This window comes from Callorhinus ursinus, unplaced genomic scaffold (assembly GCF_003265705.2).
Source record: "Callorhinus ursinus isolate GAN/ISIS: 27379988/994484 unplaced genomic scaffold, GSC_fseal_2.0 scaffold8, whole genome shotgun sequence".
Classification (NCBI taxonomy): domain Eukaryota; kingdom Metazoa; phylum Chordata; class Mammalia; order Carnivora; family Otariidae; genus Callorhinus; species Callorhinus ursinus.
The window spans coordinates 58,943,083-59,015,171 of record NW_027397070.1 but is presented as its reverse complement, the minus strand read 5'-3'; the positions used below and the strand labels follow the sequence as shown (position 1 = coordinate 59,015,171).

At 39.3% G+C, this 72,089-nt stretch overlaps 1 protein-coding gene across 6 annotated transcripts; it reads right to left on the bottom strand.

Moving 5' to 3' along the window:
* Positions 1-16,088: 16,088 nt before the first annotated feature.
* Positions 16,089-68,307, bottom strand: TTC8 (tetratricopeptide repeat domain 8). Of its 6 annotated transcripts, XM_073895729.1 has the most exons (16): positions 68,122-68,307; positions 56,669-56,698; positions 51,241-51,361; positions 50,105-50,168; positions 49,618-49,777; positions 49,312-49,401; positions 46,254-46,298; positions 44,026-44,097; positions 38,594-38,685; positions 34,285-34,372; positions 32,018-32,128; positions 24,288-24,427; positions 22,758-22,932; positions 22,329-22,451; positions 19,094-19,177; positions 16,089-16,709 (listed from the first exon to the last, which is right to left on the bottom strand). In XM_073895729.1, the coding sequence occupies exons 1-16, from the start codon at positions 68,233-68,235 to the stop codon at positions 16,593-16,595; spliced, it is 1,626 nt and encodes a 541-aa protein (XP_073751830.1). In that variant the 5' UTR covers positions 68,236-68,307; the 3' UTR covers positions 16,089-16,592. The 6 variants fall into 6 exon arrangements, with proteins under 6 accessions (XP_073751830.1, XP_025725278.1, XP_073751831.1 ...); XM_025869493.2 differs by lacking the exon at positions 44,026-44,097 and having other exon boundaries at positions 38,594-38,679; XM_073895730.1 differs by lacking the exon at positions 56,669-56,698.
* Between the last annotated feature and the right edge of the window lie 3,782 nt (positions 68,308-72,089).

The window sequence follows — 72,089 nt, the reverse complement described above, 5'->3', positions numbered from 1 at the left end:
GTGTTTTCTCTGCTGACCTTGGGTGCACTTCTGCAGGGAAATTAGAGAAGCATTAGGTGGCTGCACACAGCTGAGTAATTGCCATGGCAACCGAAGGCCCATCACCTGAGCTTTGTTCAAACTGCTTTATCAGGAGTGAATTGTTGCACCCAAGCTCAGAAAATGGAAGGTGGAAAATTCATCCTCTCGCTCTCTTTCTCGTCCTTTCTTGTGTTTTGGTACTGGAGTTCTAAAAGTGGCCCGTCCCGTCTCTTCCTAAAATTATTCTGAATGCCTTTTTATTTCCATCTCTGATTTGTGGTCTGATTCATGGATCCTTGCACTTGATGAGGTGAGGGATTGGGATAGAATGAGCACACAGCAGTTCCCTCGGGGGTCACCCTGCCATGTCGCACGTTGGAAGGCTGGCAGAATGACGATGTGTCCCCGAAGAGGGCACAATAGAGCAAGCACATCTCTGGTCTATTGAAGGGGATCCATGACCCTGTCATTCTGTTGTCTGGTTAGAGAAATTGTCATGTCAGGCTGTTTCTGGACATGGACTTGTGTTAATGAATAAATGATGACTTGCCCAGATCCTTGTGGGTTTTCTTTCTCTCTGATCTGTCATTTAAAGTAGAAGACTGTAAACATGAAATCGTGTGGAATACAGTTCAAGTGATGGGTTCCTAGGTTGCTATGGTGATCACCCTGCTACGAATCAATGTCCCTTCTAAAAACAGTTCTAACACCTTAATAAGCCTCAGCATCAACCACAGAGCATGCCTATAAGGTTTATGCCTGGGACCTTCCCCAGGACCTGATTCAGTAGAGATGGATATAGGGCCTAGGAATTGCGGGTTTTTAAAAATTTTTTAATTTAAATTCAATTAGCCAACGTTTAGGACATCTTTAGTTTTTGATAAAATGTTCAATGATTCATTAGTTGCGTATAACACCCAGTGCTCATCACATCACGTGCCCTCCTTAGTGCCCATCACCCATTTATCCCATCCCCCCCCACCTCCCTTTCTGCCACCTGCAGTTTGTTTCCCAGAGTCAGGAGTCTCATATGGTTTTTAAAAAGCACACCCTCCCCAGGGAGATTCTCATTCAGATGGGCTTCACACCACACTATAAGAAACACAGTGCACCCAGAAGCTTTCCCCACGAGTAAGGTTAAGCTCTTATAAGCAGTGTCTGGGTACAGGTTTGGTGACATGCCAGTGAGTCTCAGCTGACTTGGGGTAGGAAAATGTGGCTGCAGTAGGGTCTGCTACTTAATTGGGTGCTCTTGAGCTAGTTACATATCTGGAATGCTTATGAGTGAGTACCTGATACGAAACTACTACACCCTGAATATCAAACATAGGCACAGGCAAAGTTAATTCCAGACTGGCTCATATTAAAATAGACGTTACTTTTGCAAAAACCTTGTAATAATGATTTGGGAGAGAAGATTCCCATTCTTGTGTGAAAAGAAAGCCCAATCTCCTGGAGATGCTGAGATTGCATAAAAAATGGATTTTCTCTCTTCACATCTCCAGAGCTGCTGTAATAAGTCATATAGGTTTTATGGAAACTTTTGTTACTATGCCGTAAGGGTACATACATACATGTGTATTTTGGGTGAAAGACATAAAATCATTACGTATATGGTTATATTGGGCTGCAGAGTAGTGGATGAAATTGAATTAATTGTTGGAATTTAATTAAACCCGTTGCTAATTATTCCTTGAAAAAGAGCAACCTGTGGGTCAATTATATCATATAGACAAAATTAGTGGTTTTAAAAAGAAAAGAAAAAATTGGATCATAGAATTTTAGGTTGGAAAAGCCCTAAGAGATGCTCCATTCCTATGATTTACACTCACAGATTTTGATTGTCACACCTGGGCAAAATTCTCAGCACCACCTGGATTCTTGCACTGTTCTGGGTTTTACCGTGCTGATAATAATTTGAAATGGATCCACTATCTTTGTCATTTAGACTGTTTGCTGCTTCTTCATTTTTCAGTATTTGGATTTGACTTCTACAAGTACATTTCAAACTCTGTTTTGCTTTCTTGTTTGTTTTGCTTTAGAGAATGGGGTCAGATGGAGGGAGTTGTTTGAAGTAACAGAAAAACAAGCTGATACCAGGACTTTAGAAAAAAAAAAATGTAGGGGATAATAAGGCAAGATTAGCTCTGCTGCTATAACAAAATACATACACTAGGTGGCTTAAAGAACAGGTATTTATTTCCTACAGTTCTTGAGGTTGGGAAGTCCAAAATTAAGGTGCCGGCAGATTCCATTAATGGCGAGGGCCCTCCTCCTGGCACATAAGCATGCCTTCTCACTGTGTGCTCACATGGCTGAGAGAGAGAGAGTGTGTGTGTTTTAGTGTCTCTTGCTCTTCCTATAAGGGCACTAATCCCATTATGGGGGTTCCATCCTCATGACCTCATTTAACCTAGTCACCTCCCAAATGCCCCACCTCCAAATACTATCATATTGGGTGGTTAAGACTTCCACATATGAATTTGGGGGGGAGCACAAACATTCAGTCTGTAACAATGGCCTTGCACAAAAAGCGTTCAACATGGGGGCGCCCGGGGTGGCTCAGTCGGTTAAGCATCTGCCTTCGGCTCAGGTCATGATCTCAGGGTCCTGGGACCGAGCCCCACATTGGGCTCCCTGCTCAGCAGGGAGTCTGCTTCTCCCTCTCCCTCTGCCCCTCCACCTCATGCTTGCATTCTCTCTCTCTCTCAAATAAATAAAATCTTAAAAAAAAAAAAAAAGAAAGCATTCAACATGGCTCAGCAGACCTGTTTCCCTGGGCGATGGTTGTTTTGAGGCAGGCCTTTCAACATTGTGAGCAATGTCCTCCTCTGAGACATAAAGGGGAGGGACTAAACACTTTGTGCAAGGTCTTCTGGCTGCAAAATGCTATGACTCCATGAGCAGCTAGTACCTGGCCCCTGGTAGTCACTCCAAAAACATGCGTGAATGAATGATTACATGGATTAGGTGCCCATAAAGAGAAAGAAATACCTGGGCCTCCATGAGCATCCAGAGCCTGTATCAAAATTCACACTTTTGAGATAAGAGAAATAATCCAGGGGCGCCTGGGAGGCTCAGTTGGTTGGGCGTCTGACTGTTGGTTTTGGCTCAGATCGTGATCTCAGGGCCCTGAGATGGAGCCCCGCATCAGGCTCCACACTCAGTGTGGGGTCTGCTTGTTCCTCTCCCTCCCCTCCTCCTCTTCCCCACATGTGCTCTCTCTCTCTCCCTCTGTCAAATAAATAAATAAATAAAATCTTTTTAAAAATATTTGAAGCAATTATAAATGGAAGCATTAAAAAAAAAAGAAGAAGAAATTATCCAGCTGAGAAGCACATTGTTAAGGTATATGAGCAAAGCTGTTTTAGTGGAAGATGTTAAAACTTTTTTCCTTTTAGCAATTCTGTTTACATAAACTTAAAAAGCAACACATTTTCCTGAATATATGATAAAGTTCACTATTTCTTTTTTCTAGGCTTTTCCACAGCACCTAATGCAACCCTGGCTAAGGGATCATCTTAGGTTAGTAGATTTCAGTGTCATCCGCTCTGTACTTCATGTTGATTTCATCCGACTCTTTGAGCCTCATACAAACTCTGACATTTCCCATTTAACTCTGAGCCCAATGCCTAGTTATTTTATATCAACATCCTGTGCTTTAGTTAACACCGCTTGAAGCAAAGCTATGTCATCTTCACATGAGCTTTTCCACACTTTTTGAGGATTTAACCATAGGAAATATGCCTTTACATAGTCTTTGAGTTATACTGAAAAAGAGACAAAATATAATACAGTGCCTGGTACATAATGGGACCTCAGTAAGGGTTTGTTGAATAAATAAATAGCTGCCATCTATATATTCTTCCCAAGAGAGGGGCTCCTGGGCAGCTCAGTCGGTTAAACGTCCGACTCCTGATTTCAGCTCAGGTCATGATCTCTGGGTTGTGAGATCCAGCCCGGCATGGGGCTCCGCGGTCAGCAGGAGTCTGCTTAAGATTCTCTCTCTCCCTTTCCTTCTGCCCCTCCCCCCCCACACACGTGCACGTGCACACTCTCTCTAAATAAATAAATAAACATTCTTCCCAAGACAGACCTTTCCTCACTGCCTGCTAATGTCCCTTCATGTGCCAGCCATGGCCCAGAACTCTGAGCCCACGTGTTCGGCACAGACAAAGGCGTGGGCCACTGTTCACACTGATTCTGCCACACACATAACAGCCCTAATTCCTCCCAGCAGGCTTCTGTTACTCCCGTGTGGACTTCAGTGTAAACATGGCCCCTGGCTGTCTGTGTATTTTTCCTCTGAGTCAGAGCCCTTTATCAAGGACACAAAAAAGAGGGGGAGAATGTGGTTCATTTTTCCAGGCCCTGCGGGGCCTGCAGCCTGTGCTGTTCCAATTTGCAGAAGGGAACTTCAGTCTCTCTTTTATAAGAGCACTTCCCCATCCTGACTCACTGTGCCCCAGAGCAGCGTTCTACCTACACAATCCAGCAACTTTTGTTCCCAAGATGACCCGAACATCCTCTTTCAGAGAGGGCTGGCCCCAGTAAAGGTGATGGGAGAGGACAGATTTCATTCAGAGAATGAGACCATTCAACCCTGTACACATGATCCCCTGCAGTGGGTTGACTAGCGTCTTCAAAATATTCATGTCCACCCAGAACCTCAGAATATGGCTTATGTGGAAATAGGGCCTTTGCAGATATAATTAGTTAAGATGAGGTCATATTAAAGTGGACTCTAAATCCAATAACTAATGTCCTTATAAGAGGAGAGAGGACACATACAGACACACAGGGAAGGAGGCCACGTGATAGTAAAGGTGAAATCTGGAGTGACGCCACGACAAGCCAAGGAATGCCAAGGATTGCTGGCCACCGAGGAAGAAGCTTTCAGAGGCAGCAGAACCTTGCTGATGGCTTGATTTGGGACTTCTTCCTGCAATGTGGGATTCCCCCAGATAAAAGTATATTAAGATAAAATAACATGGTTCCGGATTTTGTGCCATGACATTGTAGGTCAACAAAGGCTTGGACCATTGTGGGAAGGAGAGTGAGGGAGAAGGAAGGAGAAGATGAAGTAGAGCACTGAGCTAGATGTTACCATGTCAGATTGGAGGGGTTGGAAATACATAGGAAAAGACTGGAAATATTAAATAGAGGCTTAAGTTGAGGGTGCCTTTTAATATTAAGAATAACTACGGAGGCGCCTGGGTGGCACAGTCGGTTGAGTGTCCAACTCTTTGTTTTGGCTCAGGTCATGATCTCGGGGTCTTGGGATCAATCCCTGTGGGGGGTGGGGTGAGTCTGCTTGTCTCCCTCTCTCTCTGCCCTTCCCCATGCTCACGTGCATATACACTCTCTAAAATAAAATGAATAAATATTAAAAAAAGAAGAAGAAGAACTACTAAAAAGACACAGAAAGAGCTTGTAAAACTTCCAAATCAGTAGAGAGACACTAAAAGGAATATTCTCTGGGTGCCTGGGTGGCTCAGTCAGTTAAGCGTCTGCCTTGGGCTCAGGTCATGATCCCAGGGGCCTGGGATCAAGCCCCATGTCATGTTCCCTGCTTGGCAGGGAGCCTGCTTCTCCCTCTCCCTCTGCGCCTGCGTGTTCTCTCTCTCTCTCTCTCTCACAAATGAATGGATAAAATCTTTAAAAAGAAAGAAAGAAAAGGAATATTTTCTGGCTCTCCTCCAGGGCCACCTCAACTCCTCGCTGCCTTTCAGATCTAGCGCCAACAGCATGTGAGAGAACCAGACTAGTGCTCCTGGTCAAGGAATTTGCTACTCACTGCCACTGGCTATGGTAGAGGGGTGGGAACAGGGACGTGTTGTTTAAAGCATGTCTGCAGATAAGGAGCAGATATTTCCAAGAGACATCGTGGGCTCTGCTGGCACCATAAAAATATGTTTATTCCATGTGGTAGATTGATGCAGCTAATATGATGCTATAAAGATTGTTTCTGTATTTAAAGCTAATAGAATGGGGCACCTGGGTGGCTCAGTCAGTTAAGCATCTCACTTCTGCTCAGGTCATGACCTCAGGGTCCTGGGATCCTCACTCAGGGAGTGGGGAGTCTGCTTGTCCCTCTGCCCCTCCCCCAACTCATGCACACACATGCATCCTCCCTCTCTCTCAAATAAATAAATAAATAAAATATTTTTGTAAAAAAAAAAAATATAAGACTTTGATTTCCCAAATGGTATCTACATAGTAACTTCTAGGATCTTCAGATTAACTTGCAGTTAAAAAAAAAAAAAGAATATGATCCCCTCCACCATATATACACCTCCACACACACAGATATACCAAGAAAATACCCTGCAGAACCCCAAAGGTGTAATCTGTGTGGCACCGTGTGGGCAGAAATGTATGTGTGAGCAAAGCCAGCCCAGACAGTGTCTCCAAACACTTATTCATCCTCCCACCCCCTTCCAAACACATTGCATTGAGTTTACAGCTTTGAAAATGTAATTAACACTTTTAGTCATGGGAGAGTAGGCCCTGAGATTTTTTTTAACAGGGTGTACTAGAAACAGATTCAAATCTCAATGAGCAATGGTTCACCTGAAGGATAAACCAAGTAGAGCCACCATTTTCTGGTCTCCTAGGAACATGGGCTTAGGTCAACCTTTCTTTGAATCCTGCTGTCGTCATTGCTGTATCCCTGCCTGTATCCCATTTGAAAATTAAACTGCACTGAGTACAGCTCCAAGCAATACCATGGTGAAAGCCCAGAAAAGCTATTTGAATAGACAGAACCTAAAGTTTTCTGGCTCTTTGCTGTGATAATGTCACCAGCCGCCCTTCCAGTCTGGGGATCTGCAAGAGCAGTGCCTCTGCAAGGTGGCTGCTTTCATGGTGTGAGCTTAGGGATTCCGTGGGGCTCCTCCAGCCCCCAAATGTCTCTCATATCATTCTGCCATGATGCCTGAAGTCCCATGTAAAAATTACAAGTATTTTACTTAGGAGAGAAACGCATCAAGCGACCAACATTTAAGAGCAATTTTGGCATCATCTTGAGGGAAGAAGACAGAACTGGCAAATATTGGGGAAGGGGTACAAAGGTCTAGAACAGGAGATGCCGCTGGGCAGGGTAGGGCAGAACCCCGAGACCTGAGCAGGAGGAAAGGAGGCTGGGTGAGCCAGAGGGGGAGGGGGAGGGGAGGAAGGCACTAAACAGGGCAATCTCCACCCACTTAATTCTTCTACCTCAAGCTGAGAAAATAGAAGGATAGTGTAGGTACTGCTGGGGAAGCCACAGGCTAAATTATAGACCTTCGCCCTGGAACAGCTGCTGCTTTGTGTGAAAATGTGAGGGATATGTTATTTTTATATTAAAACAAATACAGATATGCTTGGGGGTTATTTGCAAGATCCACGTGGCTATTTTAAAGAGAACAAACCAGAAGGCTCCAGCCTCAAATGTCATGCTCACTGGGGACCTCTTGGGGTGACTTTCTCAGCTCTGCCATCTCTCCGGCCCCTGTTAGTGACTGTCATCATGCACCTGGAAAAGCTACTGGCTAAAGAGCTTCAAGGACATGAAACTAAGGAGCCTTGTCCTGGGAAATCAAGAACACAGTGCAGTCATGAGAACTCGTGTTCTTTTCAATGGAAGTTCCTGAGAAATTTTTTTCTGATTGACATCCTATCAGAGGCTATAAAACCAAAATAAGCCCCCTGTAAGCCTGGCAGGTCAGCATGGAGGGAGTGTAATGCATCCTGTTTCTGTCAGAGTCATTTGGGATTTTCTCCCACTTCCTTTCAAATGAATGAACATTGTCCTTGCTTATTCACTGTAATGGAACTAAGATGTGCTCAGTGGTGTTTGAGGTGACCGTTTCCAATCACAGGACTCCCTAGCCTGGGAAGTTGAATACATTCTGCTTTGCCTTCCAGTTAGTGTCTACATTTTTAGCAGGTTGCATGGTTGGGAAAGTGGAAATATACTGGTGTAGTGGGGAATAGACATATTTAAGTCCTCCTTCAGTCTCTTACCAGCTGTGTGGCTGTGGGGGGACCATTTCATGTCTCTGAATTTTCTGTGTCTCATCTGTAAGATGGGGATCTGAATTGCTGGACGGCCAGCCCCACAGGGCTGCTGAGAGTGTCAGAGAAGATCATAAAGGCACTTTGTGACCTATAGAACTCATGGAAATATTAGGACATTGTCTGATGGGAGACCTCTCATCATGTGTGAACCATTTGTACCCTTATGGCTTGAGAGAGCAGGGGGAGGGGCAGAGGGAAAGGGAGAGAGAGAACCTCAAGCAGACTCCCCACTGAGCATGGAGCCTGACTTGGGCCTCAATCCCAGGACCTTGAGATCATGACCTGAGCCAAAATCAAAAGTCAGCCACTCAACTGACTGAGCCCTCCAGGCGCCCCTCTCCCCAGCTCTGCATTTTACTATCTAGGTGGCCTTGGGCATAATATGTAACCCCTCTGAGGTTATCACTGGGAAAATGGGAATCATGACAGTTAATTTGTAGAGTTGTAAAGATTACAAACAGTGGGCACCTAATCCGTAGTAATTACCTCTCGTTATGATGTTCCTTCTCCCCACCTCTGATCACAAGTATTTCATGAGGGTCTCGAAGGGTAGTCTGGATCCTTCAGCTTGCAGTCCTCTCTCTACAGGAAGCTGGGACACCTCCCACTGGAGCTCTACTGGACACCTCTCATCTGAGTTGTAGTAATAGGTAGATTCTTTAATAGATATAGGGCTATTTAGATTATCTATTTCTTCTTGAGGGAACTTGAATAGTTTGTGTCTTTTGAGGAATTTAAAAGTAAAGTTGCTCTTAGAAACCACCTAGCAGGGCCCCTTGGTGGCTTAGTCAATTAAGCGTCTAACTCTTGACTTCGGTTGAGTTCATGATCTCAGGGTCGTGAGATCGAGCCTGGCGTCCAATCCCATGTTGGGGGTCTGCACTCAGTGGGGAGTCTGCTTGAGATTCTCCCTCTCCCTCTAGCCCTCTCTCCCCATACTCTCTCCCCCGCAAAATAAATAAAATAATTTAAAAAAAAAACCACCTAGCAAATTGGTTCTCAAACTTTAGAATACATCAGAGTAACTACAGCCTCCCCCTAGACACTAATTCTAATGTAACAAATATCATAATGGAAAAAAACTGTAGCCTGGGGGAAGTATTACTGTTTTTATTTCCCCCAAATTCCTGTTTCATGAAATACAAAGATATCACATAACTAGTAGCCCTGAATTTATAAAAAGACAGCAATCTTGCTAAGAAAACTATTGTTGCAAACCATGATTAATGAAGCACCATCTGTGATATTCAGTGTTCTTTCCATGAGTTGGGGCTATCTAGGCCATTTTTATGCTTTTGAGTGCAAACGGGAGGACAAAAGGGTGAAACCACACAGAAGTGTGGCATAAAATATCTGATTGGTTGCATGTACTATGCAGCTGAGAAATTTTTATTTATTATCTAGTATAAGTGTATCCATTTTCACACTCTTCCCAGAAAACTTAATTTAAAATTTATATCCAACTTTATATTCTCCAGCTGATCCTAAACATTGCCTCCAGATCAGTTCTTACAAAACACCTGCCTCCTCTTCAACCTGAACTCAGGTAAAGCTTGAGCTCCTTAACTATGGATTCAAAACCTTCTGCGTTCCAGTTCTCCCTGTGCCTCCAAATTTTGCTCTCATGCCTAGCCTGCTCCTGTGGCTACTGCCCAACTCTCATCCAGACAAATTCATATTTTAGAGGTCCCCAAATATGTTCTCTCATTAGCATTGCCTGGAAGGGCCCTCCCTAGCCGCTCTCTCCTCGGGCTGCTCAGAAACCTTCTTCACCTGACTATTAATTAATATAGGACCCTGGGATCATGACCTGAGCCAAAGGCAGAAGCTTAACGACTGAGCCCCCCAGGCATCCCTGGTGTATCCTTTCTTATACTTGTAACCTATTCATGTCTTTACATTTAATGTGTGTTTGTTGTAGGTAGTGTGTATCTGGGTCTTTCTTTTTTGTCCAATCTGAAAATCTCTGCCTTTTAACTGAGGATAACTGCATTTAATTTAGACCAGTCTATGGACTGAATTGTGCCCGCCCAAATTCATCCATGAAGCCCTAACCCCTGATAGGACTACATTCAGAGATCGGGCTTTAAAAAGGTAATTAAGGTTAAATGAGCTCATAAGGTTGAGACCTTCATTCAATACAGCAGTTGCCCTTATAAAAAGAGAAAGACACAGCTGAACTCGCTTTCTCTCTGTCACGCCAGGACACAGCAAGAAGGCAGCCATCTACAAGCCAGGAAGTGAGCTCTCACCAGGAACGGAATTGGCTTACACCTTGATTATGGACTTCCCAGGCTCCAGAACTGTAAGAAAATAAATTTCTGTTGTTTAAGCCACCCCATCTGTGGTGGGCTTATTATGGCCACCCACGCTAAGACAGGCCATTTACATTTAATACAATTTTTTTTTTAGATTTTATTTATTTATTTGAGAGAGAGACAGGTAGTGACAGAGATAGCAAGAGAGAGCACAAGCGAGGAGGAGAGGGAGAGGCAGGCTCCCACTGAGCAGGGAGCCTGACATGGGGCTCAATCCCAGGACCCTGGGACCACGACCCGAGCCGAAGGCAGACGCTCAACAAACTAAGCCACCCAGGCCCCCCAATTATTGATGTGGTTAAGTTTAAATCTACCATACTGTTTGTTTTCAGTTTGCACTGTCTCTTCTTTGTTCCCCTTTCCCTCTTTATCGTCTTCCTTTGTTACCTGCATGGTACAGGCACATTGCTGTGGGGATTCAGAGGTAAGGGATGTTTATTCCACTTGATCAGGGTGCACTTCTGAGGGAGCCGGATCTGAAGGCATCCTAAGCTTTGGACATGCAGAGGTTGAGGTTAGGAGCATTCAAGGCTGAGAGAAAACCATACCCCCAAACCTCAAATGCACTGAATATGCTGAAAACTATTAATTGTGTTTGGTTGGAGCACAGGTGGCATATAGGGAAGGTGTGAAAATTGCGGAACTCAAGTAGGTTTGAACCTGATGCCGGGAGGATGCAAAGAGCTGAGAGAGTTCAATTTATAACAAAATCCATTTGCCTTTAAGTGCTATATATAGTTCTTGAAATTTTTGGAAATTAATAACTCAGCCAACACATAACTTTGAAAGTCTTTTCTTGGGGAAGAAAAAGTGCTTCTCTAACTTTTCCTGTACTTACTCTGCCAGTGCCATCTAAAATTCTTACTTGCGCCTGGGTTTTACCTACACCTGTTTTCCACAGAAAAGAAAAAGTCAAAATACTATACAATAGGTAGCTCTAAGATATAAAACTAGTGAGAATAACTAAGCACTTCCTATAGGAAAAATTTCCACGTGTCTGATCTGGTAGGATAGCCTTTTAAAAGGCAAAAAGTCATCATTTCATAATACAAAACCTTAAAACTTCCATTAAATTTTTTTAAAAATTTAATTGAGATGTAACTGACATAGAACATTAGTTTCAAACATAAAACGTGATGATTTGATGTATGTATATGTTACAAAATGATCACCACAATAAGGAGTTAACATTTATCACCTCACATAGTAACATTTTTTTTCAGTGACTTTTAAGATCTATTCTTTTAGTAACTTTCAAATATACAACACAGCATTATTAACTATAGTAACCATGTTGTACATTGCATCCCTAGGACTTATTTTATAATTGGAAGTTTGTACCTTTTGATCACCTTCCCCCATTTTGCCCACCTTCCATCTCCATCTCTGGTAACCCCCAACCTGTTCTTTGTAGCTATGAGTTCAGGGGTTTTTTGGGGAGGGCAGGGGTTAGATTCTCCATGTAAATGATATATAGTATTTGTCTTTCTCTGACTTAGTTCACCTAGCATAATTCACTCAAGGTTCACCCATGTTGTTGCAAATGGAAGGATTTCCTTCTTTTTTTTTTTTAATAGCTGAATAATGTTCCATTGTATATAGACACCACATTTTCTTTATCCATTCATCCATCAGTGGACACTTAGTTTCCTTCCATGTCTTGGCGATTATAAAATGCTGCAGTGAACATGGGGGTACAGATAACTTTTCAAGTTAGTATTTTTGCTTCCCTCAGATAAATACCCAGAAGTGGAATGACTGGATCATAGGGTAGTTCTATTTTTAATTTTTTGAGGAACCTCCATACTATTTTCCATACTGGTTGTACCAATTTACATTCCCACCAACAGTGCATGAGTGTTCCCTTTTCTCCACAACCTCATCAACGCTTATTATTTCTCGTCATATAATAATATCCATTCTAACGTGTATGGGATGATATCTCACTGTGGTTTTGATTTGCATTGCCCTGATGACTAGTGACGTTGAGTACAATCGTGTTACCTATTGGCCACCTGTATGTCTTCCATGCAAAAATGTCTCTTCAGATTCTCTGCCCATTTTTTAATCAGATTTTTTTGCTATTGTGATGTATGAGTTCTTTATATATTTTGAAAATTAACCCCTTATTATATATATGACTTGCAAATGTTTTCTCCTGTTCAGTAGGTTGCTTTTTCATTTTGTTGATGGTTTTCTTTGCTGTGCGCTGTGCGGAAGCTTTTTAGTTTCACATAGTCCCACTGGTTTATTTTTTGCTTTTGTTGCCTGTGCTTTTGGTGTCCGATCCAAAAAATGGCTAAAACCAATGTCAAGTTGCCTACTGCCTCTGTTTTTCTTCTAGAAGTTTTATGGTTTCAGGTATTATGGTCAAGTATTCTGTTTTGACTTGATTTTTGTGCATGGGGTATGAAGGTGTTCCAGTTCCATTCACATACGCGGCTGTCTAGTTTTCCCAGCACCATTTGTTAAAGACATTGTCCTTTTCTCATCGCATATTGTTGACTGCTTCATCCTAAATTGATTATTTCTGGGCTCCTTATTCCTTTCCATTCATCTGTGTACCAGTTTTTATGCCAAAACATTGTTTTCATTACAGTTTTGTGATATAGTTTGAAGTCAAGGATGCATTATACCTACAGTTTTGTTGTTCTTTCTCAAGATTGATTTAACTTTTTGGGCTCTTTTTGGTTCCAAATATTAGGGTTGTTTTTTTCTATTTCTGTGAAAAAAAGTGTCATTGGAAATTTGATAGGGATTGCATTGAATTTGTAGGTTGCTTTGGATAGTCTGGGTATTTTAACAGTATTCCAATTCATGAGCACAAAATATCTTTCCACTTATTTACATCTTCGATGTCTTTCATGAATGTCTTGTGGTTTTCTTATAGTTTCAGCATACCGGTCTTTTAAAATTGATTATGATGATGGTTGCCCAACTGTAAGTGTATTAAAAACCATCAAATGGTACTTTAAAAGAGAATTGTATGGTATATAAATAATATCAAAAAAAGCTGTTATGTCAAAACAAAACAAAAAAATCCTCTGGATTTGCTAATTGGGAGTTATTAATGACCTCAGTGGGAGGAATTCCAGTAGTGATTGCAGTTGAAGCCAGACTGAAGAGGGTCAAGGAATAAATGAAGTAAGCAACAAACATTACCTGCCTTTTCAAAATGTTGTGACAAAGGAGATAGGGTAGTGCTTGAAAGGGAGAAGGTTTAAAGGGACTGATTTAAAAAAAAGAGAGAGAAACAATCCTGTAAAGAAAGAGATTGAAGCTATTAGATCAGAGCAGCATGTGAGGTGTGAGGCAGGGGCAGTTGTAAAGTGTTGGAGCCCACAGAAACTTGAGTTTCAAACACCAGAAAAGGGTCCACTTTATTTAAATACGAAAAAAATCTTTCTTCCTCAAATCTATCTAGGTTTGACCCTTTCTTCCCTAAGATAACGTGGTTGCTTTCTCCAAGACTTTCCGTCCTTTACACTTCACTAACAAATGACTCCTTATAGGTCAGGATTCAGGGAAGGAGAAGGATCACGGTGCAGGAAATAGTATAGTCCCCAAGGATTATAATTTAACCTTTATTAATCCTTATTCTTTCATCGCAAGAATTTGGCTTTAATATCAAGGACATAAAATCACAGCATCTCAAAAATGTTAAGTGTTTAGTCAGCCAAAAATAGGACTAATGCCATCTATGTGGAAGGATGTAAAACTGCAGTTGTTTTCAAATCGCTAAATCAAGTTTATTCCCCCAATATCTGAGCCTAGATAACCATTTTGGGAGTCTGGAGCATATCCACGGACCATTCCCATTTATTCCCTAGAACTTAAAGCTGTCTAGGAACGGCTTTTTAACTAAACTCCATTTCTGGGTTCATTATTTTCCAGTGTTGGGTCCGACCACCGTATTTCGAAAATCTTTGTGGTTTTTCGGAATGCTTAAACTCGACCCCAGTTGTTGAAAGCTCTTGATAGAAATCCCTCATGTTAAGAGTTAGTGGTGGAAACCACATTAAAAGTGTAGGAGTGTGCTATCTTTATGAATTTTCTTGTCTCTAGGCCATAAATTATGTTGGGTGCTCTGATGCTGGGACATGCCATTCAGAAATGTAACAGAGCAATGAGTACCACTGGGGACTGGTTCAGATGTGACCTATTGGGAAGGAAGAACTTCCAGCCCCAACAATTACTGTGCTGGCAGTGGTCTTGCCAGATCTTATTTTCATCAGTGGGAAGCTCAATGATGTTAATTTTGGTCGAACAATTTGTATATGGATTGAACACCTTTTTAGCCAGGGTAGCAGACCATCGTTAACCTTCCTTCTGTGGAAGCGTTGGCACTAAAGCCAGCGATGCAGTCCAGACATAATTTTGTTACAAAGATGTATGTAGCTTCAGCTGCACAGTGTTCTTTTCTGCCATCTTTCCGCCTGGAGCCATCTGACTCATTCTTTGTATTGGTGTTCATATCGAATTAACATAAACTCAAGACAAAAATATCTCCAGATTACTTTAGGGATACTGACTCATTTTTTGCTGTGTTAATATTCCCTTATTATCCAATTTTACAAATGCGTAGAACATTCATTTTAAATGCGAATAGCTTTACTGACAGGAGAAACCCTGAGGTGATTTCCCTTGAGGGGTAAGCCCATCCTCGGGGGCCCACACTGCCTGCATTTGAATCCCAGCTCTGCCACTCACTCGCTTTATAACCCTGAGCAAGTTACTTGACTTCTCTGTGCCTCATTTTTCTCCTAAGTAAAATGGGAATAACAGCACCTTATAGGACTGGAACGGGAATCAAAGGATTAATCCCCATCAAGCGCTTAGAACAGTGCTGGACACATACAACATCCTCCAGAGATGCAAGCTTTGGCTCTTATTTTAGATTAACTAAGAAAATGATTCACATTACAAAATTTCAACCTAAATATTGAATACAGTATTAGGACATTGGATCGCGCTTGAGGAAATTCTCATGAGCTCAAAAGTTAGCACTCTCATATGCTAGAGAAGCAGAAAAAGGTAAAGCACAAGAACAAGGTCTTGGGTTCTAGTTGCCACTGTACCACCACCCAACAGTGGGACCCCAGGCCTTGCTTTGGTCATCTGTGCCACAAAGACCTTCATCTACACATCCTCTGAAGTCCCTGCCAGCCTCTAATGTGCTCTAATTCCTCAAATTCCCATCTTTTTGTTCTGTCAGCTAAGTAGTACTACTTACCTAAATCTAAACAGAAACAAGTATCTGTAAAATAGTTTTCACGACATTAAAACCTGGAAAAAATAACCTGGAGGGGTCCCAAAGTCCAAACTCCGATTTTGAGTGGCTCTGTCCATTGGACACATTTCCTAGTGTGAACACACTGATGAGAATTCCACTAAATATGGGAGAGACAAGTTCAAGAGCCTTTCCAGGATTTTGCGATGCACAGTCCTGGGATCTGGCCTAACCTCAGGGCTGACCGCAGGTGAGTCTCTGGGCCTGTGACTCCATTTCTAATCCTGATATTCTCACATTGACAATGTGATATTCCATAAATAGCTTCTCAGGAAAATACAAAATTGGTGCTACATCAAGTAAAATTATGATTTGATTTCTAAGGTCACGGGACTTCTGAAAAACTTGTTTTATCTGAGATGCCTAAAAACTTATGAAAAAATGACAGAATGATGGTGTATTATACACTGATTTATTTTAAAGCATAATATATAAGAAAATGTACAGTGTCTTAAAAAGCATTTGATAAATAGTTTTAAATACAATTTTTAAGCTCTAATTGGGATGAATACACACACTTCTAGCCATAAAGGTGCAATTTTAATGGCAGATTTCAGACCTCTGAAGCTACATGTTAGCTAATGGCCAAATTAACGACATTAAAAATATGCATTTATAAACATTTGAGGAAATTCATGAAAATGTTTTGTAAACATTTTTATAAACATCTACCATAAGATATGGGAGAAGTTTTCACGATCTACTTACAAATATTAAATCCTATCTTTTATAATATTATACAAGTTATTATCAAGTATGCATTATAAATTCTTGTGTAAACTCCCTTAAGTCCTCTTCACTAATATCAAGCACAGGTTTGTATATCCTATATATATATATAAACACTACTTTTTCCCTTGTGTAATGCGCCCTCATAAGGATATACTTGGTCTGTGGGACAATCAGAGCATAGCAAAATGCTGCTTTAGCTGTTTAATTAAATGTTGGGTATCCACATGATCTGGAAATGCTGCTTCCGACTTCTGAGCAGCAACGTAGCTTCTCTGTAGATCTCCAATCTGTAAGAAATACCAGAATAAGACCACAGAGTGAGACCAGGAAAAAAAGAGTCAGAAAGTAAAAAAAAAAGATGTAATCTCTGTACACTGTAGAAAATCAAAGGTTTTTAAGGGTAAAACGTTTGATTATGCCACTTTGATTTTAGAATTCTTTCACCTAGGTTATAATTCAATCTTGAAAAATAGGAGAAAAATAAAATAACCAATTATACAAATAATTTCTGCTCCATTACATCTGTCTAGTTATGAATTCATAAACCTTGTTTTCTTTTCCTGTCACAGGTAGTATTATAAACATAACATTTGCAAACTACAACAGCCAGCTCTGTACAGTTTCCAAAAGCCTTAGGACAACTATTTGTAATGCACCATAAAGATTTTTTGGTTAGGGCATTATCTTTTAGACAGAAAATTCAAGCAAAAATGATTGTATATAAGATACAATAACATGCAGGGCACCTGGGTGGCTCAGTTGGTTAAGCGTCTGCTTTCAGCTCGGGTCATGATCCCAGGGTTCTGGGATCGAGTCCCGTATCAGGCTCCCTGCTCAGCAGGGGGTCTGCTTCTCCTTCTCTCTCTGCTGCTCCCCCCTCCCACTCGTGCTCTCTCTCACTCTAATAAATAAAATCTTTAAAGAAAAAAAGATACAATAACATGCTCAGGGAGGTTTTAAATGCAGCTAGCAGAGTAATGTGTGGGAAGATATCTGGCTTTAGAAGTTTATTAAGAGTATCTCTGATTTTCAATAAAGCTGGTATTAAAGTCCAGTCCCAAAGAAAAGCACACAGTATCTGGATCCATCTGAATAGATCTGGCTTCATGCATACATTTATAAAAACCAAGAGCTTTTTAGTGTGTGCATGGACACAAAAAACCTAGATAATTCAATTCTGGCAGGTTTTTTTTTGAAACATGTAATACATATTAAAAACATAAGTTTCCTTTTTTAAAACTCACAGCATTTCTTTTTAAGATACCATTTTCTTTTATGGAAAATATAACCTTTTGCTTAAAAAAATATCTCCTTTGAGTTATATATTATTAAAGTGTGATAAAGTGAAAGTGGTTTAAGTAAATGGCAGCACAGAGCAGTGGAAAACACATGGGCATCGTTGGGTGCTGGGTATAAATTCTGACCCTGCCACGGCCATGTGACCCTAGGGGAGTCTTTTAAGCTCGACCAGCCTTGGGTTCCATTGGAATGTAAGCTGCATGAGGTAGAGGTTTTGTTTTATTCACTGCTAACATCCTCTGTGCCATCAACAGTGCCGGGTACACAGAAGAGGCCCCATAAATGAAACATCAGTTGTACGAAGAAAGGAGTCAGAAAGGTGAGGGAAACCTAAGTGACAGGTTGTTAGGAGAATCAAAGAGGGTGTGTAGAGCCCCAGGGACAGTGGCTGGCACTTGACAAGCCCTCAACAATGACAGCTTAGTTCCAAAGCAGAAATTAAAGTGAGGATGGCTTTGTGTTTGTGCTTTGAAAAATGACATTTTCATAATGTCTTCTGGTCTAGAAAGAGTCTTTACATCAGCAAACACTTTTAGCCATTTCCTTACCCTTCAAACTCACTTTCCATGTTAAAGGAAGATTTCTCAGTAAAAGTAAGTTATTAGATACCTTTTATTTGTTTTTCTTTTCTTTTTTTTTTTAAAGATTTTATTTATTTGAGAGAGAGAGAATGAGAGATAGAGAGCACGAGAGGGAAGAGGGTCAGAGGGAGAAGCCGACTCCCTGCTGAGCAGGGAGCCCGATGTGGGACTCGATCCCGGGACTCCAGGATCATGACCTGAGCTGAAGGCAGTCGCCCAACCAACTGAGCCACCCAGGCGCCCTTTTATTTGTTTTTCTTATTGAAAATGGCATGATTCCTTTTAGCTCTTGGATGTTAACTGACTTGTAACACAGTATTAACAGTTCTATTTTTCCCACATTGTTCACAGCTAAAATAGCTTTCTCTCATATCCCTAATTTTATAGCAATTATGCCAGACAGAGCCTTAATGGCAGCATGGTCTACAATAAAATACAAGACTTCTTTGCTGTAAAAGCCAATTACTAAATCCTTCCTCAACCAGGAGTTACTTAATGAGTACTTTTTTCATGACTAAATGTCCTATTTTAAAAATAAAATAATTCTGCAATTGATAATAATCTGTAATGCAATCTGTAATATTTAGTCCATATTCAGTGATAAATTTCTTTAAGGTTTCTTAAACTGTCCCCTGAAGTGAAGGACAGATGGATACAATATTTAAAAAACCACTTCTTTCAAAACATTATTAGAATTTCCTTATTTATCTTTCCTTATTTAGCTGTACTTTTTTTTTAAAACCAGGAAAGAAAAAGAAACAGATCGCATGATGAATTGATAAAGAGAATACCTTATCAGAGACCGTTGCAAAATTAAAATGTGGCTCATACATATGGGGTGCTAAAGATGATGCGGTTTGTAGCAGTGCTCTTGCCTGTATTTAAAAAAAAAGGGGGGGGGAGAAAACCAAAGGTATATGAGCATCTATCAGCATGATATTTGTGATTTTTTTTTTTTTGGTAAAAGAATCCTTTACCCAAGATATAGGACCTTAATAAACATGATCCTGTGATAAATACAGATGACATTCTGTATTTGTGAAATATGACTTACTGAAATACAATTAATATTTACATCTTCCCAAAATTAATGATAAAACTGCTTCAGAATATAAAGAAACTTAAGAGTAGATTTAAAGTCGAGAACCACGTTTCTTGTAAAGTTTGTATTGCAATATGACAAATCAAAATATAATCCTCTCAATGCTAAAAAAAAAAAGGCTTATTAACCTAATTTTTATTGCTGTTGATTGGTTTCTTAGGCTTCGAATTACCTGTTCTCTAATGCTACAACAAAAACAATAAAAAAAAAATAGTAAATTTCCAAGCTCCAAGTTCTGTGCAAGAACACCGTGATGAGCATTTATTAACAATGCTGACCTCAAAATAACAAGTGAGTGCAACTGAAAAGGACAAGCCTTCTGTTCTCTCAAGTACTCAAAAAACAAAATTGGCGTTCCCTATAGGCTCAAAGGATCCTTAGGACCACAGACTCACCATTCCAAGCTGCTGACCATCCCTCCAATTTGTAACTAAATCCAAAACCTCCACCCATGACCTGTGGACAAATGTGTGTATTTTTTTTTTATGGAAAATAACCAATGGGATGGTAGATACTGATTTCTGTTTTATGATTAGCTATTTTTCTTTTAATCGAGGTATAATTTTTAGTAATAAAACAGAGGTTAGTAGCATGAAAACTTTCACCAGAACCTTTCAAATCAGTTTAGTAGAGAAACTGTAACAAGTAGGAAACAAAAACACCAACATGGGAACAGAGAAGATCACAACGCACTTGTTTCATATGGACACAGGTAAAGTTCCATCACAGAACAAGTTCCCATTTTAGAGTAGTTACTCAACAACACAGGTTTGAACGGCATGGGTCCACTTAGGTGTGGATTTTTTCAATAAATACGGTACTATAAATGTATTTTCTCTTTATGAATTTCTTAATCACATCTTATTTTCTCTAGCTTATTTTACTGTAGAATACAGTATACAGTACGTATGACATAAAATGTGTTAATTGTGTACATTCTTGGTAAGGCTTCTAGTCAACAGTGGGTTCTTAGTAGTTAAGTTTGGGGGGTTCAAAAGTAATACTTGAATTTTCAACCACACGGGGGGTCAGCACCCCTAATCCTGTGTTGGTCAAGAGTCCTCTGTAGTTAGTTTTTGTTGACAAAATACAAACCCAGCTCTTTTGGGGGAATTTATGAAATAAAGGCAACATCCAAGGATGTTTCTTTTCTCGTTGTGTTACAAGTTCATCACGGTGCTTAGGAGACCAGGCGGGAGGTTAACACTATATTTAGTGTTATAGTTAACACTATATATATCCCTTAATATTTATCAGACCAACCTGATTAATATTAAGACCTATTTTTAATAAAGTGAGAAGGTAACTTCTGCAGGTAAAGTTACTTACCTTCCTTGAGTCCCTGTTTCTTCATCTTTAAAGTCTGTAATGTAGCACTTACCTATTCTCGATTGTCACTAATATTATAGGAGTATATTTAGTGTTTTAAACTTTTTAATAATAGAATTTATTATAAATATATAATATAATTTATTAATGATAATTTATTAAGCATCTACTGTGTGCTCAGTCCTAGGCTACCATGTCCAATGCTTTCCATGCATAATCTGCTTATCCTCACAGAACACTTTCAGGTACTGCTGTTACCTCACTTTATATGCTGTCCATTCACTTCACAAATATGGACCCACCACCCATCACATGCCAGGCAGTTTTTGATGCTGAAAATACAGCAGTTGGAAGACAAAGAAGATCCCTATTTTCACGTGGCTGCCATGCTCCATTCTACATATAAATATGAACATATCTGATAAAATAAGTATGGTGAAGAAAAAATATACTCGGAGATGTGATAGTGCCTGAGGGCTCCTTTAGACTGATGTTTCAGATGACCTTTCTAAGGAGGTGGTGATTAAGCTAAGACCCGGCTGACAAAAAGAAAAGTCACTGCAGGATCTGAAAGAGGAACATTCCAAAGACTGTAAAGGAAGAATGGGCACAGCATATTTGCAGAGCAGGGAGGCAGCTGATGTGTCCGGAAGTCGGTGTGAAGGGAGAAGTGATGAAAGATGTGGTCTGAGGAGGAGCTAGAGGCCGGATTATATGGGACCCTGTAGGCCAAGATTTGAATCCACATTTCATTCCAAATGAAAAGGAAAGACTTGGGAGGATGCTGAGCAAAGCAGTGATAAATCATTCTTGTTTTTTTAAAAAAATCCCTTCCGCTGTTGTGAGGAGGACGTGTTATAGGGTACAATTACTTGCTGATGTAAGTGGAGACAAAAAGACCAGCGAGGAGACCGCTGTCATAGGGTCCAGGCGAGAGGAGTAGGGTCTGGAGAAGGGTGGCAGAGGTGGGGTAAAGCATCCAGGTCCGGGATGGGGCTTGGAGGTAGAACTTGGCAGGGCCTGCCAAACGCGATGGGGTGTGGGGTGGCTGCGCGAGGCAGCTGGGACAGAGAGGTTTCAAGCGGGGCTCCTAGGACTTTGGCTGGAGCACCCAGCTGGTGGATGGGGGACTGGGAATGGTGCAACAGTTCACTAAGGCAGGGAAGACGAGGGAGGTACAGATCTGTCCTGATAAAACCAAAGGGTAAGAGAAAACAGAAAGGTTAAGTAACTTGTCCAATGTCACATCACTAATATGTGCCAAAACTGGGATTCAAATCCAGCCAATCAGAGCTCATTTTTCAACTGCAGCATGTAGGGGGGCCTGGGTGGCTCAGTGGGTTAAGTGACCGACTCTTGATTTTGGCTCAGGTCCTGATCTCAGGGTCCTGGGATCAAGCCCAGGCTCTGTGCTCAGCAGGGAGTCTGCTTGGGATTCTCTCTCTCTCTCCCTCTGCCCCTCCCACTCGTGTTCTCTCTCTCTCAAAAGAAATCTTTTAAAAAATAAATAAACTGCAGCATGTAAAGACAGCTACACCTGACAGCCCCTCTTTGAAGAAAGCAGATTGTCCACTGTGCCACAGTAGTTCACTGACCTGCTCGACATGGCCCTTCCGCATCTCCAGCACAGCCAGGTTGTTGTAGGCCTCGGCGTGGTGATTGTTGTTGACCAGAGTGAGCCTGAAGCACTGATGGGCCAAGTTCATATCCCCTATGCCCTTGAACAGAAAAGCATGTATTCGCACACACAGATCCATATGCTTCCGCCCACCATCTCCTCCCTTCTTTCCTCGAGTATGTCTTTTCTGCTACCAAGCAACAAGTACTGATCATAATCAAGTGTGAATTGTATATACGAGGAGTTAACCTGAGAAAATACGTTCTAGGGTGACTCTCAGAAATCGCTCAATCGCTACAGAAGACCATAACCAACCAAACCTGGATTTACGATACCCGAATATTCCTTCAAACTAACTTGCGGCTACCTTTTCTATACCAGAAATTACATGAGAGGAACAACTCACCACAGCTACGTGGCCCAGGTTGTACCAGATATCGGCTGCCTCTTCTTCGTTTTCAGCCAGAGCAAGGGCACGTTCGAACGAGGTCAGAGTCATATCATACTGCTGGGCATAGAAGCAGCAGAGCCCCAGATTGTTAAAGAGCTGACAGTTATAAACACCCATCTGCAGGAGTCGCCTTTTTGAAAAGGAGAACACATATTTTGGTGTCAGACCAACCTGATAAATATTAAGACCTATTTTTTTTTATAAAGTTAGAAATATTTTATAATTTTTAACATCCCCAAAGAATAGAAGGTATTACAGGAAATGGAAAAAAATGTCAAAGCAAACACAAAAGCATGTCTTTTTTAAGGGTACTAGTCATGGGTAATGTGTCCAGAGGCAAGGTCAGAATCAACTTGCATAAGTTCTTTTCCCCAAAAAAATTCTGCTAGAGAAAACCAAGCTACAAAAGAGTCACATAAAGTAAAACCCACAACATTTTGCTTCATAAAGGTTTGGTGTCAAGCAGTAAACCCCTGAGACCTTCTAATCTAATTTGAGGGCTGTGTTTAGGATTTACCTTCAAGTTCTCAGCTAAACTGAATCTTGGTTTTGGTTATCTGTAGTATTTTGTGGTTTAGGTGTGTCTACTGACCTTCCAGTGAGCTTCCAGCAAGGAAGACAAGACCATCAGTGCGATCCCTACCTTATCCACTCAGCTCTCATGCTAGAGCTCAACAAACCCATCTGTTTCTATGCATCATTAATCCCAAAGGACAAGACTATTCACATAAGCAAATGAAAATCCACTTCAGCAGCCCTGAGGAACCCATGACCCATTTTCAGGGTGGGAGAGTAGAGGCAACTGCCTGTGCCTAACACAACACTCATTTTATCATATTTTATGCTGCCGACATGTATTTGGAAAGAACTCTCATCAGCAGCCAGTTATCTCCTTGTATATTACCTGAGGGCAGAAGAGGAAATCAGAATTTAAAAATTAATCTCAGAAGCCATCTGTAGGATGAAATAAGAATGTGCTCAAAAGAGAACCAGAGAGCAGAACTTATTTAGGCTTTGAACACTTATTTGGACAAGAGTTGACAATACTTCACAGAACAGGGGAACCTGTTTCAGGTCCTTGTCAGGGCTTGGAACCTGGGACCCACTGCTCTTTGCAAATCTCATCACTGTTTCAGCTTCGGGGTCTTCATAGGCCATGTGGTGGTATTAAGGAAAGCAGTGATGGGGAGAACTGTTTCCAGGAACTATTAAACAGTTACTCATTGACAAGAAAATGGCTAACTCATACAATGACGTGGTGTTAAAAACTCAATTATCCAGGTATGTTCCTGCAAGATGCCAAATATCTGCACATTTTCAAATTCTTAGATGTCACTTGAATGCTCATAAAACCTCTGGGTGCTGGAATGTTTAGTCTCCTGTAGACATGGCCTATATATTATGTGTCTACATTTTCACACCATCATTATTGCTGCTGCACTGATATTTCACAGGAAAGTTCTACGCAGAGAGTGTAAAGCACACCTGTAAAACCGAAGAGCTATTTCTGGTTGATCAGAATAAAAGTGGTTGCTTCCAATGCACGCAATGGCTTCCACATGAGTATTGTCCTGTTTCAAAACTTCTCTGTAGTATTCCGCTGCTGATGAAATATTGTTCATTTCCTATTCTCCAACAAGACAGAAGAGCAGTACTTCAGTGCCAGGAAATTATTTTTCTTCTGGCTGATTTATGTTCATTCATTCAACAAATATTGAGAGCCTACCATGTGCCAGACTGTGTTCTAGGCCCTGAGGACACAATACGAACAAAAAGACAAAGCTGCTATCCGCAAGGAGGGTACAGCTGGTAAGGAAGACAAGCGAATGAATAAATAGGTAATATAATGTCAGGCAAGTATAACTGATATGAAGAAAGGCAAGGAGAGGGGCGCCTGGGTGGCTCAGTTGGTTAAGTGTTTGCCTTCCACTCAGGTCATGATCCCAGGGTCCTGGGATCGAGCCCCCGCTGAGGTGGAAGCCTGCTTCTCCCTCGGCCCCTCCCCCTGCTTGTTCTCGCTCGCTCTCTCCCCCCCCCCCAAAAAAAAAAAAATCTTAAAAAAAAAAAAAAAAAGGGAGAGACCAGAGAGATGATCTCTCTCTCTACCATATAAGGGTATAGATAGAAGGTGTCTGTCTACAGACCAGGAAAAGGGCCCTCACTCAGAAATGAACTGGCCAGCACCTTGATCTTAGACTTCCCAGCCCCCAGAATTATCGAAATAAATTTTATGTCCTTTAAGCCTCCCAGTTTATGGTATTTTGTTACAGCAGCCTGAGAAAACTAAGATATTGTCCTTCCAAAGAATAATCTCCACACCTAGGCAGCAACCTGACCACTGAATCTAATGGCCCTGAGCAGCCTGGGTCTCCATGAACATGAATTTTCTGGTTTACAGGGCAACAACATCCCATAGTGCAAGGCTTCAGTATTACTGTTGTCAAAGTTGGTGTCTTAGTTTGCTCGAGCTCCTATACCAAAATACCAAAGACTGTAGCTTAAACAACAAAACTTTTTATTTTCCTATAGTTTTGGAGGCCGTAAGTCCAAGATCAAGGTGCCAGCATGGTGGGGATCTTGTGAGGACTCTCTTACAGGCTTACAAAGGGTCACCTTCTCATCGTGTCCTCAAAAGGCAGAGCGAGCACCAGCACACTCTGATGTCTCTTCTCTTAAGGGCATGAATCCCACCATGAGGGCCCCACCTTCAGGACGGCATCTAAACGTAATTATCTCAAAAGGCCTCATCTCTAAATACCATCACACTGGGGGTTAGGGCTTCAACATATTAATTTGGGAGGAACATGATTCAGCCCAATGCAAAAAGACTCCAGCCTGAATGGATAATTGTTTCAAGGCTTTCAGTTCTATAAAATTACCTTGGAATGTCTGTATACTTGATTGATGGGTACATAATTAATTTATGTAATCTTAAGGAATTTTAGACTGAAACTAATTTGTGTTTTTGGCAACCCCATATGTAGTTTTTTAAACGTGTTATTGTAAAATATGTGCTTATGCTAAATAAATTTAAACACTGAAAAAGGTTATAAAATGAAAAGTAATAGTCCCCTCTCCAAATCCAGTCAGAGGTTCTGTGAATGGTTTGAGTAATTTTCAAGAAACTTTGTTCATATATGTGTAGACAAACATGTATGCAAGTTTTTACCATAACATAATCATTCTACACATTCTGATACATGGTTCATTGTTTCTACTCTCACTGTCTTGACTCTTTCCATATCAGCACAAAGGGTTCCACCCCGTTACTTTTTTATTTCTGCATAGTTTTCCATCAATACATAGACCATAGTTTATTTAACCAGCCCCCTTTTGATGAAGCATTCATTTGTTTCTTTGTTTTTGCTATAAAAAAATACTATAAAATCATCCTTGTACATATTTTCTGAACTTGTATGAAAGCATCCTTAAGGAAAATTCCTACAAGTGAAATTGCTGGGCCAAAGAGTATGCATGCTTGGAAATCTCATCAGTAATCACAAACAGCCTCCAAATGGGTTGTGCCAACATACACTCCCAGCATCAGTGTTCATATGTGGGGTGTGTTCCTCACAACCTTGACAACCCTACATGTCCTGGAACTTCTCCATCTCTGTCAACCTGATTCAGTCAAAAAAGGCATCTCCTTATTTTAGTTTTTATTTCTTCAATTATGACTGAGGTTAGGCATTTAATACACACCTATTTATATTTCCTTTTCTGTGAACTGCCGATTCATGTCCTTTGCCCATTTTTCTATCCTATCTTTTGTTCTTTTACTATTGGCTTGTGTTATGGGGGCTTGGGTTGGAAACTGCCCTCCTGGATACAGGAGAGCTGGGGGCAGACATGTGCCTCAGAGACTGGGCACTGACTCTGTTTTCTCCTTCCAGATTAAACAAGTCTGCTGATGTGACTTAAGTTCCAAATCCCGGAAGTCCTGGCGTTTATAAACATTTCCTTCAGAGGAAAAGTATAGATGGTTTAAGGTCTTCCAGATGGGTCTTACCAAGCCCCAGTATGAAAGGCAGTGGTGTAGCCATGGTGTAGCTGGAATTGGCTGTTGTCTCATCTCTGGGGTGATTTTACTTGCATGAAGAGGATCAGCAGCCACAATGCAGGCCAGTAGGAAAACAAGGGCTAATGCAAAAGCCACACTATGATTTCAACCCACAACTGCTCTGAAGAAACACCTTGTTTCCATAAGTGTTTACAATCTTGACTAAATGAGAACCTGTAAGTTTGTGTTCATGCACGTGTGTGTGTGTGTGTGTGTGTGTGTGTGTGTGTGTGTGTGTGTGTAATTCTCCCACCAACCTGGAAACCACCTGAAATTCAGCAACTTTTAAGCAATGTATAGATTGAGGAAATTAAAAGTAATCTTTTGTCTGTCTCAGGTATGGCAAATATTTTCCCTGTTGGATATTTTTATACTGTTTGTTTTGGTTTTATTTCTATTTGTTTTTATAGAAAATTTAACTTTATAGAACACTTACTTAACTCTATAGAAAATTTAACTTTTATCTTCTCAAATTCAGTCTTTTCTATTATGGCTTTCGACTTTCTATCACACTTAGAAAGGTCTTCCTATTCCAAGTTTATACAAATAATTCATCTGTGTTTTTCTGGAACTTTCATGGTTTTAAATCTGTGAGTCATCTGGCGGTAAGATAGACTCTTTTAGTATAAGAAACCATTATTCCTCCAGCTCTATTTTTTTTTAAATAATCTAATAATCCAATTGGTTAAATAGGCAGTCTTTAGAACATTGTAAATTGTCATATGAACATACACAGACTCTATTTTGCTCCTTTAATCTATTCCTGCATCAGAATTGTTTAAATTATAGTAACTCTAGAATAAATTTTGTTAATGTAGATTTAAAAAATATTTTCAAATATATAAATGTCACCTCAAGTATATAAACAACTATGGTATCATTTAAGTGATGCTGATAGTGGTTATTTTGGAACAAATTCACAAAATACTTTATAAGTTATTTAAAATGAAATTGCAAATAACTTGAGGTGAATGTTGCAGTGGTTCTCAAACTCTGTTATATGTCAGAAATGCCTAGTGAGCTCAAACAAACAAATAATTGCCGGAGTCCTGCCTTCCAGGATATCTGATTCAGTAGGCAGAGGATAGGCCACCCTTCTCAACCACTCCTGAAGTTATTTGAACACACAGTAAACGTCAAGGATCACTAGAATAATCTCTTCTAGGGTAACATTTCTAATTTCAAATATCTTCAACAAAGAACAGTTCAGAGACCTGCCTTTTGAATGGATAAACAGAATTCCTCAAGAACAATTAAGACCACAACCAAATTTAGCAAGAATAAATCATTTTAAACAATAAGCAATGAACACTAGGCAGCACGACATGTGCATTTTAAAACAGGAAAACACTGGGGCGCCTGGGTGGCTCAGTTGGTTAAGCGACTGCCTTCGGCCCGGGTCATGATCCTGGGGTCCCGGGATCGAGTCCCGCATCGGGCTCCCTGCTCAGCGGGGAGTCTGCTTCTCCCTCTGACCCTCTTCCCTCTCATGCTCTCTCTCATTCTCTCTCTCTCTCTCTCTCTCTCTCTCAAATAAATAAATAAAATCTAAAAAAATAAATAAATAAATAAAACAGGAAAACACTGAAAAGATGCAAGACCAAATGAATGTGATAAAAAAGAAGAACACAAAGGAAGAGGACCCTCCAGGGAAGTCTGATGGGCATACGAAAACCCCCAAGGCGTATGTGGTGTAGGCTGCAATGCTAAGGGACAAACTTTACCAAGGAACTCCAAATTTACTGTCACATAAAAAGAACAAGAATACACTAGAAACCTGTCTTCCGGTATGGTAAACTTTGGCACAAGGGAAATCAGCGGTTAGGTTCATGGGGAAATACTGCATCTCACTACTTTAAATTTGCGCTTAGTCCTTGATCATGCTTTATCTGGATGATAAATTGTCCCCACAACTTGGATGCTGTCTTCTCCACTTTGAGAGCCAACTCCAATTCTACTTTTCTCCCCAAACCTTCCCCTGTAGACTTCTAAAAGGATATGGTCCTTCAAGTCCTGGTGAGACCCTGAGCACGGAACAGTGAAGGGAGCTGGTTAAGGGTCTACTCCCTGTCTCAGCCAGAGTGACTCTAACAGAAGGTTGGCAGGAATTCTTCCAACCAGCAACCATCAAAGATTCCACAGATGTCTAGCTCTTTCTGCCAGTGCTTCCTGCCTGAGAAGAAGAGCAGAAGCACTGAAATGGGTAGAAGGTGGAGGAGCTTAAAGGTCAGAGAGCTCTGATCCTATTGAGACAGGCACTGCTCTGTATGAATACCACAGTTCTATTTCTTAAGCTTCTTGGTCAAGGGGCGCCTGGGTGGCTCAGTTGGTTAAGTGGCTGCCTTCGGCTTGGGTCATGATCCTAGGGTCCTGGAATCGAGCCCCACGTCCGGCTCCCTGCTCAGTGGGGAGCCTGCTTCTCCCTCTCCCTCTGCCTGCCACTCTGCCTGCTTGTGCTATCTGTCAAATAAATAAATAAATCTTTAAAAAAAAAAAAAGCTTCTTGGTCAAAATTTTGTTCATGTTCAATTTAAGGTCACACAAGGACAGATACAGAGATACAAATACAGTATTTTATTTTTATTGAATGATCAAAGCCTTCTACTTCTGTGTTTATCAGAATTATATTTCAAGAGGAAACCGTATTTCTAGACAATTTAAAAATAAAATTTTTCATTTTAAAAGGAATGCAAGTTCATGACAGAAAATCTGGAAAATATAGAAAGTATGAAAAAGAAAATAAAAGTCAATCATATACTATTACCCAGATATAGCAACTATTAATACCTTCCACTATTTTCCTAACAAAATAATTTTAAAATATTATACCTAGAACTTCAAGGAATTTAAAGAGAACAGAGATGCTTCTTGTCAGTACTGTACTGGAAGTCCTAAACAATAAGTTTTTTTATTAAGTGGCAAAATAATTGAGATGAAGAGATAAAACTATGTTTGCAGATAATGACTATTTTATTTACTTAGAAAATCTTAAGAGAAATTAAGGATAAGGTATTAAAACTTAAAAATTTGAGTATTAGGCCTATTTTATTTTTTTTTAAGATTTTTAAAATTTATTTGAGAGCATGAGCAGGGGAGAAGGGCAGAGGGACATGAAAAGCAGACTCCCCACTGAGCAGGGAACCCAATGTGGGGTTTGATCCTGGGACCCTGGGATCATGACCTGAGCCAAAGGCAGATGCTTAACTAACTGAGCCACCCAGGCACCCCAGTATTAGGCCTGTTTTCTAGTATCAAATGAACTTTAAAAAATTAGTGTATTCCTATTTACCAGAAATAGTCAAATAGAAAATTACAATAGAAAAAAAGGATTCCATCCACAGTTATACCTAGGGATGGATCTCTGCAGGAAAGAGTGTAACAGACCGGAAACTGCTATTCTTAGAAAGGCCTGCTTGTAAGGTTGGTCCCTGGCTGGCATCTGAGAAATTGGTGGGTTCCCTATATTCATATAAAACTTCCTGCTGGAGTGGTGGGGGGGGGTGGGAGGCATGGGAGGTGGCTGGGTGATAGACATTGGGGAGGGTATGTGCTATGGTGAGGGCAGTGAATTGTGTAAGACTGATGAATCACAGACCTGTACCCCTGAAACAAGTAATATGTTATATATTAATAAAAAACCAAACTTCCCTCAAATGATGATAGGGGCTCACACACCTAAACTTTTTGTACAAACGGTGTGGTGCAAAAAGCTGATATGGTGCATGAATACCTGCTTTATGTCTTGGAGTCTGGGATTTTGGTACATGGTAGGCAGAAGGTGCCCATATGACCAACCCCTAGGAATCACCTTGAGTACCAAGTCTTTCACGAGCTTCCCTGATAGACAGTGCTTCACACATGTTGTCACAACTTGTTGGAAGAAAGAATAAAGTGTATCCTGTGTGATTTCACTAGGGGACAACTCCTAGAAGCTTGTGTGCCTGATTTCCTCTGAACTTTGATGCATGTACCTTTTCCCTTTACTGAGTTTGCTTTATAGCCTTTTAGTATAAATCTTAACCATGAGTATGACTGAATGCTGAGTCCTGAGTCCTTCTAATAAATCACTGAAACTCAGGTTGGTTTTGGGGACCCCCAATATAACATCTTCATGGAGATAATTATATTCACTGAAGAAGACCTAAATGAGAATTTTGCCATGATGGAGAGTGAGAAGAAAGGCAGTCCACCCACCCCCATCATTCATATTATCAATGCAATTCCAATCAATATGCCTGTAGGAATTGTTTTGATTTTTAATGGTTCGTGATAAGTCAATCCTAAAATCAATATGGAAGAGCAAAGGGCTAAAAATAACTAGCTGTGAAGAAGAGTAGGTGGTAGAATTTGTCCAACTTGAGATCAGGATTTACTGTAAAGCTATAATAATTAGGCAGTGGGAAGGGTACCTCAATGGGGCTTTCCATGGAATTTGACAACATGATTCTAAAATTTGTAAGAATAAGTAAAAGTCCAAAATAGACAAAACATTCCTGATAAAGAACCATACCAAGTAGTATGCGAGGCTGTAGTAATTAAGATGGTATAATACTGGTACAAGGATAGACAAACAGACCAAAAGAATAGAAAGCCCCCAAAACATATTGACCATATATAGAAAAAAAAAAAAAGTTGATATTTGACATTACAGACCTTGGAAGAAGGATCAATAGATGTGCTGGACAAATAGCTATCTTTTTTTTTTTTTAAGATTTTATTTATTTGAGAGAGAGATAGAGCACAAGCAGGGGGTGGGGTTGGGGAGACAGAGAAGCAGACTCCCCACTAAGCAGGGAGCCTGATGCGGGGCTCGATCCCAGGATCCCGGGATCATGACCCAAGCTGAAGGCAGATGCTCAACTGACTGAGCCACTCAGGTGCCCCTCGACAAATAGCTATCTATAGTGGGAAACTCGTTTAAATCCCTATCTCATACCACGCTCCTTACTCTTCTGTATGTTTGAAATGCATCATAATAAAAACTTAGTTTGACTAAATGCATACACTAAAATCTCTTACTCTGTTAGTAAACCACAGGCCAGTAATCATAATCTTACAAACTGTTCTCCTTGCTAGGATCCAAGGGCCTATGAGCTTACTTAAGTTGCATATAACGTCAATTTCACATCAACTTTTTGTATAATATAAGTCTTACCTCATAGATCCTGGCAATTCCACAAAGTAGGGTTACTTCTCCTGGAAACTTATCTAAGCCTTGTTTGAAAAGATTTAAAGCTGTCACTGGTTGATCCAATGAGATATAAACCTAAAACCAAGAGACATTTCAATGAAAGTACTGGTTCTTAAAATAACAGTATTTGTTATGACAAGTTTATAATTATTGCTTAGTAACAGATTATCTCCTAGATACAAGTAAAAAGTTTTCAGAAACGTGGATTAATTTTCAATAGTGATGTTAGTTTTATCGTCACATGTCATATATGAAGCATCCACTCATTTATTCCTTCAACAAACGCTCATTGTAGGCTTGCTATCGCCTTAGAGACTGAGCAGTAACTCAATAAGAAAGGAATGAGGGAAAATCTGTTTAGGATAGAGCAGACGGGAGTATGTCTATAAGTGGGCACAAAGGAACCAATTAGGAGATCGAAGTTGGAGACGCAGGAGAAAGAGCGGAGGACCAACGAACAAGAAGGTCTGAGAAAGAGCAGCAGTGGAGAGCCCGTGGAGAAGCTGGTTTTGGAAAAGGGCCTTCGGAAATAGAGGAGGAACAGATTTGTGAGGAATGGGGTCAGGGAGTTGGGAAAGTTAGCACTTGATGACTTCCACTTAATTAGCAATTAGAACATTAGCATAAATAAATTGTATACTTCATGGAATTTCTAAAATAGGGAATTATAGTTTTAGGCATGGAAATACAAGATTATGACATTTTTTTCTTCATGATCTTGGATCCTCTATTTCTTTTCAAATAGACTGTGCTTTGAAGAAGGCCCAAATGGATCCACAGAAAAACTGTTTATAGTGTTTAATGCTGAAGTATGAGATTAAAGGGAGAGGTATGGATGAAAATATTTCAACTTTTACTTTATACACCATTGAACTGCTTTTTTAAATACAACAAAATATACCAAGTAACATAAACATTTAATAATTTTTTAAAAAAATTAATCCAATATTTTCAGAAATAATATTCCTCAATCAGATTGATCTCTATTTCATAGCAATTATTCTTTCATATATTAAAGAAAATAAATAAATTTTACTTTGAGACAGTCATGTAGGCAGTAATAGATTTAAGCAAATCAATTTATGGAAAAATATGTCAAACCATGTATTCAATGAAATAGTTAAAAAGCACATTTTTTTAAAACACCTGGCGATCATCAGTTAAGAAGATGAGTCAAATAGTGTGACCTGAGTTTTAATTTCAAGGTATCTGAAAAGTTTAAAAGTCTACTGTGATGCTTAGAAACTTCTTTAAGAATTTTAGGTTTTATATATAATGTACAGAAGATGGAAAACTATGGTAAACAGATCAAGATTATTTAGCACCATAAGTTTATAGTGTGTAACTTTCATTTTGTTTCTTTTTAGTGTGCAAATCTTAAAGCCATATTTAGGAAGTAGTGGCATTTCCTTTTATAGCTCTTCAACCCCCTTTCGCACACTTTTTAATTTTAAAAAATTAGTCAAGATACAGCAAGATGATGTCCTAACCAACACTTCGTCAGTTGTTTCGAGTAGCCCTGGCGAGGGCCAAGAAGTAACTTTTTCCCAGGACTGAAAATTCTGGTGGCCCTTCACTTCCACTGTGGTTGTGGGGACCAGTATGGGACAGTGAGGAGGAAGACCTGTGTTGGAGTGCTGGCTCTGAACAGCCAAGTGACCCTGAAAATCCTACTTAGCCTCTTTAAGTCCCCACTGTCCTAAGAGTACAAAGGAAATGTAACAAATCTCCCTTGCGGGGTGGCTTCATGAGGCTTAAATTCACCTGTGGGTGGAACAGACCAGATATACTACCTTCTCCTGAATAGGTGTTCAATCAAGGGAAAATATTGTCTTTGTTATTATGGCAGAGCCAAGAAGCCAAGGACCTACGTAAAAACAATTCCGGTTCTCTGCAGTCTGCTTAGGTGGGAGACAGGCATGCTGTAGAAAAGAAGACCTCTCTGGGGCCCGTTAACACGGGAGTGGTAATAAGCCTGTGGCAGTTTCTTCTGCTCTAATGGGCAATCTTTCAAAGGGGTTTTCTTCTTTTTCATGGCAATCAATTTCTCCTGAGACAGTTACCCTCCATATGTTCTCACTTTTCCACTTGCTATAAAGAAAAATAAGTCTGAGCACATTAACTTGCCAACTATTCCTGAAGAAACTGGCAACTCTCTGTATATATTGGCCAGAATTTGAACATTTATTTTGAGAAGACAGATTTCACTCTAGTTAAGAATACTTACTTACTTTTGCCAAGTAGAGAAATGTATCTACCATTTCCTGCTGCTTCAGGGCTGATTTAAACTGTTTTTCTGCTTCACGATACATTCCTAACCTAAGAACAGCCATTTTAAAAATGAGACATTCAACTTAAAAATAAATACTACAGCACTTATTCACACACTGAGGATATGAATAGAGACAAATCACATTTCTATCTCTAAGAGTAAGCATGTACTAAAGAAGCTAATGTTATATACACATAGAAATTATTATCAGCATCATGTTGATCTAGTTGAGCACAAAGTTGCCTATTCCCCATATTCACTGTCCATGTAACCCTCCAATGGTGTGTCACAAGTCTATCTGCAGCCTGGACACAGCAGGACTAACAGAGCTGCCATCGAGCCAGGGCGCATCAGTTTACCACCCAAAGGGCTTATAATCAGCTGGACATACGGCAGGTGACCTGAGCAGACTCTCTGGGTCTCCATTTTATTGGAAGAAATTAGGGATGGCATTTCTTTGAAAACATCATCTACTCTGAGACAAAGGCCCATTTTTTTTTTAAACATTTTATTTACTTATTTGACAGAGAGAGAAGAGAGACAGCGAGAGAGGGAACACAAGCAGGGGGAGTGGGAGAGGGAGAACCAGGCTTCCCACAGAGCAGGGGGCCTGATGTGGGACTCGATCCCAGGACCCTGGGATCATGACCTGAGCCGAAGGCAGATGCTTAACGACTGAGCCACCCAGGCACCCCAACAAAGGCCCATTTTTAAAGCCCTTTTTAAAGTTTTGATGTAAGTAGTAATTGCTTCTTGAGTGATATAGTTTTACCATTTTATGATTCTAGAAACATTTTCCTTTTTTATCTTCGTATCTGATACAGACTGTCCTAGTCTACAGATTTGAGAGTTGTTCCTTGCCTAACTACAACTGTCCTGATACCAGCCCCATTTCTTCTGCCCAGGGACCATTTTATTACTACTGAATCAATCATTAGAGCATTAAAGCTCAGTCAGTCATTAAAGCACACTTCAGCCTGTTCTAGATCTGTCGGGTTTTCTCCTAACTACTCATCCCTAGCCAGCTAAGAGCTGCTTAGGCACTTGATGATGCTTTCATTTTGTGAAATGAGTGTTTCACAGGATGTTCCACTGTGCTACTTTCATTCGGAGGCTTGACAGAAGAACTCACCTTCTACCTGGTTGTCTAAGCCTCAAGCACTGGTGTGGCTACAGCAAGCAGCTGTAGGGAGATGTAGGATTAATGGGGTTAAAAGGGACCCCCCCCAAAACTACCCTAAAGTTAGAATGTGTGAAATGGCAGAGGCCCCCCCTCTTCAAAGCTCCCACAACTTTTACCAGGAGTATTCACAAAATGTTATCAAAGAACTCTCAAGTTCTGAAAAACAGCATAGGTTCTATACAAAGCTTCAACTGAGCATTCAAATCTTAAGCATGTGGCTAAAGTTCAGCCACACTTAATTATCCATGAGAGTCTGTATATTTTTATCTACTATGATGTCTCTTCCCAAAAATCATTTAAAAGGGATTACAATATAATCCTATAAGATACATATAAAACAATAATATGAAAACAGAAATAGATTTTTTTAAACAATGGTGATGGAAAGATAAACAAATTAAAAAAAAAAAAGCAAAGCCATTTAGCTACCCTGGAAACCAAAGGAAGGAAGGGTGGGTCATACATTTGTTTATTACTGCATCCTCAAGAGGTAACTTCTAATACTATCAAAAAGGAATAACCACATGGGTTCTTCTGCAAAGGAATTAAGTGGGCCACGTATAAAGAAAGTCTAGGAATAAGGAAAATATCAGTCAAGTTCATGAATACAAGCCCATATCAGAGAGTCAAAGTCCCAAGATAACCCCACCGACTGCCAACTTTTTCTCTCCAATTTAATTCAGTAAATATTGTGAAGCACCAACACATGTACATTTCATGATGCAAAAATGAAGATCACAAACAGTCCTAAAGGCACCAATAAGAATGGAACAAAACATGTTCACAAATAAATGGAAACATATTATGGCTAATAAGAAAAAAAAAGTGCTTTGAGAGCACAGAGGAGGAGTGAACCAAGATAGTTTCAGGGAGGAAGTGACAGGCAAGATTTTGAGAGCTAGACAGGGTGGGGTGAGTGGGGGGACATCTCAGATGGAAGCAAACTATCTGCACAGACACACGGCAGCGTGCACAGCATGGGAGGGGAATGCTGAGTTGTCTGGTTTAACTGGGAAGAAGGACACAATAAGTAATGGGGGAAGGCAGTGAGAGGGCAAGCATGGACTGGGACAAGATCAGACATGCCACACTTAAAATGCAGACTTTATCCTAGAGGTAGTAGAGATTAGTCAAAGAATTCACCAGGAGCTGTTTTATTCCTAACAGTTATTCTGATGGTAGTATATAAGAAGGATTGGCGGGGGGAGAGAACCCAGATAAGAAGCTAATGGAACAATTCAAAAAAACTGAAAGTCAGAATTCAGGCCCTGGAGTGGGAATGGGGTGGTAGGGGAGCTACTGTAGACAAAGAACTGGCAGGATTTACCAGTCAGGAGCAAGAGACACAAGTCAATTAGGGCTCCATCTTCTGGTAATCAATCCTTGACCTCTCCAGTCCAAGTTAGGAGCTCTTTCTCTGAGCTTCCTGCACTTGCTTCTATCACAGTGGGAGCCATGCTTATGATTGTTTACTGTTCTCTCTCCCCCATTGGACTGTAAACCATTTGAAGGAAGGACTATCTAATAAATATTTGTAACCCCTGTACCTGGCTCGTTAAATAGCTTAGTGAGTCAGTGAATGCAGGAGTGCTGAGCACATACTAAAGATGAGAGGCTATTAAGGGACAGAGGAGAACAGTGATTAATATGGCAAGGTACACTCATTTAAGTGCCATCTTCTACAGATGGCAGAAGGAATCCAAATTGTGCTTTTCTTCAATTATTCAAGATTTCTTAAGATTTGTTTAGAAGCTCAGATTTCAAGCTTGCCTTCAGAAATTATATTCATAAACGTTTAATGGTATAATGCTATAAAATTACCTTTTAGTAGAAAATACTTCCTCAGCCTAACAGCAGAAAAAACACTTCAAGTTCTATGTAAAATATCTAAGTGGAAAGTAGTCTTAATTTCAACCAAAAAAGAATAAGCATCCTTTTCATTCCATTTATATATTTTCTTTTCCTCACAGTGTTTGATAAGTAAAGTTCATAAGGACTAAAGGATGCTCACAGTAACTGGTCTACCTTGTTTTGAATGCTAAAAGATGTATTTATATTTATAAAATACAATTGCCCATTTGTCTCTATTTTTCAAATGCTCCAAATGCATTTCAATACCAGGCAACACGTTTTAGATCTCATTTACTAGTTGCTGTATAATATTCATAAAATTAATTACAACTTTTCTGACCTCTCAATTAATTTGCTTAAAAATGTGTTTAAGGGCGCCTGGGTGGCTCAGTCAGTTAGGCATCTGACTCTTGATTTCAGCTCAGGCCATGATCTCAGGGTCATGGGATCGAGCCCTGTGTGGGGCTCCGTGCTCAGCGGGAAATCTACTTGAAGAGTCTCACCCTCTGCCCCACCCCCGCTTGTGTGTGCACTCTCCCTACCTCCAAAAAAAATGTGTTTAAACATTAAATGAATTAATGTAAGAATATTCAGATCCTAGAGAAACACTAGAATTGTGCAAGTAGTAAGAGAACTGGCATCAGAAAGCTGAGCTCAAATTCTTGTTCTGCCACTTACAGGCCGTGTGACTTTGGACCAGTCACTTTATCTTTCTGAGGCTCAATTTTTCTCATCTGGACAAAGAGCTAATGATAATAGCAACTACCTCCAGGTGCTGTGAGATTTAAGTGAGTTAACGTAACGTGTGGACAAAGAAGCTCTCAGCTGGGAAGCACTTTACGGATGGGAGGCATCAGGGGACATAAAAAGACTTGAGAGCAAGAGAAGAGGAATGGGAGTCAACAGACTCAGATCCAACAGGTCCGTTACTAACTAGTCTTTCACTAAGTAGTGCCTGATGCAAATCCAAGGCTCTCTCTGGCCTCATTTCCTCACCTGAAAAGGGGTGTTGGATCTGATGGTCTCAGAGTTTCCCCTGCCCAGCACTACCATTTTATTATTCCAAAGGTATCAGTTCTTAGCGCTACCATGTTTAAATGCTTTCTCACCTAAGTCAAAGACATAGTTCTCATTTCTACCAGAGGAAATCAACCCAGAAAAAAGTAATGATCAGGGTTGAGACTCTAAAATATGCCACCATGTCTAAGCCCTTCACAAATACTCAAAATTTTACCTGTAGTAACATTTTCCAATCTGCACTTTCCACCACCAGTCCTTGTACTGAGAGTGCTCTGTGGAAAGGGCAGCCAAGTCCAAAGCCTTTGAAAACAATTCATTTTGGATTAGGATTTTCTTTTCGAACAATGAACAGAAACAATAAATAATGAAATAAACCATATAATTAGCATCAATCAAAACATGCATTAGAAATCAGACAGAAACTCAAGTTGCTCATGTTTCCAGATGGCTCCACCAATTTTCCCTAAATAATCAGTTCCAGACCGGAGGGCTGGCAGCAGATGAATAGTAAAAACTGATCAAAGAAAAGCAGATGTACAATATATTAGAATACAATTTTAATATACAAGGCACAAAATGGATATTAAAAAATCCCCTAAGTTGTATGCTCTCCCCACCCTTTATCTACCGTCCAGTGATTCAAAGTGCCTCTAAACTCAGCGGCAGCCAAGCCTTTGGTGTGTCAGCCAGGAACAACTGCCAGGCCCCACTTGAAGACAGATGTAGAGAAATAGAGAAAGAGCAAGTAAGCAGAGAGAAGGAGGTCTAGAGAACAGGATCATGAAGCGTCAAAAGAGCAAAGGCACTTGGATATCCATCGTCTTCCACCACCACTATTCTATCTTTCTGACCCCAGCTCACATCTAGTGATGCTGAGGGTCAGACTCGTCTTTGCTGCAGACTGAAAAAGATCTTCTGAGCTGCTTTCTTATTTTACATGTGTTTATCCCTTTCTCTCTAATGTCTTCTAGTTTGTTCCTTCTAGTGCTTATTCAAGATCAGACATGAGATGATTAAATAGGAATTAGGATTTTATACAGAAGAAGTGGAAACCTTTTGGACAAAAAGGAAAGCAAATCCATCTTTACACAAATTTGAAGCTCAGGTGAAGATCTGGTGAATTAAAAACTCAGGTTATTAGTTAAAAGAGAATTCTCATGTTTTATTATATTTATTCTTTCAAGGTTAGAAAGCTCTTATTCTTTAGCCAGTGTTAGTATAACCATGATATCCAACAGTTAAAGTAACTCTCAGATTTCAGTTCTATTAGCTCAGAATATATCCCATATTACTGTCCATGTCTTAATATGAACTCTTTCCTGAAATGCAAGCCAGATGAGTTCCTTCGATCTCCTACCGCAGAGTTAATAACTTTTCCTTGTGTTTCCCCATCTCTTCTTGCTCCAGGGGAGACTTCTAACTATGCAAACTCTTTATAAAGAGATGATGTCACCACCCTGAGGTTCTAATGGACCTGAAAAAATCAACACCTCTATTTGAAAGCTATGGGAATTAAAAATAAGCCACACACTACTTTCATATGCTTATTTTCCTTTTTCCCCAAGCCAGAAATAAGTGGAAGCAAAAAAATACAGGGAAAAAGTATAACTTTCATTAGCATTATCTCTGAAAATACTCGAAAACCATATTTCGAACAGCTCAATTCAGGACTGCATTGTAAATATCTGAACATATTAATTTTAACTTAATATTTATAAAGAACTCTTCCAGCAGATAGATCATATTCACTCTCATATTGACTATAACAGACCTTCTAGGTTTTCAGAAAAATATGTCACTCTAAATTTGTCACATATTCTAATTGCCCAAGGTTAGATTTAGCACTTATTACAGGCTGCTGATTTTGCTTATGGTCCTAAAACAAGTCTTCCTACATAAGACGTCTATGTTTGTGCTGAACTGATTAAGGAAATTACCATGAATTGTTGATATAGAATAAAAATTGTAAAAAATATACACATTTTAGTGATCATTTATCATATGAACACTGAGGATTTACTAGACAAAACTATTTGTGACCTTTTCAAATGGGCCTTAAGTTCCTTGAGGACAGGCACCCCTTCTTACGCATCTCTGTTGTTCTGATATGTATCTATGCTTTTAAGAGGCACTCAGGAATGATGTGTTGATTGAATTAATTCTACTCCTTATTTCTGACTTATATTGAAAATAACTTAAGAGCCAAACAAAACTGTCATAGTAATAAGATTCATAATGAAAAGCTATTAACATTTTAAAATGTTAAGGTAATGACAGATGTATATTTCTTTAAAGCCTTTCCCAATGTTTAAAAATAAATGACTACATAATATTTAAGAATCTTTGAATGATTTAATCAATCTAATATCTAGATATTAGTGAAGGCCTAGAATGTCGTATAAAAGCCATAAGTTTATCAGAGTCCGTAAGGAGAGGGGACCTTGGCAGAGCTAGACTACATAATGTTTGTGAACACACCCAACCGAGTGTCCCAGTATATTTCTAAGTATCAGTGCTCCCACCACTAATATTTTTTAAAAACCAGCCATCCTTTAACTATTGTTATAGCTGCAACAACTTTAGGATGATTAAAGAGCATATGGAAATGAAGATCCCAGAATCCGCCCACTTTAATTTTGCCAGTACTGCCAGGATCACCCCAAAAGGCACAAGTGAGGAGAGAAGGGAATTAAGAACTCAAAGGCAAAAATACAGTTTTCCATAAATCAACTTTACTTATCGCTTAACTATCACTTCATAATATTCTCTATAGTTACCTACAGTATCCTCCAGATTGGTCTGTAGAAAAATACAGAATCACCAACCCACATGGCACTTAGTTTTGTCGACATTGCCCACACAAATGGAAAAACCATTCAGAATGGAAAGACAGGAGTATAGTTTTCCATGGAAGATCAATTTCATTCTTTCTTAACATTTAAGTAGGACTTCACAGTACCCTCCCTATTTGTCAATAATATTCTCTGTATCTGTGTGAAATAGTTTATTGAAAAAGAAATTTGGAGGCCACCCAAAGTAACTAATACAAAAGTACGTCTGATTTCTTAAACATGTGAAAAAGACAGTTTCTCTTTTCTTTTTCCAGCTACAGTTGTAAAACATAGTTTGGAAAAAAAGGTATAAAAATGCACAAATGCATGCTTTCTGCTCATTACCTAAATCCTTCTTCCATTGAGAAAATAACATTTGTGGTAAAAATCTAAAATGACATCTTAATGGAACAAGCTGATCCATAACAGAACTTTAATGTGATGAGCCCGTAACAGAGTAAAAAAACAGATACAGGGCATCTGTCCTACTCGATACTGCTCACATCCATCACAGCACCAATACACAGGCACTCAATAATTCCTTGTTTAAAGAATAACCCAATCAAGCAATAAGCCAATTAATAAATTAATGAATAAAAGGAAAACAGAGGAATGAACAATTTGTGCTTTTTACTAAATAAAAACAAAAATTGCTTAATTTCATGTTCTATAAAATATGTGTATTGAGGGTAAGCAGATGAAAATAACAAGAAGCATACAATTACAAGCATTTTAATTTATCACTGCCCCTAACTCATAGCTAAACCTATAAATGAAAAGTTGCTATAACATTATTGAAAATTTTGGAAAAAAATAGATAAAATTTTGGTAAAATTGGATAATTTCCATTAGTGCCATGAAGTATAGCTTTTTTATTTACTGTTGTAATGTAAGCTATTGGCATGATGTAGGCATTTAACAAATATTTGTAGAATTAACAGATGTCAACCCTGTAATACTTTTATTTCCATTTTTTGGTAATACCTTCTAGTATATGTTATAAATATATATGTTTAGAATGATAATTCTATTTAACATATGTGCTAAAGGGTATACTTTGTTGGCTTAACATTATAAACACTTTTCTGTTTCTGCCTAATTTTTATAATTATGATTTTTAATGGATGCATAAAACCTCGGCATGCAGTGTATTATAATTTACTATGCTCGTCTTCTATCATTGAACATATAGGTTATCGTCCAGTTTGCTTTGCCACTATGACCGATGCTACAATGAACATCTTTGCAAATATAGCACTTCTTTGTGAAATTTCTTGAGAAGGGAAACTACAGGAACAAATGGAATAAGTATGTTTATAACTATCTGTTTTATATTATCATACTCTTTTCCAAGATATTATACCATTTAAAATATCATCTATAATATATCAGTATAACAATTACACTCCTCTCTCCCAGCATTCTCCCTAAATTTCATAAATGCAAAATTGCAAGTCCAGAATTTCTTTCACTTACATTTTTCTGTTAGAAGGTGTATCTCTAATGTGCTTGTTTACTGGCATTTTCTCTCATGTAAATTTTCTGTTACTGGATCATTTCCATTTCCATGAAACATTTCCTAACAAAGTCAGATAAGCTTTTTCCTATTTAACAAACACTAACATTTTTAAATCATGCTCATGTACATGATTCACCCTTCCGTTGTCCTTCTATGTTGCGTTTTGTTTTGTTTCTGTTCACTGTGCAGAGATATATATGAATCAATACGTCTTTATCCTTTGTGATTGCTTCATAAATGCAACCAAATCTGTGAACTATTCTATTGCTTACTGATTTAATTTTTAAAAAAATTCTTCACTACTCAAATGTCTATAAGAAAGTTTTTAAACAAATTTTCTCAACAGTGTTGTTTAATGAAGTATAAGAATCTATTTCAAAAAGAGTCAAAAATTGCACACAATGTTGCCTGTTTTTGGAGTATTAAAGAGTGTTTCATTGTTCTAAGAATAAAATATATAAAATTTGTAGGTGGGGACTTTAGCTCTCAAACACAATTTTGTATCACTTCCTTGCTACTGAGATCTATTTGACAATCATTTTTGCAGTGCCTTTTCTCTTAATTTGTGGACTTCCTCCATTAAGCCAGGAGACACACTCCCTCCTATTCATTTGTTACATGCAGCTCTGGCCTTCAAGTCCTGTTCATGCTCCCAGCTCTATTTTCCTACATTAGAAGGCCTAGCATTCGAGCTTTCTATTAATCATTGCCTTTCAAACCATATTCTTCAGGAGTAGTTCCCAATCCTGGCTGAAAACTCGCATTGCCTGTGGAACTTTTAACAACAGATTTACCAGACATACCCATGGGGATTCTGATTCAGGAAGTCAAGCACGGATCCAGAAATCCATTATTTTAAAATTCACCAGGTGATGCAGAAACAGTAGGATTTAGGAACTACTTAAGAGCCCTAGGCTTTGAGGGGCTGAAGCTCACGTGGTGGAGGAGTAAGGAGTCCTGGTGGGTGTGTTCTTGGTCTGCTACTTCTGTTTAAATTCAAGCAGCCCTGCTTTTGTCTGTTTTATACAGCAGGGTCTGCATGAGATGTCATTTGAAGAGAAAGGTTGTGCTGCTTAAAAAAAAAATTTGAAAGTCACTGCTCTATTTGTTTAACGTTTTCAAATTTTAAGATTTTAAGATGTTCACATATTTTTTCACTCAATGAATATGAAGAACAGTGAAAGCATTCTAAAATACTCACATAATACGTAAAGGTTAAAGTCTGTTAAGACTCCTTAGAATCCTTAGAACCTTTAGTATATAATCAGTTAGTGCGGAGAATAAATCCTATTTTATTTCAATGTGGTTCCTATTCCTCAACACCATTATATCAATGCCAAGATGTAGAGCGACATCCTCAAGATGAATCTATTGATAAAGACACCATCACCATGATCTACAAACAGCGTACAATCTGTCTACTTTCTGAACCCACTGTCTGCAACTCCTCCCCTCACAGCCCTCACTCCAGCCACCCTGGCCTCCTTACTGTTTCTTGAGCAATCCAAGCGTGCCTCCACTCAGGGCGTTTGCAGTTAAAGTTCTCTCTGACTTACATATTCTTCCTACACAAGACTGTATGGTCCGCCCCCCTTTGTTAGGTCTCTGTTTAAGTGTCTTTTCAGAGTGGATTTCACTGACCACCTTCCACCCCATCCAAAATAGCACCTTCCCCTGTAGCACTGTCCAATCCCCTACCTGCTTTTCTGCTCTGTTGCTCTCATAGTACTTATTATCCCATGACACGTGATGTGTTTCTAAATTTGCTGGTTGTCTCTATTCCTTGCACAACCAGGGTATGATCTCCAAAAGGGCAGAGATTTTGTCGACCTGCTTCACTCTGTGATCTCAAGGCCTTAGAACAGTGGCTAGCACACTGTCTTGGCTTAGACATTTTTAGATGAAAGACTACATGTCTCTTCAATAAATGAATTAATCCTCAAAAAGTCAAGATACAGCTTTATGCTATGTAGAGATTGACTCCTTTATTTGGATGTTTCTTTATAAGGACAGTTTAACTACATGATTTTACATGTCACATTGAAAGCCTCTGCCCACCTTTATATTAAGTGAAAATGGCCTGTACCCACTTACTTACAGAAATATGCATGATTTCTGCTCCAACCTGGGTTTCCTCTCTTCCCTACATGGCCACATGCACTAGCACTTCGTGACAGACAACTTCCACATTGTGTGTATGGGGTGCAGGCTCTCACCAACAGTTAGTACCGCATCTTCCAAGATGTGCAGTGGTATCTCCACTTGGATAGTCTGTCACAATTTCAAACTCAAAATGCCTTCGAGTGAATTATCCAGCTTCCGTAGAAACTGACTACTTCCTTCCTTAATTATCCCATTTCTGTTAGTAAAACAATCTTTCTCGTAGCACCTTTAGGAGGCAGATTTGATGTGTGTCTTTCCTCTGTCCTCCACATCTAATCTATCATCATGTTCCACCACTTCATTCTTTAAAATATCTCTTTGATGCTCCCATTTCTTAGTAGATGGACAATTTATTTCTCACTCCATACCTTGCTCATGTTTTTACACTTTTTTATATTTATTTTCCTTCCTTCTCCCCAAAAATCTGACTGACTTTGTGGCTCTTTACTGATATCACCCCTTTGATTTTTTTTTTCCCTTTGCTACCTGTTGACAATTTCACAGCTTGGCAATTGCCGCTTTGTTTCGTTATGCCAATTTTATTTTCTCAGCTAGACTGCATGGCTTATAGAGTCAGGAAAAAAAAATATTTTTATTAGTTTTCCTAGCACATAGCACAGTGGTTGACACACAGAAAACACAACTGAGGAAAACGTTTTTATTTTCCTGAATATTTAACATATGGTTATAAAGCTTTTTCCCTAAACTAATAAGAAAAAGGGAAAATACTATCATCAGACACTGCGGAATTAACTACGTTCAATTTGACAAAATTTGTCATTTGCATATTAGCATGTAAAAAATGAAACACATGAAGTCATATGCATATACCCTTAAAACTCTGCCAAGAAGCTACCAAGATGATTGAATATTACTGAAGCTGGGTGATGGGTGATACTGCCTCATTATATCATTCTCTCTACTTGTGTGTGTTTGAATTTTTCTATCATAAAATGTTTAAGGAGGGGGAAGGGGTGCATTACAAAGAAACCAGAAATACTCATATGAGTAAACCTATAATAATATACTATATGGACTACAGGAAAGCAATGGATCAACAGTGCCAACTGTTAGCATGAAAAATAACCTGTAGCACAAGCACATTATGCAATATTCTCAATTATCTGTATCTTGCTCTTCAGTGGATATCTACATACTCTATGGACCAGGCACAGTTCTTACCACTTCTATATTTATAACATATTTTCCTCTTGAAACTGACAGTGGATTTGAAAGTATTAGTAATGCTCCAATTTTTAATAATTCCCTCTGTTGATAAGGTAAGAAATAGAACATTTCAGAATCAAAATCCCCAAAGTCAGGAAAATTACAAGAGAAAATAGCATGAATTCAAAACTTACAGTTTTAACATCATTTTCATGATGAAAGATATATTCAAACAAAGCCTATGAAGAAAAAAAATGCCAAAAATACATTAGATTTTATTTTAACAAAAGCACTCTATTGTTATATCAAAACTGAGAGACTATTTTGACAGCAGCTGGGTTGAACCAAAATAAGAAGGTACTCTCAAAGTACCTTTATGAGTAAATGGTCTATCCATTATCTGTTATAATCACCATTTTAAAATACAGCAATTTATACCTGATTCCTGTTTTTATAGACTACAAACTGGAAAACTCAAAGAACTAAACAATGTTTTTCATATTACACATACTATTTTACTAGAAAGAGACAAATGAAAAGAACAACTTTGGAATTATCCTAAAACAGATTCAGCCCATTCTTTTACACATTCTACATATATGATATAGTGATTATGCTATGGATAATGACACTTTAGACATGAGGAAAATCTGGAAGTTCCTTTTGAAACAAAGTAGAGCTTAAGTGTAAAATGGGAGGTGTAGATGACTTCACTCAACTCATCTGGATAAATAAGCATTTCCTGAAATACCCCTTGGTGGTATCACGTTTGTCTGTAAAGCCATTATTGGACACTTGCAAAGAGGCTAGCATATCAGGGTTATTACCAGAGAAGACTTAAGAGGCAACCAAAGAAAGAAAAAAAGAAATCAGGACAAGGCCCTTCTTTTAAAAACTATACCTATACCTCCACTTGTTCTCTTATAAAGAAGAAAAGTTTAGAGTGCAGTTGGTGCTCCCATTGCTGTGAAAAGTTACCATAAACAACTCAAGCAATCTTTATCAGAAATGAGTCCTGGTGAGTAAAGGCGAGTTGGAAACCAAAGACAGAAAAGGTGGGCATTATTTCTACAACACACTAAAAAAGCACAAAATCTAGTTCAGTTTAAATCTATTACCACAGACCAGGTCTGTTCTAGAAGCATCTTCATTTGAGGGAGATGCCTTCACAGACTGCACTCCCCAGATAGAAAACAGCAACGGGGGGGGGGGCACCTGAGGGGCGCAGTCAGTTAAGCAACTGACTCTTGGTTTCAGCTCAGGTCGTGATCTCAGGATCATGGGATCAAGCCCCACATCAGGCTCCACACTGAGTGCAGAGTCTGCTTAAGTTTCTCTCTCTCCCTCTTCCTCTGCACCACCCCACCTCCTCTCTCTCTCTCTCTCTCTCTCAAATAAATAAATCTTTAAAAAAGAAAACAGCAATGGTACCAACTAGCCATCCAGCCACCTCAAGTAAATGGCCTAAAAAGGCAGGGGAACCAGATATTCCATATGAGTTGCAGTTAATACTCCATTCTCACAAAGGTTAGGGAAATAAGTATAGCCTTACAATTCTAGTAAAATGAAGTTGACCAGATTGCTGTCAAATAAGAAATTAAGAAAAATGTCATCAGTGTTATTACAGGCTAATTCCCTATCAACTGACATTTCTTTTTCTGATTTTAATTTCAACTCTGTATGGCTAGCATCCATTCTTATATTCCTTAGTGTTTGACATTTAGTAAATATGTTAAACACCATTAGAACTAAGATTCAGAATGAACTCAGCACTCATGCACAGAATTCACAGAGATTACAGCTACAAACCTGGGCTAGGCTTAGACCAGTTTCAGCATCAGCTAAGTGCTCATGTCTCTGAACTATTCCAAGCTCAACTCCAAGTTTATCTTTACACTGAAAAGGTCATGGACCTCTCAGGCTCTTTCTCTCTCTCTTTCTCACTCTCTCACCACGCATACACACACTTACTTTCACTCTCTTTAATTTAAAGGAACATCTAATCTTTTTAAGATTTATTTATTTATTTGAGAGGGGGGAGAGAACGTGCGTGTACATGCAAGTGGGGGGAGGGGCAGAGGGAGAAAATCTTCAAGCAGACTCCCTCTGCTGAGTGCAGAGCCAGATGCAGGGCTCAATCTCATGACTCTGAGATCATGACCCGAACCTAAAGGAAAAGTCGGACGCTCAACTGACTGAGTCACCCAGGTGCCCCCGAGCAACTAGTCTTTGAGTAGTTAGAATTATTAATGTAATTCTCAATAAGGATCACTCAAGCCAGTCAGTGATAGTGAGATGCCTGCCTAATTACTAATTAGAAGTACATATTTTTTTATCTTCCTTTTGGACAGTCCTAAAATTCTACAAGGATAGAAGATTATTTTTCTGAGAGTAGTCCAAGATGAAAAAGAAAAACACACACACACTGAGGACCTTCTAAGCTTCCTTCCACAAAGATGATGCTGCATATCTGCTTTCTTTGTTATAAACTGCTATTCCTTTATCAACAACAGACAAACTATGGAGAGAGCCCAAATGTCCAATGACTGATGAATGGATAAAGAAGATGTGGTGTATATATATACAATAGAATATTACTCAGCCATCAAAAAGAATGAAATCTTGCCATTTGCAATGACTTGCATGGAGCTAGAGTGTTATGCTAAGTGAAACAAATCAGTCAGAGAAAGACAAATACCATATGATCTCACTCATATGTGGAATTTAAGAAAAAAAACAGATGTTCATCTGTTTGTTCATATGGGGAGGGGGAAGGAAAAAGGAAAGGAGACAGGGAAACAAACCATAAGAGACCCTCAATGGTAGAGAACAAACTGAGGGTTGACGGAGGGAGATGGATGGGAGATGGGCTAGATGGGTGATGGGGATTAAGGAGCGCACTTGTTGGGATGAGCACTGGGTGTTTATGTAAGTGATGAACCACTAAATTCTATTCCAGAAACCAATATTGCACTGTATGTTAACTAACTAGAACTTAAATTTTTTAAAAAGTTGCTGTTGTTTATCAGAGGAAAAAGAATTTCCTATAATAATGGTATATAGACTTTATTTCTGATTGACTTTACTTAACTCAAAAGATTAAGAGAAATTTTACACAGTTCAGTAATTAAACATTTCCATTTCAATCAAGACATCACCTTTCCTTCACAACTTTTTTTCTATTTCCTACAATGTTGTTATGATAATACATCTAACATTACTTCATAACATATAATCACTTTAAGTACATACCTTTGCCAATTTAGGTTTCTGGGCATATTTTGTTAAATTCAGTCTAGATAAGTTTATAAAAGGTCCATCAGGACTTGTAAGCATGGAAGCCTATGGGGGAAAAATGACAGAACAAGAGATCTGAGACTTTCTTTTAAAACACAAATTGAGTTTAATGAGCATAAAAATTATAAAGGCAACATAAGTAAAAAAGAATCACCTGTAAAAAATCTTCCATATAACTTTCCACTATAACAATAGCAAAAAAATGATATAACATAAAGTTACTTGGGTAATACAAACTATGGTAAAGCTGACAGAATTTACCGTTCCCAGCCTGACAAATCTTCCAGATGAACTGGTGATAGGGCGAGCTGTGTAGGCAGTTCTGGGAGTTCTGATGGCCTGCTCCATGGTGCCAGGCCTTCCACTCTGTGTGCCAGGTCTAAGGAAACCTGTAATGGGTCTTCCAGCTTGAGTGATTGGCCTGTGAAAAGTGTACATTGTGAAAATACAAAGAAGGTCAATAAAGGAAGATTCTCCTACAGTCTGGTCACTATTTAAGGACAGAGGGTATGAAACAGAAGTACAGGGGCGCCTGGGTGGCACAGTCGTTAAGCAACTGCCTTCAGCTCAGGTCATGATCCCAGGGTCCTGGGATCGAGCCCCGCATCAGGCTCCCTGCTCAGCGGGAAGCCTGCTTCTCTCTCTCTACTCCCCCTGCTTGTGTTCCCTCTCTCGCTGTGTCTCTCTCTGTCAAATAAATAAATAAAATCTTTAAAAAAAAAAAAAAGAAAGAAACAGAAGTGCATACCTTATAGCTGGACTAGGCCCTCCCGTCTGATTAGTTCCAGGGAGTTTCAAAGATGTGCCAGGGCCTGTGAGATGAGATGGCAAATTCAATTAATATATTAGTTGTTAATCTGTAAAAACTGTCAGCTAACATAATTTTCAGAAATGCGCCGGCCTGGTGCAAAGGACATTAATAATAGGAAATGTATTTTAGGGAAATGTGTTTGAGACTGGTATTTATTGAATATCTATCATGTTATTTTATGTTATCTCATGTAATCCTCAAAGTCTGGAAGGTAGGTAGTATTCACTTGTTTAGCAAAGGCTTAGAGGGTTAAGCAAAGAGGTCAACCTGTTAGTAGAGCTGGGGTTCAAACTCAAGGCTAGCAAGCTTCAAAGCACCAAAAGACGGTTCTATACTCATAGTTTATTTCTGATAATAAAATCTAGAATTGGGACATTTTAGCTCCAAAAGAGCAAAACGATGGGGAAAAAAGAATTCTAACATGAACAATATGTATTTTTTCTCAATTTTCATTTGAAGCTTTAAAAGTTATCATCTTTCAAAACATATAAATGACTGATAACTTATAACTATCAAATACCAGCAAGACCACCAAATGTCGTGGTAATCACTAAATACCATTTGCACTAGCACATCCGCAAGCTGGGGACTGGGCTTCTGTGACAATCCCAGCAGCATTCACAGGCCAGCATATCACCCCGTCACCTCACATCAAGCATTAGAGCAAATCACCTTCAATTATTACAGTGAAGTGATGTTTTCCAGTGATCTTTTAAAAAAAAAAAAAATCCTTTTAGAACACTTCTGTTGTTTGGGTGCTTCCTGGGTTGCAATTCTCAGTTCTGATATACTTAGATAAGCAGTTCAGCTAGAATGCATTTTAAATATAAAATATTTTTAAATGCATAATATGGCTTTTATTAAAAAATGGCTTTATACAGCAATCTCACATCTTAAGTTTAAGATAATATAATTGAATTGGGGAAGGAAAGTCTTTGTACTATATGGCAGGATAGAGACCATTTACTTGATAAATGTTTTTTCATGTATATGTCTTGTGTTTCTTTTATATACAAATAGTATTCTTCCTCCTAATGGCATTTCATTTACTTAAGGGAAGAACCAATACTTACGTGGAACTTGAGCAATAGCATTTTCATCCAGCATCATTTCTGCAATTCCTTCCTGATCTACATCAATTTCATCTACGTACACCATTTCGGTTAGTGCTCGTGCCTTTAAAATCCAAGCTGCCTATAAGCATGGATAAAATAAAGCATATATTAAGTAGTATTAGAAGTACTGCCTATAGGGGCGCCTGGGTGGCTCCGTCAGTTAAGCGACTGCCTTCAGCTCGGGTCGTGATCTCAGGGTCCTGGGATCGAGCCCCACATTGAGCTCCCGGCTCAGTGAGAGGCCTGCTTCTCCCTCTCCCATCCCCCCTGCTTGTGTTCCCTCTCTCACTGTCTGTCAAATAAATAAATAAAATCTTAAAAAACAATACTGCCTATGGAAGCTTTATTATTGTCTAACTTTTTATTGGGCATGTTTACCACTTAGTGCATTATACTAATTTAAAGAACTATGTCAAGAAACTAATACAGGAAGGCAAGGTCATTACTAATCAAGAAATACCCATTAGATCAATTACCTAGTAAATAAAAGTGTGGTATTGCCTGGTAGTCTTCTAACATGCCTTTTTATAAGTAAAAGAAGATCTTTAGAGAAAATTTTACTGGAATAGTAATTTGAAAACAAATTAATTAAGCTACGACCACAGTGCTCTTTCTGCCTTCAGGACCAGAAGTCCATCATGAAGACTTCCCTGATGGGGAAACCTACTAAACCTACTTACTTCTTGTCTTTGTCCTAGAGCATTCTCTTTACATTTCTATTATATGTACTTACCATATTCGAGAAACTATGTAATTATTGGGCACATGTTAGCCCTCCCTTCCCCAGAACACAAGCCTTTTTACCTTGTTTAGTTCTGAATTTTCCATAACACCTATGGTTTTTGCACACATTAGGTATTCCAAAAATGTTGAACTGAACTAAGATCAATTTCTCCCAATTCCCAATAACTAATCAACACAATCTTGGTTTGTGATCTAGCCAGTAGAAAAACTGCCATAGAGTGTGTGTGTGGGGGGGGGTAGAATGGAAAACATAATTAAGAAATCTGGAAAATATCAGCTTTGCTCTACCTTGAGAAATTAGATGTCAAGGTCTGCACAATTAAATATCTTGTTAAACATTTAAAACAGCCTTATCAGAAATGTTTACTTTCTGCTTCACTAGAGACTAGAAGCAGAGAACAAAAAAGTCCTCATGTAAAGTACCCGGGATGCATTCATTCAGTCAGTCCATATCTATTGAGCACCTCCTAGTTACATGGCATTGGGCTAGGTTCTGAAAAGGAGACATGAGAAGATTAAAACTTGGGATTCTAATTTCCCTGAACACATCACCTACTTGAATTAAGTGACAAGGCAAAGCAGTGCATGATAGGTGACAGGTGTGTGGTATGGAAAATAGTTTAATAGGAATTAAAAAGAAGAGATCTTTTTGTGGGCTAAAATAATTGGAATGCATATATTAGACAAAAATTTTTAAGGAAAGAAGAAACTCTTCATGCTTTCACTTTAATGGGAATAAAGAAGGCTGCCTTCATTGCATCCTTAGGTTCCTAAAATGAAATTATATTTGGTTAGATGATTGGGTTTTTTAGCTTATACTTTCCTGGGTAAGGTTTACTGTATTCTCATCAGATAACTTTTAATAAAATGTTTCAACTGTGTGGATTTAACACCATTGAATGAGCAGAATATGGAATCAAATACTTAATTTGTAAAAAAAAAAAAATTCCAATTGGAACTGCATCTAATTATGGGATCCACTAAAGTGTGGAAACAATTGGAGGTTTTCAATCCTCAAAGATCAGGAAGGTTGGCAGATCTATACAAGTATGCTCAGGGGTCAGGGAAGTCATCCCTGGCTTGAACTAATGGTTTAATTTAACTTCAAAGATGGAAATAAGTAATCCTGATTTATCTTGCGTCCCCACAGCTCAGACTGCCCTGCAAGGATCTGATGGCTTTCATTTCTCAAAAGGGTGTTCCTTGGTCAGCAGTCTGGTGGACAGGAAGGACCTGCAGCATTTGCTTTGAAACAGTGAGGCAGGATGTGGGCTCCGCTGGTTCACTCCCATACTACCAGGGAGCACCTGCTACATACATGCCAGGTCCTGGGAATAGAGATGAGTAAGCCACAGGTCTTCTAGCTCACACGAATTTCAGTGTTGTAGGAAAAGCACAATAATAAAAGTCTGGAGCATACTATGGGAAGACAGAAAGAGGCACCCAGCTGCCTGGGGGGGGGGGCGGTGGAAGAAGGGTAGAAGAGAATTTCCTAATGGCCAAGACTGGAAAGCGTTTACTAGGCAAAGCAACGGGACCAGGGCAGGCTAGCTTGAAGGCTGGTGGCAAGTTTGGCAAATCCAAATCAGTCGAGTAGGTTGAATCAGGTTCAGCTGAGGCAGCAATCAGAGAGGAAGCTGGAGAAAAAGGCAAAGGGCAGATGAGGGACCCTGTATGCCACAGTGAGACATATGGACTTTCATCCTGATGAGGAGGAGCTCATAAAGCTTCAAAACTATGACTTGGAGTTCTAGTTAAATCGACTTTTTAAAAGCTAAGTTTTTATTATTATGGTATCATTTACATAGCTGGGCATTAATTATCCCTGCACATATCTTTTTAACAATTTGCATGTATCTACTGTTATAGTCCACTCCATCATGCTTCCTGACATCCATCTGCCTACTAACCTCTCAAATATTAAGAAGGTACAACTTTTTTTTTTTTTTTTAGATTTTATTTATTTGACAGAGAGAGACACAGGGAGAGCGGGAACACAAGCAGGGGGAGTGAGAGAGGGAGAAGCAGGCTTCCCGCCGAGCAGGGAGCCCGACGCGGGGCTCGATCCCAGGACTCCGGGATCATGACCTGAGCCAAAGGCAGACGCCCAACGACTGAGCCACCCAGGCACCCCACAACTTTTTTTTTTTAATATTAGGCTAAGCAAAATAAAAGAAAGTAAATCCACTGTTCCCTCCCCACCAAATGAATAAATGCTTCACATCTTTTTAAAAATGTTATTCCATAAGAAATCACTTTTTCAAAAAGGTAAATAGATCTATATTTATTTCAGTTTCTAGAACCTAATTCTTCAGAAGTAGAAATAATGGTGGGAATCTTGTATATTTAAAGATCTATAATAACACCTACTTAAACCATTACTTAATTTTACTTTATTTTACTTTAATTTTACTTTAATTTCATCAGTATTTGAGAATATTAATTTTCCTGGCTTTCCTTCTGTCCTAACAAAAGTGACCTTGAAAATCACATATCACTGCTTGATTAAACATCAGACTGTATTCAAGAACTGCTCTTGGCAATGTGAACAATTCTTGGGATTTTGATGAAAACAGCAGATGGGGCTTTGGCTTTTAAAAAAAAAAAGTTAAAAATTTTATTTTGGAAACAAGCCAAGTATGTTTTACAGCCCTAAAATCCTCTGTTTAAATTAAAAAAAAAAAAAAGTTCAAAACTAATCAGTGATTAGAGTAAAATGCTAACAAGGCACAATGGATGATCCCAAACTGCCCCTTGCATCTGAATAAAAATATAAATTGGTGCTATCAGATATGTTTAAGTTGTTACTAAATGACAGGGTCATGTAGTAAATACATTTGAATACCTATCCATTGGAAGTACAGTGAAATCAACAAAAATCATAGAAGTGTAGGAACTTTTCTAAAGGGAAAAGCGTAGATTCTCATCTAAGTGAGTAATCATCATGTCAATTATGTCCTTCTTTGCCTGTGAAACATAATCCCATCTCCTTCACCTACTGAGGCAGTCTACATGACATTACTCTTGAGGCAATAACATCAGGGAAATAATGCCTTGCTTGTACTATCTTCTGTGAGGTTGATCCAATTTTTGAAAATAAATATATGAAAAGGTAAAAACTCTAGTGACTGAGCAAAACATGTTTGAATTGTCCTGTTCCTTTTAAGACAGAATTTGAGGCCACTAGTTTAAGACATAAAAGAAACAATTTTGTTAGGTTATTATTAGAATAAGGCTGCCAAAGAACAGTCTGTCTAACCTGATTGAGCCATCATAAGAATCAGTAACATGTGACACTCTGCCTACTCTATGAAAATGAAAACTTAGACACAAAATATCGAATTGTTATTGTAAAGCCTCATTTATTTTGAAATTATAAAAATGTGCAAATGAGGAAGGCAAAATGTGTAAATAATGAACTCAAAAGAATCCTGTCAGACTTGTTCCCTTTTTATTCTTTTAGATCACTATCCAGTGGATAATTCAGTCTACAGTAACAGAACAGGAAAGTAATACTAAATACAGATCCTTCATCAAGTCCCTGCGCTGGATGGAAACTTTCAAATGCCATTTACAGTTTTAAAACCATACCAACAATGCAATTATTGGTGTTTTAATTTAATTTTAACAAAGACTTCCAAAATTACTGAAAACAAAAAGCACATTACTTTATTTATAATTTAGGTCCTTCTCAAACAAATTGTACATATATAATGCAAAAAACAGCTTTGTACCATCTATCAATTTGGAAATCATGATTATGAACATTGTAGACGATGTTTAAATCCTTTTCAAGAACAGAGTGCTACATTTTAAACTATTTACGGTGCCTGTTTAATGTCACACAGACCTCTATCAGAGTACTCTGTATCTTGCTTTCTTCTAAAAGGTTGGATGATTACTCATATGAACCACATAAGAGGTTCCAAACTGTTTATTTACCTAAAAACCACTGTTACAATTCTCTCTTATGTGGCAGGGCAAACACCTGGCAATATTTAAGCTCTCTGATTTGTAGCACTTTCATCCCTTCGCCTTATTCCCAGACTTACTGGAAACCCTCTTGAGTTAAAAGATTCACCTCCTCTCCTTGGGTTCCCTCCAGACTCATTCACTGTGTCTTACCCAGTTAGCAGGTCTCTGTGGCCACCTCCTATCTCTAACCACGATGATTTAGTAGACATGGCTATCTGGCCAGTGTGCCCTTCCTTTCTTCCTCGTGGTGGCAGACACCACTGTCTAAAACCAAGCCCTTCCCAAGCAGAGTCAGCCTACTCTTTACTCAAAACATATTGTCCTATCCATCACAGTCTTTTTGGACACTTGGGGCTCTGCTGACTTCTTGGCTCCCTTTCTAAGCTCCTGGTTCCCCTTGCCTCCTCCTCTATTTTTCTCAACCTCTGGTCAATATTGGTCATTTCTATTTAAGCTCCAAGTCCTAAGACCATAAGACTACTCATCCATAGATATAAAAATACTGGAAATATAATACTTTACATAAAAAGGTACAGAATGTCTGGTAGAGATAGCTACTTTTATAACAGCATTAACAGATATGCAGCAAACTTTCTAATCTACAGGAACAAGTAAGCAATTGGAACTACAGTATTCTCTAAACTAAAGGTTGCAGCTAAACCTTTACCTGAGACACTGGCAATTCAGGATCTGGTTCCTGGAAAGCATTAAGAAGGTAGTAAACATTTTTAAGAAATACAGCTTCTAAAATAAAAAGTCTTAGTGACGAATTAGGTATGTATAGGTGGACTCAAACTCATTCAATAAAAATCCAAATATTCACTTTAATTTTTCTCCACAACTGCTTTCAAGAGTTTGAGATAGATTAATACTAATATTGGTATTAGTGTAAAACTGATATACACTGAAGAGTGCTGAATTTTCTACAAGTAGGAACTTCTAATTACTCTAACCTCATTTAAAGCACAGAGAAGTTATCTTAACTACTTGTTTAATGAAGACACAAAATCTCAGAAATTAAAATAATTTTACAACTATACCAAGGAAACATTTCTTTATACTCAAAAATAAGTTCATGGTGGTTAAAACATTCAGACTTTAATCAATTGGGGAGGAGGAAGAAAATCCACATACTATAAACCCTTCTGCTCCACATATATATAATGGGATTAGTTGCTGAAGATAAAAAGATAATTCTGACTGTAATGTACTCTGAGAAATGTTTATAAATAGACCTATGTCATATATATTAGTGTCAGGTGCTAATAAGCTCAGCGTTTTTTTCTGTCCAAATTAAATAGAAATCCACTAGGAAAAAGTCAGACTTGTAACAAATTTATTTACAAAACATCCACATTTATATATCTACGGTTAGCAACCTGCATTGAACACTTAATTGGCACCATGTTTTATGAGGGAAGCCACCAAGAAACAAAACAGAGAAAGAAAAAAAAAAAGATCCTTCCTTGCCTTGCTTTCTACAGCTCTAAAACCCAAGAAGAATACCCTAAATATTTTAAGAATATATTATGTGCACAAGCAATGTGTAAGCCATCTGGTCACCATACAATGATAAGCAACTTCTGTAGCACAACACACAGCAGGAACATAACAGGCAAAGGCTAAGCTCGGCTAGAAAAAGTGAAGGCCTCAGAGGGTGGGATTTAGAGAATATTTGGCAGGCAGCTGAACCAAACACAAAACAGCAGCTAAGAATATGTGGCAATTGGAGGATTTCAATTCTAGTGTGTATAAGGAAGATCTGGAAAAGTACAGATTGCCTAGAACCCACAGTCCATACTTAAACATACTGATAACAGGCAATGAGATGACAGAAGAAATAACCCTATCTATTCTTTCCTCTATTTATTTGTAGACAATGTCTGTATGAGACATGTCTCTCATTTGAGTCTCAAGACAACCACTGGAGGGAGGCAGGTCAGTGTTCTTATCCATTTGACAGATGAGGAAACCAGCTCAGAGAGGTCATATAATTTGCTCAAGGTCACACAAAGAAGCCAGAGCTCTTCCTTGCCAGTGCATCTTGGAGATTAAAAAATGAGCTGGACATAATAAGGCAGGATTGAAGCATAAAGTGTAGGAGAGGTACAAGATAAGTTCCACACAGAAAGAGAAAAAAACGTTTACCAAACAGTACTTGACAAGGAAAACCAAACAGGTATAAGAGCTAGAAGCCTCTAATCGTAAATAAAAACTGGGCGCCTGTTATCCTGCCAAGGGCAAGAAGATGCTTCCAGTGGCCCAAACTCAAACCGCCAGCTCAGCCTCAGTGTTCCGTTCACTGATAAAGGTCTTTGTGCTCCATGTGGTTCTTTTGCCCCAGAGGAACACATTTGTGATTTACCATGCAGGTAAAGAGCATGTGGGGAAATGATAAGCAATGAGAAGGTCAGAAAAGACAATGAGAGGCCCAGAAGATGGGAAGGTGGAGAGACAGGTGAGGTTGCTTGGATGAAAGGAGAAAGGCTTGGAACCAGGAGTGAGGCAGAGAACACGTTAGTTCCGCAACATGCCCCTGACATCCCTGGCACCCCGCTAGGTGCTTAAAACATTCTATGAGGAAGGCACAGAATTATATAAATTTCAATACAATGTATCAAATGCTATATTCAAGTTAGGGGCCAGTTATAGATGACTTAGAGGGAGAAGGGAAAAACGGAATACATGGGAGCTAAGGGAGTCAGAGAAAAGGGAAGGAGACTGTTCTGGAAATTACTGAGTGCCAGGGATCTATGAACTATATTCAACATCACTTTATCATCAATTTCACTGAACATTTTCCTCACAGATGCTTCCCAGATTACCAACAATCCTTTCAGAAAAATATCAATGACAGAATCCTACTTGCAAATATCTCTAGCAGTATATAGAGAAAATAGCTAACATTTGTGATCACTTACTGAACTTAACGCTCCTAACAACCCTTTGAGGCATATTATTATCCCCATTTTACAGATGAGAAAACCCTGAGGTCAAGGTGTACAGGCAGTGTTTGAACCCAGACACTCCGGGTCAAGAGCCTGCACTTGGCTGAGTATGTGAGATCATAGCAAGGCATGAAAGCTGGCTACTATATGGTGAGGGAGACCAAGGCCGGGTATGGCTGGTCTGGACTGGAGATCCATCAAGAGTAGCAGGACCAAGAAGGAAGAGTCAGGATGTTTTAATTTATAGATAGGGCAAAACTTTTTTTTTTTTTAATCAATGGGACTTTCATCTTTGGGTCTCTCAATTATAGTCTGTTATTTAAATTAATCCACCCAAATAGGGAATCACAAGATAGGTTCATTTGGTCTAGCAGATTAGTTCCATGGGTATCAACACACTTGAACCTAGGGGAGCCTGAGTGGCTCAGCTGGTTAAGTGTCCAACTCTTGATTTCGGCTCAGGTCAGGGTTGAGAGATCAAGCCCCGTGTCAGGCTCCCTGTGACAGGCTCCATGCTAGTTAGTACCTGCTAGAGCCTGTTTAAGATTCTCTCTCTCCCCTCTACCCCTCCCCCAACAACTTTCTCTCTCTCTCTCTCTCTCTCTCTCTCTCTCTCCCTCTTAAAAAAAAAGGGCAGGGGGGCACCTGGGTGGCTCAGTCCGTTAAGCGGCTGCCTTCAGCTCAGGTCATAATCCCAGGGTCCTGGGATCGAGCCCCCGCATCAGGCTCCCTGCTCAGCGGGGACCCTGCTTCTCCCTCTCCCTGCTCCTTCCCCTGCTTGTGCTCTCTCACTCTCTGTCAAATAAATAAACAAAATCTTAAAAAAAAAAAAAAGGAAGCACCAGGCCTAGCCCTAGAGTCAGAAGAGCTAGGCTTGATCCTCAGGGAGTCACTTAGCTGCATGACCTTGAATAAATCATACAACCTCTGTAACTTAGTCCGCCTCTCGAATTGGAGCAATAGTGTCTATAGGATATTTTTAAAAAGAAAACCTTGCATTTTTAAGAATATTTCATAATTTTCAGAGTCTTTTCACATATGCTATCATAGTTAATGAAAAGTAAGGTGCTATCACTTTCAATAAGAAGTATAAGTCACATAGAATTTCTTTATAAACAATCCTATAATGAACAGAAAAGCATCCAACATGCTATTACTTCCCTTCTCAGAACTCAGAACTAACTCCCAGTCATGGCACATCAAATTAAGACTTCCCTTTGACTCTCCTTCAAAGTGAGTGACTGAGAGGACAGGGAGTGGAGTGACACTGCCTAGAACCAGCAAATACTAATTAGCATCACATCAGTTTGCTTCCTTCCTTCATCCCCAGGGTAAGGCTTTCTCTCTTAGGTTGTTGCTGTTACTTCAGGGAATCAAATCTCTAGATAATTCTGAATGTGACTTCTTAATTGCCACCAATACTTACTCTGGCTAATGAGTCTGAGCCGGCTCTGCTCTGGAACTACTGAGACATTTTTCAGAAGTTAACAGCAACAAGAAGGGAAAAAAAAAATGTAAGAGAACAGAGAAATGGATGGATGTCAGAAGGTTTAGGGAGATCTAGGGACCAAGTAGCCAAGTAGGAATGTAATCTAAAATACAGCGGGAATACAAATTCATTAAGTGAACTGCTCCACAGAGTATAAAAATCAAAAGATTAAGTTTGACTGTCTCCATAGCCCCAAAGAGGAAATAAATTAGATAATCATACAGAAAGATGGTTTGGTTTTGTTTTGTTAGGCTTGGAGCATCAGATCATTGTCTCAATCAACTACTAAGATGTAGCTCACTGGGGACCCCTGGTTCCATGTCTTTCCTCTAAGCCAGTGGCTTTCAGCCTTTTCTCTATCTTCAAATCATTTACAATAATAATCCACTCCTCTCTGTAACATCTCTCATTATAAGTAGAGATTGGGGAGGAGAATGTGAATTCCCATTCTGATATATAGCCAACACTCCCACTCCCAGAATCACTGATTTTAATAATTTGAAAATCTATCAGAAATCTACCCTATAATAAAAGCATACCGTCTTTTAAAAACCTCACTGCCTGAAAAACCTGCATGTTTTATGAACTGTTTAATTATAATGGAGCTAAAAAAAAACTGGGGCTGGTTTTAAAGCCGTGCATCCGACATATGGAACACAAAGAACAGTAATCAGATTAGGCAACTAATCAGGATGATGGACATGAGCTGTAACAGCAAGCATTCCCTCTAGGTCACACTGCTGTGTAGAAGGAAGACAATTTTGCATTTCTCCCTTTTATATCTTATAACCACTTTTTCAATCACGATTTAAAGAACACTTTGAAAAAAGACAATGCCTCTCTATGAAATTCTTGCTCTTACTATATTTTATTGAGCAGGGAGACTATAATAAATTAACCAGTTATCTTTATTTCTTTTTTCTCAAGAGATCAGACTCTTAAAGCCATGCTTACAGACCCTGTCTTCTTATTTCTCACTACTCTGCACCTGGGAAAAACAGTTCACAATCCATCTTCTTCAAGAGCCTTTCCCCGTTACCAAATACCGTGTTATTACAGTCAACCTACCCTTCAGTCCTTTTGTGTCCAAATTAAAATGTATTACTCTAGGGAAACATGCTATTCCATAGTATACCTCCCTGACTAGCCTAACTACCCTGACTTGGGCAAGAATCAAAACTGAATAAAATCCAGATGTCCTAATGGAAAGTACAAGGCACAACTTAAATATTTTTGATGATAGTATACCAAAATTGTATCTCTTAAAGGAGAAATAAATGTAAAAGGAATAGTCTCAGAGGTGGGCTTATCCTAAAAGCCTGAGGTATCAGAACCAAAATGGGTTGAGAAGCTCCCTGGAGCAGCTTAGAGAAAGATTAACAAATAACAAATCACTGTAGAGAGGTTCTCCTCACCTGGGACAAAAATAAGCAAAACCAAAAGTGAAAAATAACATCCAAAACAAAAGCTATTTTTGTCTTGGGAGAGCAAAACTGAATCCATTTGGCACACATAAAAATATTTTAACTTCCTTGCTCTTCTGTGTGTCCAGACACTGCTTCAAAGTCATTCATTTGTACTAAAACCAGTTTGGTGGCACAGGAATGGTAATTCAAAGTGGGGAAAAAAATACTCTAAAATGTAGAAGCCTCAAAAAACGCAGCCCATGAGGCTAAAGGAGCATGTGAAGATAAATCAGCTAACTGCAGAGCTGAGGACCATCTGCTTCTTCTCTGATCACATTTCTGTTAGCTTTTCATAGATTGGGAGTCTCACCATCATTTAACTTCCTCCACTGAAACAATGAGAGTATCATAAGAAATGCCAGTGAGGATAACTACTATCAGAAACACTCTCTGGGAGGAATCTAGGAAGAATTTTCTTAACTGATTAAAAAACAATAAGGTGGGAGCGCCTGGGTGGCTCAGTCGGTTGGGCGTCTGCCTTTGGCTCAGGTCATGATCTCGGGGTCCTGGGATCAAGCCCATGTCAGGCTCCCTGCTTCTCCGTCTCCCTCTGCCCCCTCCACCCCCACCCTGCTCATGCTCTCTCTCTCTCAAATAAATCAATAAAATCTTTAAAAAATATAATACATAATAAGGTATACAACATGTTCACTTGCTATATTTATATATTGTAAGAAGATTGGCATTATGGTGATAGCACCTCTATCACATCACATAATTATCACTTCTATTTTGTAGTGGAAATAATAAAAACAAAAACAAAAAACTGACCCTCAAATCAAGAAATGAGTTAAGAATGTCCATAATGCAATTACATTTATTTGAAAAAGTAAATATATGTTTAGGAACCTATGGGGGTGGAAGGACACAAAGGTCCTCAGGCAACTAAGATGATCTTTGTAAACAGGAGGGAAGGTGGTACACATGGATAATGCCATCAAAACACCTAGGGGTGCCTGGCTGGCTCAGTCAGAAGAGCATGCAACTCTTAATCTCAGGGTTGTAGGTTCAAGCTCCGCATTGGGCGTGAGATTACTTAACAATAAAATCTTTAAAACACACACACACACACACACACACACACACACACACACATAAACACGAATACAATCGATACACTCATTCGGCAGATACTTAATGAGAGCCCCTGTGTACCAGTCTCTGCCATAGCCATACAGATACGCCATGCTGGATTCATGCTGTAAGGAAAGGAAAGAGAATTTTCAAGTTTTTAATCAAAGGAAACTTCTTAAGCTTCCTAAAGCTCTTCATTAGTTGTATCATCACTCCAACATAAATATTTTTAAATGTTTTAATTAAATAAGAAAAAGGGAAGATTTCTACATACTGGGGGAGATCATACCAGGAAATATTTCCAAAATAAAATAACATATGGGTACAAAATACACAAATTTGTGCTAAGAAAAGCACACAGTGAGGGAACTCTCATGCACTGTTTGTGGGAATGTAAGTCAGAACAGCCACTGTGGAAAACAGTATAGAGGTTCCTCAAAAAATTAAAAATAGAAATACTGTATGATCCAGTATTTCCACTTCTGGGTATTTACCCAAAGAAAACGAAAACACTAATTTGAAAAGATATTTGCATCCCTGATGTTTCCTGCAGCATTATTTACAATTCCCATGATATAGGGGCACCTAGGTGGTTCAGTCGGTTAAGCGTCAGCCTTCGGCTCAGGTCATGATCCCGGGGTCCTGGGATCGAGCCCCGCATCGGGCTCCCTGCTCCGTGGGAAGCCTGCTTCTCCCTCTCCCACTCCCCCTGCTTGTGTTCCCTCTCTCCCTGTCTTTCTCTCTGTCAAATAAATAAATAAAATCTTCTAAAAAATAAAATTATATTAAAAAAAGTACACAATTCCCATGATACAGAAGCAACCATATCCATGGATAAAGAAGATGTGGTATATATGTACAATGGAATATTACACAGCCATAAAAAAGAATGAGATCTTGCCATCTGCAACATGGATGGACCCTAGAGGATATTATGCTAAGTGAAATAAGTCAGACAGAAAAAGATAAATACCGTATGATTTCATTTAAAACAAAACAAACAAACAGAAAATAGAAACAGACTCAAATAAAGAGAATAAACTGATGGTTGCCAGAGGGAAGGGGTGGGGGAGTGAGTGGGCAAAATGGGCACCAGGGAGTGCGAGATATAGGCTTCTAGTTATGAAGTGAATAAGTCGTGGGAATAAAAGGAACAGCAAAGGGAATATGGTCAGTGAGACTGTAATAGCGCGGTACGGTGACAGATGGTAGCTACCCCTGGGGTGAGCACAGCATAGTATAGAGAAGGTGAATCACTATGTTGTACACCTGAAACTAATGTAACGTGTGCCGACTATACTCGGATTAAAAAATTAAAAATAATTACTTAAAGAAAAGTACACAGTGGAAAAGCATAACGTTTAAAGGTTGAGTCAAAAAATAACTAACATAAGGGGCGCCTGGGTGGCTCAGTCGTTAAGCATCTGCCTTCGGCTCAGGTCATGATCCCAGGGCCCTGGGATCGAGCCCTGCATCCGCTCCCTGCTCAGCGGGGAGCCTGCTTCTCCCTCTCCCTCTGCCGGCCGCTCCCCCTGCTGGTGCTCTCTCTCTCTCTGTCAAATAAATAAATAAAATCTTAAAAAAAAAAAAAAAATAACTAACATGAATGCACCCTATAAACTTTTCAGCAGCCCTATCCAGCTATCAAAAGCCCAGTTTGGTAAGGTAACTCAAGTTAAACTTCTACTCCTGACATAATACTGCATTGTTCTGGCAATATATATAGTTCCTACTTAACTACCTCAGCAAAACAAATAAAAAGGATTAGAAAGGAAAAGAATATCATAAATTTCTTCTAGATCTGGTACTGATTCTCCTAGGCCTACTCTGATATTTATAGGAGCTAAACTTATCAACCCCTGCTCAAAACAAAAAAATACTAACAAAGAATAACATTTTTTAATGTCTATGGTATTAGACATTAACTATGTATCACATTATAGATTATTCTTTGAAATCCACAACAAATAAGCCAATAGAATAGGCCAGGGCCTAACAAGACCTACTACCCTAATGATCTTAACCACGTCAAATGGTTAACCAATGCCAACAGCAATATTTCCCTATATAAACCTCCGTCTTTTTCTTCATTATCATTATCAAAATCACAGTTCCGCCAAACAGACCTTATAACAAGTCTTTAATCTGCCAAGAGGGCCCATAAGGCCTAATGATAGCTGTACAAGAAACCAAATAAAAAGACCCAAGCCCTTAACCTTATTTAGCTGCTAATTCAGGAGTTGTAGACAAAGTCCTTAATCTGTTTATCTTACTCTTCCTAGATAAAAAGGGAGCAAGAAGATCTCTATGGCCCCATCTAAACCATTAATGAAAACACTGCTGCTTTGCCCTGCACTTTCCAAAATGATATCTCTCCAAGATAATAAGGGAGAGATCCGTCCCTCTGCCTCCAAAAAAAGACACCAGAGATCACATAAGTTTCAGAATACTGTCTCAATCAAAATTGGTTAGGTTTCCTTCCTTCAGGTCTTTACAGAGCCTTTAATACAAGCACACAAATACGTCAAAATTCTTTACCATTTAGCTAAAATCTGGAAAAAGGCACAGTAGATGGGAAAATGTACTAGGAAAAGTTGAGAAACACACCATTTTGGAAAAATTTGGCCACATAAGGGCCAAAGAGGCAGCATGGTATAGATAAAGAGAATGGGTGTACCAGCTTTGTAATTTGGGACAAATTACTTCACCTTGTGCCCCAGTGTACTGAATCTGTAAAATGGGGGAAATAGTACCAACTTCCTAAGACAGCTGAGGATTAAATGAGATGACTTATAAAACCCTCTGAACCAAGCCTGACAGAGTAAATAATAAATGTTAGCTATTATTTTTGTTACCTACTTTGCAATGTTATTCTAAGCATTGAAATCCATATAATTCACACAACTTATGCCTGGCAAGTAATAAGCACTCAACAAAAGGTCATTTAATTGAACACATAAAATTCTGATGACAGTGCCTAGCACAAACTAAATCTGAATTCACAGGCACAGTACTGTACTGAATGCACTATGATTATGTTACTAAGATTATAGGATCTTTTTATTTAAAAATTTTTTTATTTATTTGAGAGAGAAAGAGAGGGTGAGAGAGCACAAGCAGGGGGAGCGGCAGGCAGAGGGAGAGGGAGAAGCAGGCTTCCCGCTGAGCAGGAAGCCCGAGTGGGGCTGATCCCAGGACCCTGGGATCATTATCTGAGCCCAAGGCAGACGCTTAACCTAGTGAGCCAACCAGGTGCTCCAAGATTATAGGATCTTAACCATTAATAAAAACAGTACTGCTTTGCCTATAACATTATTTCCCCAGGAGACTATGTCTCCCTAGTATGATAACAATGAAGATATCTGACCCTTGCCTACTACCAAAAATAAGTTTCAGAACTATTGTATTAATCAAAATTAGGCAAAATTAAGTTTCTTTTCTTCAGAACCCAGGGCCTTTAGTATGAATCTTGAATCTCTCAGGGAATATACAGTTCCCAAATGCATTGAATGAGGAAACTTCCTTTCACTGAACAACAGTTCTTGGGACTATTGCTCTGTGGAACACAGAATGGAAACTGCCCTAAATCAATGGAAAAACAGAAACAGCATGTACTTTACATTGTACAGCATGTACATTGCAAACCATTGTGCCTAGAACAATGTCTGGTACATCACATAGAGTTTTAACAAAATTTTGTTGTACAAATGTAAAGGGGTCAAGATTTTGTAACGTTCCCAGTCATATTTTATTGTGGAATTTTTGTGTTTTTTTGAGCAGCATCGGTGGGACTACTGTGGCAAGAAACACACTTAGAAAAATGCTTCCTGGGGCAGATGGGTGGCTCAGTCCGTTAATCAACCAACTCTTGATTTCTGCTGGGGTCATGGTCAGGGTCCTGGGACCGAGCCAGGCATCAGGCTCCCGTTCATCGGGAAGTCGGCTTGAGGATTCTGTCTGCAGCCCCCCTACCCCCTGGCACGTTCTCACTTTCTCTCTCTGAAATAAATAAATCTTAAATTTAAAAAAAAAAAAGAGCTTCTCCAACAAAAACGCAGTCCTATTAACTAACATGAACTAACACAAAAAAAAGAATCTAGCTTAGTATTCCCACTAATGTGGATTGTTCTAGGATTGTTCTATCTGGAAGTCAAAACGTTCACCTCAACAGGTTAGCCTCCATCCACTTGCTGGAAACTAAGGCAGACCCTAGTAACAGTGTTCACACATATGCCTCCACTTATGTAACTCCCCTCAATTTTCCCTTTTTTTCTAACATCTCCAAGGCAACACCACTAGAGGAAAAGCTGGAGAACCAGTTTTTACTAGAAGCACTGACAAACTGCCACAGCTCTGCTCTTATTCTCCTTTTTTCTCCTTTTTGCCTCTTCCAGGAACTACCTGCCACGGGAGTATATGACCATTCTTTCTCTTTGTTTAATATCTTAATTCATCTTACTATGGTAGTACAGTAATAGTTTATTTAAGTTCTCTTAAAACCACTGTCATCATTCCTTTAGGGGGGCTTTTTTCCCCCATTCCCCACTCCTAATAGTAAATGTATCTCTTCCCCTCCTAGATTCGCATTTCTCTAACTTGTATTATTTGCCTCAAAATGCACTCATGTCCCAGAATCAAAGCCTCCTTCACTCTTGGACAACAATCTTAAGATGAAGTGGAGAGATAAAAAGGTTGAAAAAAAAAAAAAAAAAAGGCAGCTATTTCAACAGGAGGTGAGAAGTTACAGATCTTTGTTTATACATCAGTTTTAGAAAATAACGCACACGCAGCAAGCTTCCGAGTCCATCCGTATGCAAGTATAAATGAATTATCAAAGTTCTGCACCCAAGTAAAATTCGGTGACTTTTTACGTGTTCCTTTAAGGGACCCGTAAAGGAAAGGGGCTGCTGAAGTTTGAGGAGGGGGCGGCCAAGGCACAGCACTCGAGGGTCCCGCGGGGACTCGGGGACGCCGCCGACAGGGACGAGCCGGCCACGACTCTAGGGGGTCTCGTTCCAGATGCCTGTGCTGACCACACGGTCAACTTCGCCCTGGGCCTTCCTCCCTGGAGCCCCCACCCGGCACCCCCAGTGCCCTCTGCCTCTCGCTGGGATTCACAGGGCTGACGGGGTCCGGCTGGTACCTGGTCATAAGGGGACTCCTCCAGCATCTGCGTGCACAGATCTGCGCAGAGCTGGAACTTCCTGCGCCTAAAATAGCTCCAGGCCAGGAGCAGCGGCTCCATCTCCGAGCGCATGGCGGCGGAGCGCGGCCCACGAAGGACCAGGGGCCGGGCCAGGGAGGAAGCGGGAGGCGTCCAGCTCTGCCCGGCAACGCTCGGCGGCAAGGGCCTTGCCTGAGAGGTGCCCGCATCGCGCCTGAGAACAGGAAAAAGAAAACCCAGCACGAGCAGAACTCAGCTACAAGGCTTGTTAAACTTTGGTTGCAAAAAAGGGTGTGCTTTTAAAGGATACATATTTCATTAATGTCGAGAAGAAGGCACCATGGCTAAATTAAGAGGTAGTGACTTAGACACCTCCGATTGGGGTCCTCCACGCTCGCAAAGGAGGAGCGGTTGCCTAGCAGCCGAACGCTCTGCTTGCTTTGCAAATCTAAGCTATGCCTCAGGAGTTGACCCTCCTACGGGTCGCTGTCCTACTCTTCCCGTGTACGCATCCTTGCTCCTGTCATTTACTGTTCAGGCTCTAGAAACACAAGCATGAGAACAGTTTCTTCAATACCATACTGCCCACCAGAACCCAAAGACCTACATCCTAAAATTCTCCAGTTTGTTTCAAGTCCTCAAAAAATCTCAATGTTCGAATAGAAGGGAGCATTGAATACTGCTTAGCCCTACCGACGCATTTTACAGATGAGAAACAGATCGGCTCAGAGAAGAGAAATTATTTACCTGAAGTCGCATGAATTTAGGGAGCTGGACTGTGATCTGGGTGACTACAGGCTGTTAATACCGTTTATTCAACGCATACAGATTCTGGATTACAAATTGGTGACGTTTTTGCAAACAAAATAATGCAACACAAAAAATTAAAAGGGAGCTTTTTGAAACGGCATCTCCAAACAATTGCTGTTTGTCAAACGCTTACTTGTGCAGAATAATTTCTTTAGGCACAATTCTGACTTCCCTCTAGAGATTTACACAGATGACAAATATCTTTAATGGTTATGAAAAAAAGAAGTGTGACCGGGCTAAATCCAGGTAGACTTCATTATGGAGGACTAGCAGATCTTTTTTCCTTGCCTCCTTCCTACCACAGGGGGAGAGGCAAGAGAGGAAAAATTAACTTAATACTGAAGAACTTTCTGGTCAGGTCTAAATCTCCTTTATAGATAAGAAACAACAATTCTTAGCAAAGATAAATCACTCACAATTTTCTCAAACTACTAGGGTACCATAATGCAAACATTATATTTAATCCAGATATTTATATCTTTCATAGATATCAAAATAAAACTACCTTTCTAACCTGAGAAATGGGTTGAGGGTAGTTTTTTTCCTCCTTTACTAAGCAGTCTTTCTTGAATTTTTGCATCTCAGAAGCAAATAGTTATGTTTATTGTAATTAGTCCATTTTTGTTTCCCTCAAAGTGCCTCTAGAAATGTATTCTGTCCTAAGCAGCCTGTTGTTTCTGGGAGTCAGGTTTTCAGGACCACGCATGCTGCCAATTGCACTTGAGCTCAATATTTCAAAGGGACTTTTTGTTTGCTGATACAGTATAAGCAGGTGCTATGTAAGTAATTCTCAACTCCAGCTCCATATTAGATTTTTAAAATAAATTTTTTATTTTAGAGTTCCCCTATTGTTAACATTGTTAACATTTTATATTACTACGGTACATAAAATCACAGCAAAGGAACCAATATTGGCACATTGCTTTAAACTCCACAGTTTATTTGGATTTCAGTAGGTTTTCCCTGATATCCTTTTTCCATTCCAGGACCCCACTTTGGATACATTATTACATTTAGTTATTATGTCTCCCTTCCCTCTTCTGGTCTGTGACAGTTTCTCAGACCTTGTTTATGATAACCTTGACAGTTTTGAAGAGTACTGGTCAAGTATTTTGTAGAATGTCCGGAAATCTTTTAAAAACAGATGGCCGAATTCCATCCTTAGAGATTCTGATTTAAATGGTTTGATATTAAATAAATAAATAAATGGTTTGATATAGAGCTAAAGCATCAGTATTTTTTTTTAAGTCAATCCTAATAGGCAGCCAGGGTTGAACACCATGTTGAGTTCTACATGGTCTTGCATATATTGAGCTCATTGCCAACTTCCTACACAGGAACAAGGTTTTTGTAAGTGGGAAAATAAATACATACATACATACATACATAAATACATAAATATATAAATAAGTATGGAATTTAAAAAGTGGCATTAAAAATATTTTAGGGCCTTAATAATTCATCTTAGCTTCTTTCAGAAGGCTGCTATTTGTTTTTATTTTAGAGAAGTCAAATGGATGAGGAAAATTGTGGATTACTTAGCAAACTGCTGGATGTGAAACATGTCCAAATGTAGCATAAACTGTGCTTTTAAAAGGTTATAAACATTTGGGGTACCTGGGTGGCTCAGTTGGTTGGGTGACTGCCTTCGGCTCGGGTGTGGTCCCAGAGTCCTGGGATCGAGTCCCGCGTCGGGCTCCCGGCTTGGCGGGGAGCCTGCTTCTCCCTCTGACCCTCTTCCCTCTCATGCTGTCTCTCTCTCTCTCTCTCTCTCTCTCTCAAATAAATAAATAAATAAAATCTTTTAAAAAAAGGTTATAAACATTTGTTATTTTTTAATCGTGTAAATATGTTAATCATATGAATGTACAAATAGACTTTATTACATTTTTTATAATTTCTAATCCATAATACAGAAGCCATTGTTTTAAACAGCATGCTAGTAACAGGAAGAATAGCAAATGTAACAGTTCGTAGTGAAAGCGGTAGATAGGAATTACTAGAGCCATTTTCCTACTGAAGAAAATGAAGCAGAGAGATACCTTAATCCCTTTGAAAGGGTCAGTTTCACAATCAGAGCTAGATCTCAGTTCATGCATCCTTATCTTTTGCTCTCCAGCAACTAGGTGTCTCTTTAGGTTAATTTGGTTTAAAGTCAAATGCCAAAGATAATGTAACTTTAAACGCCAAAGTTTAAATTTTCTTCAATCTTAAATGGGTATTATTCGGGCCCTTTAAACTTAACCCAAAAGAAAAGCAAAGTTAAAATGGGATCTTCTCTTGGTCAACAAGTATTTGTGTAGGCCCTATGCTTGGGGAAATGAACAACAGAGATTAAAAAAAGGGGTCTCGAGCCCTAAGGGTACTGAGCGGGAAGAGCATTGGATTTGAGGTCAGACTTAACTAGCCGTGTTTTCTCAGGCAAATTAGGAATCAAGTTAGGATGCCGGTTAAGAAGTGGGCTGTGGAGCGGCATTTCCTATATTTGAACTCCTGACTCTCCTAGACATGAAATGTGGGGATCTTGAGCAAGTGGTATAGTAGTCCTGTGCCTCACGTATGTGCTTCATCTATAATATGATGTGTGTTTGCTGCATTCTTTAAGAATTTTTGATTCTGCGTTAAAGGACAAGGAAAACAAATGGGATGTATGAAACTCATAAGAAAGGTTAACTATAGATAGTAAGTATATTATAGACCCATAGGACATGTTAAACATAGAAGAGACATTTACGTGTTAAACACATTGAAAGGATGAAAAAAATGAAAGTGTTACTTGCGGATAGAAAGAGATGGAAAGCAAAATAAACCTTAAATATTCATAAAGCATGGATCAGGTTTATCAACTCAAATTGGCTACCCATTGGTATCACACGTTCTAGCACACTTGCCCTCTGCTTAAAATACATACTGTTGCTCACTGGATTATCACAGAGCTACAGCTGTAGCCATGCATATTTTAATAGCCTCTTCATCTCTCCAATAGAGCAAGCATGTACTGGCACCACAAACCTTCTTCCATCTTTAATCTTTCTTGCCTGCCCTTAACTCTGCTCCTTGTAACCACACCATTTGCAGTAAAGGAAAGTGGTGCAAAGAGAGTCAGGACAGAGGAACTTTGAGCGACCCACAGGCAG

Excerpts from the sequence above, each read along its gene's own strand:
- TTC8 (XM_073895729.1), bottom strand. The coding sequence starts at position 68,235 with ATGCGCTCGGAGATGGAGCCGCTGCTCCTGGCCTGGAGCTATTTTAGG. Across the intron at positions 49,778-50,104 it reads GGGCCTAGTCCAGCTATAAG|GCCAATCACTCAAGCTGGAA; the intron begins GTATGCACTTCT and ends CACTTTTCACAG. Across the intron at positions 19,178-22,328 it reads GGAAGGGCCATGTCGAGCAG|GCAAGAGCACTGCTACAAAC; the intron begins GTCAGTGAACTA and ends TTTTAAATACAG.